Here is a 72,089-nt window from a genome sequence, read left to right as displayed (position 1 = left end):
TTCATTTCTGGGCTTGAACCAAGTTGACATGTAATTGGTTCAGAATTTTACGTCTGCGGATATTTCTCAAGACATGTCTAGGTATGTTTGAAGCATGTTTCCTTAATCGTTGCTGTAGAGTGAGGTGTGTTGTTTGCAGTACTAGGGATTGAACCCATGCCTCATGCATGATAAACAAGCCTGCCACCGAGCTAAAGTTCCAGCGAGGATGTTTAAATGATATAAATTAAGCATGCCACAGCTATCTGGAAACAGACTTATGACCTGAATTATTAAGCTGGTTTTTAATGCCTCAAATTGACATTCCAAAGACAGTTTCCATTCCCAGTTGAAAAGTAAAGTGCTTGTAGCCAGGCAGTAGTGGTGTGTGCCTTTAGTCCCAGCCCTTGAGTGGCAGAGGCAGAGCCGATGCTAACACACACTGCAATATGGATAAACCTCAAAGACATGAAGCTAAGGGAAACGAACCAGACATAAAAAGCGAAGTGACATGATTCCACTTTTATGAGGTACTAGACATTAGAGCTAAAGTAACAGCCATGGAAAGGCCAGTTTAGTGGGCACGGAGCTTCAGTTTGGGATGATGAAAAGTCCTAGAGGCAGACAGTGATGGTGAACAACAGCAATGGACCTAGTCACGATAAATTCTATGCTTAAAATATTTCAGCGAGTCAACCGTGGTAGCACTTACCTCCAGGCAGGAAGATGGAGAGTTTAAGGCAGCCTGGGCTGCATAGCAAAACCCTGTCACAAGAAAAGGAAAACGAGGGTTTAAAATGATAGATTGTACTTATGCCTTCTAAAACTTTTTCTCCTCGCTGGGAACTCTTTCATAGTTTGCATACAGGGTGCCATGCAATGTCCAAGTGAAGGACTCGACCAGCAACCCCACCCAGCTATGAGCCGCAGCAACAACCAACAAGGCATGGCAACCCAAAGGGTGCAGTAGTGGTACACACACCTTGATGGCAACCAACGGCTCTCTAGTTGGACTTAAGGTCCACTCAACAAGAGGGAGGTCAGGCCTGGTACTGGAAGCCTAGCCAACTACCTAAGGCTTGTAAAGTTGTGAATCTTGAAGAACCTACAACTGCCACTTTACTAAACCAGTGTAAGTCCCAACTACATTCTAAATATTTGTCCTTATCTCCACAAGTAAGTGTAATCCTCACCTTTGATCAAGAAAACCGTTTGAGAGCTGGAGAGATGGCTCAGAGGTTGAGATCACTGACTGCTCTTCTAGAGGTCCTGAGTTCAATTCCCAGCAACCACATGGTGGCTCACAATCATCTGTAATGAGATCTGGTGTCCTCTTCTGGCCTGCAAGCATATATACAGACAGAACACTGTATATAATAAATAAATCTTTTTTTAAAAAAGTAAAAAAGAAAAAAGAAAACCTGTTGCTTTGCAACAAATAGAGATCATTACAGAAAACCGTTGTGGATGGGCCTGGTGCTGTTCTTGTGAACCAATCCCCTAATGAATAAAGGATCCAATCACTGGGCGAGTAGGCGGGACTTCCAGGCTGGACAGCATAAGAGAGGAAGCAGGAGAGAGTTAGTCTTCTTTGGAACCAGGACAGCAGAGAGATAAGATATAGCTGCAAGAGTTTCCTAGTATCATGGCAGATCCACAAGGATTTTCCACCAGAGGAATCAGATTTTAATAAGGCTTACAAGATCAGGTTTTAGTTGTTGCGCCATTACTGTTGTTTCTGAACTAAGCTTTTGATGCGTTTTCCTTCATGCCGTGGCTGGTCTGGGTTCAAGAGAGAAAGGTATGGTGGCCAAGCTTGGGTTTGCCTGAGGTGCTCCACAAAGGCTGTGGGGGATTTGAAGCACAGGATTGACATGGTAGTGATTCGACAGTGGGAACCTAGAGAACTGGGTGGAGAGATTGTGGAGTTTAGAGTCAGAATCTCCATGATATAAAAACAGGTCAGCCACGCTGCTGGGGTAGAGACACAAATGAGAACACAAACAAGACATGAGCGTGGGAACGAGCTGGTTCTACTTTTTTAATATTTCCTTTGGGGGGGTTGGTTTTTTGGATTTGGTTTTTTCGAGACAGGGTTTCTCTGTATAGCCCTGGCTGTCCTGGAACTCACTCTATAGACCAGGCTGGCCTCAAACTCAGAAATCCGCCTGCCTCTGCCTCCCAGAGTGCTGGGATTACAGGCGTGTGCCACCACCGCCCAGCTTAATATTTCACTCAACAGAAAGCCATACTAATCAAAATGCAGAGTCGTGGAGCCTGGTCCCAACTAATGTGTCCACCACACAACTCCTTACCTGAAGTTCAGGGCTCACTTCAGAAGAGAACAAACACTGAATGCCAGAGGAACAAGGAGTTTGCTATGGAACTGCATTTCCTAGAACTGTCGGAAGCTCCACCCATAAAGTCTCACTAACATGGCTGCCTACACATGAGCTGAGCGAGGACAGCACCGGCGGACATGTTGAACATGCATGAACACATGCATGGGGGAGCACTCAGCATGGGGGTATATACTCTGTGAGTTCCAAGGCTAGGAAGTTCCAGGACAGCCAGGGTTCCATAGAAAAAATACTATCTCAAAAAGTATCGTATGGAAGAAACTTGGGGCTAGAGAGAAGGCTCAACAGTTAAAAGCATAAACTGCTCTTCCAGAGTTCAATTTCCAGCACCTAGATCAAACCACCTCTAACTCCAGTTCCAGGCGGATGCCATACCTGTAACCTCTGCAGGCACCTGTATTCACATGTACACTGATACACGTGTACACTAATACACACACTCACACACATAAAACCTCACTCTTTTTATAAAAGAAAAGAAAGCTGGTGTAGTGACACACACCTTTACTCCTAGCACTCAGGATCTCTGACCTGGCCAGCCTGGTCTACAGAGTGCATTCCAGGATAAGCCAGGCCTATATAGTGATACCCTGTCTCTGGAAAAAATGACACCTGACCAAATTGTATTCATCTCAAGTAGACAAGATCATTTCTACATTAGATAGCTAACTAATAGACTTGCCAGATTAAAGGAGAAAAATCATTGTATCTCAATAAACAAAAGGTTTAACTAAATCTTACTATTCATTCAAGATAGATACAAATAAATCCTTTGCCCACTAAAACACTATCTCCTTTATCTTCAAAGGCTCATTAGCAGGCAAACTCTTCTCAGTGACACACTGCATACCTCTTTCAGGGACCAGAGAAAAATGGATATCTATTATCCATGTGTGCAATAATCACCAGGGAACTCTAGAAGTTATAGAGAAATTATTGGTTTTAGTAACAGTTTAGCAAGTTACTGAATGCAAAAAAAATACAACATGCAAAGTCATTGAATTTGTACAATCAGCAACAAGTTTCTCTTTTCTTTTTGAGACAGGGTCCTATTTGCTAACCCTGTAGTCCTGACTGGCCTTGAACTCACAGAGATCTGCCTGCCTCTGGCTCCTGATTGCTGTGGCTAAAGGTGTGCACCATCACACCCAGCTTTAATAATTTTTCAAAGGTAATTTTCCTGCTGCTGGGATAAAACACTGAGACCAAAGCAACTTCCAGAAGTTTTTGGAACTCTCCCAGAAGTATTTTGGCTTATGGTTCCAGAGGGTTGAACGTCCATCTTGGTGGGCATGATGGTGGCAGGAACAGGAAACCTAGAGTTCCCATCTTCAAATGCAATCAGAAACCAGAGAGAGAGTTGGAAGTAGCACAGGGTTTTAACACCCAAACCCTCTCCCCAAGTGACATTCCTCTAGCAAGGCCACATCTCTTAAACCACCCCCAAAATGCCATCAACCGAGAATCCAGTGTTCAAACATCTGGGCCCATGAGGGACATTCTCATTCAAACTATTAACAAAGCAAAATACAAACTGAAGTGAATAAATGTGACAAGTTATACAAGTACTTTATGAAAAAGTATAGACTCACTGCAAATTTGTTTTTGTGTTTTGAGACAGGCTTTCTCTGAGTAGCCCTGCCTATCCTGGAACTCTGCAGACCAGGCTGGCCTTGAACTCACAGAAATCCACCTGCCTCTCCCTCCTGAGTGCTGGGATTAAAGGTGTGCACCACTGCTGCCCAGCTCAAAATAAAAAATTTTAAGTTCTAAATAAGACACCTAGTCATTTTAAAATGCTTTTCTTCTAAAATACTCTAATTTATTGAAAACTGTTAAAAAATTAATTTTTATGTTTTCAGTTGTTTGGAGGGGGGGTGTCAGTGTCGTGTCAGTCAATGGACAGCTTAGAAGTAGATTTCACTGTCTACCATGTTGGTCACAGGATCAAATCCAGGTCATCAGTCTTGGCAGCAAGTGCCTTTACCCACTAAGCCATCTCACTGACCCCAGTGTTTTAATCAGAGTCAAGCTTGCTGTGCACCTAACAGTGGTTAAATTCATACATTTCCCATCAGTGGATCACACAGCCTTACATGTTTGCAGACTTGGCATAAAGAAGGTGCTTTGGTTCGGGTCTGAGGATGGCACCTGTTGACTGTAACACTTCATTAGGCTAAGCCCCATGTTTTAAGTATTTCAACAGATAGCACATGGGCTCCTCATAAACCAGGAGCAGGATTGACAAGAGAAAGTAGGAAGTCTGACGGTGGGCAGGGGCTCCTGCCTGGCCCCACCAGCCCTGAGAAGGTTCCAGCGAATCAGGATGCTCAAAAACCTTCAATCGAATCCCAAGAAACTGGTTCTAAGGAAGAGGTGCTGGGCCCTAGAGGAAGAACTAGCTCCTCCCCAGAGGGACTGTCAAGCATCTGGGGTCTCTCACAGTGTTGAGTGGGGCCGGAAGTGGAACAAGCTTTCTAGGGGGTTCTAGACAAAAGGCTAGAGACCAAGAGAACACAGAAAAGCCACTGACCCTTCTGCTTGCCCATGAACTAAGACTGAAATTAATTCAAGGGACATTTCCAGAACCCTAGCCTCAGTCCCTGTCAATGCTGTGACTGAGCTTTCTTTTTGGTTTTTTTGAATTTGGTTTTTTTCGAGACAGGGTTTCTCTGTGTAGCCCTGGCTGTCCTGGAACTCACTTTGTAGACCAGGCTGGCCTTGAACTCAGAAATCCGCCTGCCTCTGCCTCCCAGAGTGCTGGGATTACAGGCGTGCGCCACCACCACCCGGCTTTGTGACTGAGCTTTCTAAAGTGGTTACGTCCAGGCCCAAGGAGGCACCGGTTACACATTAACATATACAACATCTGTACAACAGCCGTATGAATCCAATGCCATTCGTTTTCTGATTTTACGTAATAGGATTTTACATACAAGTCCAGGCCTGATGTTAAGGGTTGTAGTGAGGGGTGTGTGTGTGTGTGTGTGTGTGTGTGTGTGTGTGTAGAGGGAGGTATCTAGATGAAAGATCAGGCATATACACATAGATAATTTAATAATGTAACCTGGAAGAAACTCCAATCCAAAGAAAGACAACTATACAAAACAGTAAGAGTGAAGTGGAAAATATGTTAAGTTCATAGGGGACTGCAGCATAATTGTCTAGATCTAGAAATGTTAAACTTAATATATTTTAAATTATTTATAGCTGGGCATAGTAGTGCAAGCCTTTAATCCCACACTCAGGAGACAGAGGCAGTTGTACCTCTATGATTTTGAGGCCAGCCTAATCTACACAGTAAGTTCCAGGCCAACCAGAGATTGGGAGGACTATGTAGAAAGACCTGTCTCAAAAACAATACAACATCATTAACAAACTATTTATTTCCATTTATTTGTATGTTTATGGGTTGTTCATAGAGACCAGAAGAAGCCACCAGTTCCCTGAGGCTGTAGTTACAGGCAGTCAGTAGGTGCCTGACATGTCAGGTGGAAACCAAACTTGGTTCCTCTGGAAGAGCACCAAAATGCTCTTAAATTGCAGAAGCAACCCTCCAGCCTCAAACATATTTTTCCCCATTTGTATGGGTGTAAAGTACTATACCACATATAGCCCTAATATATAAGGTCTTGTCTACTAACTTTGATTACCAAAACTATAGAGCTTTCTCTAAATAAAGGAATGAAATATTGGATTGTGACAACGTCCTGTGCCTGGCCAAAGAGCAAGGTTGTCATCATCCAGTGCTTATCAGTGATGGAGAAGAGCCCTGAAATGCAGTCTTTAGTCTCACATCTCTTTCTGCGTCGGACAACCAGGATTCACGAGGACTTAGGGAGCATCCAGGAAGGGCCTGGCGGCCAATGCTGTGGTTTTAAGGTTGGCCACTGGCAGTCAGATGCAGCGGTGACAAGTAAGCTGGCTAGTTAGCAGAGGCAAACTAAAGTCTAGTGGGCCGTCACGACGGCCCGGCAGGTGAAGGGGCTTTCCACGCAAGCCTGATAACCTGAGCTCAGCAAGACCCTGAAAGCTGCCTGCTGCCCTCCACACAAAATACAATGTGCACATCCCTCCAGTCACACACATATACAGTAATAATAGATAGCATATTTAAAGGCCAGCAATAATACCAGAATAGCACCAGGAACACGCTGTAGCCTTTACAAATGACAGTTATAAAAACTACAGAAAGAAAAAAAAAATAGCAGTATGGGAAAATGCTAGAAAGTGAAAAGGAAACGATTTTTAAATCACATGTTCCTGTAACTACAAATATCTTAAGGCTTAAGAAAATATGCCCCCCCAAAATTAATCATTTTACATCCAAAATTGATTTCTCTTTGAGTTACGTTGTGTACTTGCCCCACTAACTCATGAGTTAAAACTCTGACTCCCGATCTGCCTGGATATGGAGAGAGAACATGGAAGGAGGTGACTAAGGCTAAATGAGGTCATGGGTCCTCCCCAGAAGAAGAGGAAGAGACCAGGGTAGATGGTTGAATGGTTAAAGTGCTCGGTGTCCAAGCAAGAAAACCAAGTTCCAATTCCCAGAACCCTGTGGGTTGTAGGTAGCGCATGGCAGCTCTTCTAGGATCCCAGCCTCAGAAGGCAGTGCCGGGGATCCCAGGTCAAGCTGGCGAGCAAGAGCAGCCAGACTGGCCAGGCTTGGTTTTGACCAAGACATCCTACCTCAATGAACAAAATGGAAGGATGGTCAAGGATATTTCCTACCTCAATCTCAGACTTCCACATACACCCACATGTACATATACCCACACGTGTGTCCACATACATGGAAACATGCGCATACCCAACAATGAGGATAAAAAGGAGGGGGAGGAGGGGAAAGGGGGCACGACACAGCAGAGATTTCACTACACAAGGGGCACTACACCTGCAGAGAACCCAGGTGAGGACACAGCGCCACCTGAGCACTGAACCAACACCGCTGCACCTTGACTGTGGCACCTGGATCCTGTCGTCCCTGCCACCCTGTCCAGTCTTTTGCTGTGGCACCATGACCAGACTAACAGCAAGCCGATTGATCGGCCACCCTGCCTACCAGCTCATCCATTGCCTTCCGTTCCAATCCTCCTTGAAACCACCTATTGCTGCCTCACAGTTCCAGCTGCCAACCTGGCCGGAGAGCCCTCGTGCCCAGCAACACGGAGCAGACTCCGTTTCTCCCCTGGCCGGGTGCTTCCTGCCTCCCTCCTCAAACCCCCAGCAACCGATTTTTGCCTTGTTCCATTCTATCACCTCAAGCATCTCAGCTGTTTTGGCCCATTGTGTTTTCTCTGAGTGCCAAGCCTAGCTCCCCTCTCTAGAACTCTCTGTGCTCACTTCTCAGATATAAGCACCTAACCCCTCCAGGGGCACCGGAGTCCTTCCACTGTAACTGAAAAAGACGGCTGGTTTTTTGGACTGGTGCTGAGACAGCTAGCATGAATACTGTCCCTCTCTGACACATCACCGCCTTGTGACTCTGTGCCTTTTTTAATACAATGTCCCCAGGCTTCTGAAGGCAGCTTTTCCCAGGAGAAGGGAAGAGAGAACCCGCAGGCTTAAGTCTAAGCATCCCAGGTTAACCACATTTGACATTAACATGTCACACACTTCACATTTGACATTAGCATGTCAAAAACCAGGAAGGACTGGAAGGCTCGTTCTTGGGTTAAGCATCCACCCAAGAGAAAAGAGGAAAAATTTGAGCTGGGCAGTGGTGGCACACGCCTGTAATCCCAGCCCTTGGGAGGCAGAGGCAGGCGAATTTATGAGTTCGAGGCCAGCCTAGTCTACAGAGTGAGTTCCAGGACAGCCAGGGCTACACAGAGAAACCCTGTCCCCCCCCCAAAAAAAAAATGGAGGAGGAGGAGGAAGAGAGGAAGAAGAAGAAAGAAGAAGGAGGAGGAAGAAGCAGCAGCCCTGGCCAAGTCGCTGCCAAGGAACAGCCCCATCTCCACAAGAACTGCAGAACAGACAAACATGGTGCCAGGTAGCACTTGTACTGATGACTGATGCCGCCCAGCACACAAACCCCTTCTCTAGCATTACCCCCCTGACCTCCCAACAAGTGGACCCTGACTACTGCGCCACCCACCCCTCCCAGCCCCAGAGAATCTGTTCCAGGCCATAATCCAGCAGAGAAGCATCGGAGCCCTTGGAAAAACAGCAATGCTTTTCTTCTGTCATGATTCATGCAAACTTGGCTGTGAACATACACAAAGAAAGAACATGTCCAAAGCAAGCTCTTGAGCCCTTCCAGAATAAGGCTGAGTCTCAATTTGAAAGATGGATTTAGTTTGCATGGCAAAGGGGAAACATCCCCTAGCTATAAAGGTTAGGTTAAACCTGGATTAGAACATGAAATAAATCTACAGATGCTGCATCCTGGGAGACATTTTTAAAAATACAGTAAGCCACTCTTGGCAACAGAAAGTAAATTGGATACATTGTTGGAGGGCTTTTAAAATAGTGTGAGCCTCTCTGAGAGCAACTTCACATTGTATCTTCCAAATAAGAGGGGAAAAAAACAATAAATTAATTAATTAAATAAAATAAACCAACCCTGATCTTGATCTTGCATACCTGTAATCTTCAAACTCTGGAAGCTGAGGCAAGATGATTGCAAGTTCAAGGCTAGCATAAGCAAACAAAATGAGACCCTGTCAAAAAAAAGAAGGAAGGAAGAAAACCAGATTTCTAAGTTCGAGCCCAGCCTAGTCTACAGAGTGAGTTCCAGGACAGCCAGGGCTATACAGAGAAACCCTGACTGGAAAAAGAAAAAAGAAAAACCAGAAATTTCACGGCCAAGAATATTTTGAAAGCAAGCAAACAAACACACTGAAGATTTATGAAAAAAGTGTTTACTATAGTATTATTGATTATAATGAAACTGTATTTAAAACATGATAAGAGCTTGGTGGTGGCACACACTTTTAATCCCAGCAGTCTGGGAAGCAGAGGCAGGTGGATTTCTGAGTTCGAGGCTAGCCTGGTCTACAGAGTGAGTTCCAGGACAGCCAGGGCTACACAGAGAAACCCTGTCTCGAAAAAACCAAATCCAAAAAAACAAAAACAAAAAAAAAAAACAAAAACAAAAAAAAAAGAAGAAGAAAAGAAAAGATGGCTAAGTGCATGGTGATAAATGCTTTCCATAGAATTTTTTAGAGGGGGTGTTTTTGGTGTTTTTGGTTTTTCCGTGCGCCACCACCGCCCAGCTAGATTTTTTTTTTAAGTAATTAAAAATCATATTGGCTGGAGAGATGGTTCAGTAAAGGTAAAGGCGCTTGCTGCTAAACCCGACAACTTGAGTTCAGATTCCCAGGATCCACATTGTAGAAGGAAAGAGCCATTTCTAATGAGTTATCCTTTAACTGCCTCACCCCACCCCAATAGACAGACAGACAGATAGGTAGATAGACAGACAGACAGATAGACAGACAGACAGGCAGACAGACAGACAGACAGATAGATAGACAGATAGATAGATAGATAGATAGATGAATTTTTTTTCCAAAAATAAGATAGGCATGATGGCACACACCTTTAATCTCAGAACTAAGAAGGTATAGGCAGACGTATCTCTGTAGGTTTAGGTCAGGCCTAGTCTACATAGCTAGCTCAGAACCAACCAGGGCTATCTAGTAGACCCTGTTTAAAAAATGCTTAAAAGACTAATATATGTATAGGCATATATATAAGACTATTATATATAATATATTATATAACTGTATAAATATCTATAGTATAATGTTGAGTGAGAAAAAATAAATTCTAAACCATTTATTGCTTTTTGTCACTGTAGCAAACAACTAAGAGAATCAACTTACAGGAGCAAGTCCTTAGGTGGGTTCATGGTTCCTTTTATGGTCACTTTGACCCATCACTCATGGTGGGTCATGCTGAGGGGAACATCACAACAGAGAACTCATCCTAGCAAAGCTTCTTCCTTCAGGGCAGCCAGAAAGGAAGCAAGTGGCACACACCTTTGATCTCCATCACCTGGAGGCAGAAGCAGACAGATCTTTGTGAGTTCAAGACCAGCCTGGCCTACCTAGCAAGCACCAGGCCAGCCAGGACTTCATACTGCATAGTGAGACTCTGTTTCAAAAACAAGCAAACAAAACACTTTCCAGGTGTATCCTCCTCTTACTAGACTGTGTCTCCTGTGGTTCCCAGCACCTCACTCTCAGGAGTCCATTCAATCATGAATGCCTCAGTGGTTTAAGCCCTGGTGAGCTGAATTCTCATAACCCAGTCATGTCCCAGTTACCTCTGAATGTGGCTACACTGGAAACTAAGCCTTTAACACATGAGGATGGGGCTGGAGAGATGGTTCAGTGGTTGGGAGCACTAACTGCTCTTCCGAAGGTCCCAAGTTCAAATCCCAGCAACCACATGGTGGCTCACAACCATCCATAATGAGATCTGACTCCCTCTTCTGGTGTGTCTGAAGACAGCTACAGTGTACTTACATATAATAATAAATAAATCTTTAAAAGAAAGAACTAGGGAAAAAAACAGCCAAACTATAGAATTGATCTAGTACTGTCACAATTATATAAAAAGAAAAGATGTCTGTATGAAAAAAAGTGTGGCAGGGGTAGATGCTGGAGAGATGGCTCAGCAGTTAAGAGCAAGGGACCGGGGTTCAGTTCCCAGCACCCACACGGCGGTTCCCAACTGTCTGTAACTCCAGTTCCCAGGGATCTGACGCCCTTTTCTGCTGGCACCAGGCATGCACATGGTGCACAGACATACACACAGGCGAAACACCATACATAGAAAATCCAAAGTTTTTCAAAAAATGTCTTTTTTTTTTTTAAATTAAACATTTAGTTGGGTGCAGTGATTTGTACTTATAATCCCATCACTTGAGTGGTGGAGACAAGCGAATGAAGAGTTCAAAACCAGCCTTGCCTGTGTGAGGTCCCGTCTCAGAAACAACAAACAAACAAACAACTTTTAGCCAGGCATAGTGGTGCAGGCATGCAGTCCTCGGGAAGCTGAGGCAGGAGGATTAGCACTAAGGAGAGCCTAGGTTACATGGCACATACCAAAGGTCCTAGTTCCTTTCCTCTCTCTTGTTGTGATAAAACACTGTGACCAAAAGCAGCTTAAGGGAAGAAAGGTTCTATCTGGCTTATACTCCTTCCGGGTCATAGGCCTTCACTGAGGGAAGGCAAAGCAGGAACCCAAGAAGAAACCATGAGGAGCACTTGATGCTTTTCCAGGTGACCCTACACCGTGTCAAGGTGACAATTCAGCCAACCTAGGACACCAGGCTAGCCACAACTATGGAGCAAGACTTTGTCTCAAACAATATAACAAAATAAAAACTTTTAAAAATTATGTGAAGAAGCTGGCAGCGGGCTACGGATATAGGTCAGTGGTAAAGTAATCGCTTAACATGCATGAGACCCAAGGTTCATAATATCAAAATCCTAATAAGCTCTAAACTGTAGGAGTTTGGAGCATGGCTCAAAGGCAGGGTGTAGTTCATAGACCTGTATTCCATCCCCAGCAATAGTAATCATCGTTAACAAAAGAATCTATCTTTATAGGCCAATTGCAGAGGGTAGAAATCCAGGAAACCCATGGCCAGTCTCACGGTCTTTTTGGCTGCATGACTCTGCATGATCCAAATCTGCTGTGCCTCCCTAATTCCTTTTTGCTTTTCTGCCTCAGATGAGGATGAGACTTAAGCTCATAAATCAGCCCAGAGAAAACCGCACCTCTAGCACCCAGTGAATAGACTCCCCTGTCAACTGATAGCACCTCTCAGCAAGCAATTCGCCGGCATCAGTCTGTAGCTGTAGAGGTGTTTGCACTCTGACTTGCTGAAGCCTTGGAGCATGGGGACAACGTGAAGTAGGGTGGGAGAGACAGACGCACAAAGGTCTCAACTGAGAAAGGAACGCAGCCGCAAAGCAGTCACAAGTACAAACAGCATGCAACAGCACAGGGGAAGGCTTATAGCACAGCACTGCGGAAGAGAGAGAGAACACAGGGCTGCAGCGATCCTGTAAGTATGTACAGTTAAAGCCCTGGAAGGGCGCACAGTCGGACTGCGCGCGCTCCTGTTCGAGTGGCAGGAGAATGAGAACGTTTTCTCTCCCTTTTTTTTTTTTTGAGAATTTTCTCTTTATCTTTGTTCTAAAGCATATTATAATGTGTTAATTTAAAAAATAATATTTTTGAGACTGCAGAGATGGCTCACTGGTTGAAAGAATTTGTTGCTCTTGGAGAAGCCCCAAGTTCTGTTCACAGCTCCCACATTGGGTGGCTTATAACCATCTGTAACTCCAGCCTCTGGCCCCACAGACACCTGCACACATGTGAACAAATCTTCCTATATACACACACCACACACCCACAAACACACACCCACACACAACACATACACCACTACACACACACACCACATACACACAAACCACACACACACACACACACAAAACCACACACACACATCACACACCACCACCACATGCACATATACATACACACTGAAATAAAAGTAAACAGGCATAGTGGTGCTTGCCTTCCTATCCAGCACAGGAGAGCCAGAGGCACGCTGATCTCTGTGAGTTTGGAGCCAGCCTAGTCTACATAGCCAAGCCAGACAAAGTCACATGGTAAAAGCCTATCTAAAATCATAATCACAATCATAATGTCTTATTCATATATTATGTTTTGTGTTAATTATAGTAATAAAATATATGTTAATATATTTATACTTATATATAAATAAGTAAATCTAATAATAATAACAATAACAACAAATCTTTTGGGAGCTGGAGAGAAGGCTCAGCGGTTAAGAGCACTGACTACTCTTCCAGAAGTCCTGAGTTCAATTCCCAGCAATCACATGGTAGCTTACAACCATCTGTAATAGGATCTGGTGCCCTCTTCTGGTGTGTCTGAAATCAGCTACAGTGTACTCACATATAAAATAAAGAAATCTTTTTAAAAAATAACAAATCTTTTGAACTAATAACAGGGGCTAAAGAGGTGGCTCAGTGGTTAAGAGCACTGGCTGCTTTACCAGAGGACCTGGGCTCAATTCCTAGCATCCATAGGGTGACTCCCAGCCATCTGTAACTCCAGTTCCGGTGGATCTGACACTCTCTTCTGGACTCCAGTGGCACCAGGCACACATATGGTGTGCAGACATATACACAGGCAAAACCTCACACAATCAAAAATTTTAAATTAAAAAGATAATAATAATAATAATATATTCATAAGCCTTTAAAATTGCAAGTCTGGGCTATCCCATGGAGAACAATTCTTCTCTCTATTTCCTTTTAGAGAAAATAAATCTTTTGCCTATAGGACATTAATGTCTACTGAACAGCTATTTTATGCCCTATATTTAAATTCTATATTTTTAATTCAATGAACCAAGGGGGAACCCTTATAACCATTTTGCAAGCAGAGGAAGATGAGGTTCAGAGAGGTTGAAATGACATCCTGCAAGATGACAGGATCAGAATTGAAGCCCAGTGCTTTCCACTGTATTCCCCTAACTACCCAAAGCAATGCTGCATCATCGTGTATGCCAGAAAGAATGCTGGCATCTTATATGCATGCTCTTGTGTAATAACCCTGTCCATTTAAAGTGTGTCTTCACTGTTCATGAAGGTTTAAGCAGCTAAGGGAGGTTGAGTCACCAGCACTAGAGATACCAAAGTTGGAAACTGGCAAAGTGATGAGTCTAAGGCAGGTCAGTCTGTGTTGGCAACCATAACCCTCGCCATGATAAGAAAAACCCAGAGACACGGGCTGCCACTCCTGGTGCAGCTGCCACCAAAAAGGGCGTGTCTTACAGGAAGGAGAACACATGAGGAGATGGGTTCCCAGGCTGTCTTGAGCTGGTCGGACGGGCTCAGTCATCATTTTTGTATCTGAGGCCCCAGGCTGGGTAAGGTGGAGCTATGCACAGACGTTCATGTGGCCTGGCCTTGGGCCAGCACAGATGTTCAGTCCTCTCACCAGCACTGATGGTGTGGTATTAACGTGCCAAAATGTTTTAAGAAACGCTGTTAAAGCTCTCCTCAGGGTGAGAGGGAGGGAGCACCCCATCTCTCCTGTGGTGGAAAATGTCCACATCATCCGGGTTGGCATGAAAAGGAGCTATCTAGTCTCTTGGGCTATCTCAAAACCACACAGTAATTGGGCTTCAGAATCCCAAGCCAAGACCAGAGCGTTTGTTCCAAGACCCAGAGCACACAACACGAGTAAAGACTCAAACTCTCCGAAGCAAGACCAAGTCAACCTCAGGAGGACCAAACGAGAGGCCTTAGGCCGGAAACCAAGTAAGGCTTAGTGCAGCAGAGGGTCCAAGAGGTGGGACACAGACTAGAGAGCTCTGGGGACAGGAGCCGTTGAGAAGGCTGCACTGTTGGTGAGACTGAAGATGGATGCATGCCTGCCTCTAGGGAACAATTCGTCACTGTCAGGCACACACATGCTCTGATATGTAGCAGATCCACTCTTCTTAACTCTGCAGACAGATTCCCACACATGAGCCCAAACTGCTCACATTTAAATTAAATATGAAAAGTTTAAATATACAAACAAATATATAAATATAAAAAAATTAAAAATGCAGCAGGGTGGTGGTAGCACACACCTTAATCCCAGCACTCAGGAGGCAGAGGCAGGTAGATCTGTGAGTTCAAAGCCAGCCTACTCTACAGAGTGAATTGCAGGACAGCCAGAGTTAGAGAAGCACTGTCTCAGGGGAAAAGAGGAAAGGAAAGGAGGGGAGGGGAGAGAAAGGGAGGGGAAGGGAGGGGAGAAGAGAAGAGAAGAGAAGAGAAGAGAAGAGAAGAGAAGAGAAGAGAAGAGAAGAGAAGAGAAGAGAAGAGAAAAATTGCCCAAGGATTTGGAAATGGGCATGTGGAAATTCTGTGGCAGTTTCTTATACTTTTCTATGTTTTTCCTTCTTTAGCCAGTATGAATTCGGGGAACAGAATGTAGGCCATCTAGAACAACTAGTGTTCCTAACCACTGAGCCACCTCTCCAGCCTACTGTTTTGAATTTCTTTTCTTTACATTTAATATCTGCCGTGTCCTCTGAACCAGTCACGTGGCATGGCTGATAGCAGCTCCTGAGAGACTATAGGAAGGTCACCTAAGCTGGAATTTTGCCTCACCAACTCTATTAAGGTAGAGACTGAGAGAGAATATCAACCTGACATCACAGAATCTTTGAGGTCACCCTACTCCCTTGACCCTCAGTTTACCACCAAGCCATACAATGAGGCTCTAATTCATGTCAGAGATTTGTGTTGCTGAAGGCAGGACTGGGGTTGGGCCTCTCCCTGTAGCATGTTGCCATCCTGCAGAGATAAGCAACAGAGTGATGTTCTGGCCATAACTGGAAACTGTGACCTACTTTATCCTAAAACAGGAGGTAAGATGTCTAACTCTTTGCAGACACCCAAGGAGAGGGCAGAAGGACCGAAATGGGTCAAAGGAGAAGGAAAAGCAAGACCTGGAGGAGACAGAGAAGCTAGCTTGTTCTGAAGACAATGCGCCAATCCAACTGACCTGGAACTTTGCAGCTGGAGGCCTCAGAGGGTGTGCGGAAGTGGAGACAGCCCAACCTGGCCAAGGTGGGGAATCCGTCAGAACTCTCCTACATAGCTGGGCTATGTTCTCAGTGGTAAGCTAGAAAAAAATGTCTGCCCCCAAAACAGCAAGGGAAATGGCCCATGTCCAACTTGGAAAATAAAGGAAAGAAAAATGTTTTACCCTTACATAGACCACAAGCTATCCATGATGTTTAATTTCATACATAAAAGGCCAAAACCCTCAAGTGCTTTCAGAGGGAAGAAGTTAGCTCTCAGAGCAGCTAAGGCTGAATCAGACCAATGCTTCTGAGGAGTAAGAGCAGAGCAGCAGAGGCTGACCTCGGGCCTCTGTGAACACACATACTTACACACACACACACACAGGAAAGCAGCACACACACCAATCACATAGACACCATACACATATCACACACACACACACACACACACACCACATGGGAAAAGTATGCTACATTATTAGAGCATGTGTGTGCCTGACAGTGACTAATTGTTCCCTAGAGGCATGGATCCATCTCTGAGAAAGCCACCTCAAGCTATCACAAAGGGTCATACTGGCTAATGTCAGAAACACAAGGATGTCTATGGATATGGTAGGAGAAAGCCAAGGAGAGATAGGCAATAGAGACCCATGCAAGTAACTAACAGAGGGTCAGTGGTACAATGTACAAGTCCAAAACCTTGAACTTTTTCTACTTGTATTTGTTACTTTCTTCATGATAAAACACCATGGCCAAGACAAACTGTAGGAGAAAGAATTTATTTTGGCTTATAGTCCACAAGGTTAAGAGTCCATATGACAGAAGGGAGGTGTGGCGCAGCTGTCATGGCGGCTCAGCCATTGTGGTGGCAGGAGCCTGAATCTAAGAGCTCGCATCTTGAATGATGACCAAGAAGCAGAGAACTAGACTAGAAACAGATGAAGCTGTTTACTCTCAAAGCACGCACCCATGATGCACTTCCTCAGCAAATCTAAGCAACCTAAACCTCCCCAAACGGCACCACCAATGAAGGACGAAGCATTCAAATGCCCAAGACCAGAGGGACATTTTTCATTCAAACTGCCGCATTCTAGAATGGACGTGTTTCGGTGGAGGAATAAGATGACCTGTCTTATAAATGAAAAAAAAAAGTCACTTTCGCTTCTGCTCTCAGAATATATGAATGGAAGCAGAAAGACCAGGCAGAGGACGACTCCAGGAGGCAGGTGAAAAAAAAATGACGGCGGCTCCCGGAAGGCAGGAGGTGGACGGTGAGGTCATGTTTGGGGTGAGTCGGCATACACATGCCTGAGAATCTACAGTGATGCCAAGACTTTTAGCCTGAGAGAGCTCACATTGCTTCTGTGACCCGTGTTGGTGGGAGAAGTGTCAGTCCAGTGTGGGAACTTGTTTGCTGTATGCACTAGCTGTGGACCAGTTAGCACTGTGATGGGCGCTGTCTTCCTTTAATAATGTAGTGATTTGGCTTCCCCTTACATGTACAAAACAAAGGGTTCATGTTAAGCAACCTCGGCTGCACAGAAGAACTCCTCCAGAACATCCCAGCACTTTTCTGTGCAGACACCTGCGGGCCTTTTCATATCACCAGGGCCTCCACGGTGCCTCCCTTCCCAGGCTCAGCCATGAACAGAAAGGCCAGCTATGCTCTCTTTAGCAGCGCTTCCTGTGTTAGAGAGCTGTGGGAAGCTGGACCTCGGGTTCCAAAGAGTTAATGTTGTCTGAAATGAGGAGCAGGCTTAGCGGATGGGCACCGAGGTTTTGAACTCACTGAGTCTGAGACATCTGTAGGTCAAAGGGAATCGTCAAGTTCACAGTCAGATGCGTGGAATCCCAGGGAACAATTCAGCTCCAGATCCAAGCTTGGGACAGAGTCACGTAGACATAGTGTGTGAAGCCACGCAGCCAGATGAGCTCATCAGAGGAAGTGTGAACAGAGCAGAGAACCAAGCGCTGAGAACCAAGGCCCATCCAACAGTCAGAGGTCAGAGGTCAAAAGTCAGAGGTCAGAGATAGGGCAGGGTAGCTGGGAGCTCGCAGCCAGTAGGGGTGAGAGAGGGCCTGAGAATTTGAGGTCCTGCAAGTATTGCCAAGGAAAAGGTATGTGGAGGAGGGTGTACACGTTTCCAAGTGCTAGGGCTGGGTCAATGGGGCGGGACTGAGCACCAGCACTGATGACAAGCAGCCCTGGGTGGTGAATGAGGCAGGAGCTTGGCTATCCAGGGAAAATCACCAGCCACCAGAGAAGCTAAGCTCAAAACTAGTCTTAAATGCTGTGTGTGGGCAAAGAAATGTTGACATGCTCCCTGTGGAAGTGTAGATGGGTACAAGCTTTAGGAAAGCCCTCTGACATCAAAACTAAAAATGTGCATAATCTGTGGCCGTGATTCCCTTCCTGGGTGTGTGTCCCATAGCAAGTGGCACATGTGTTCAGCAAAAGATATGCACTGGGGTTTTCAAAGCATCAGCATAGCAGCCCCAAACTGGAAATAACCCACCAGCAACAGATCAGATACAGTCACACAGTAACAGAGGCCAGACCCGGGAGCAAGCCAACCACTGCTGTGTGCAACCACATAAATGAGTCACCGCTACTGATACATTATAAAGTCATGAGCTGGGGACTCAGTGGTAGAGCGCCAGCCTGTCATGAATAGGACCCCAGATTCAATCGACAACTCCACACCAAAAATAATAATAATAATTAAAAATATAAGTCAAACATGGTGGTCTGCCTATCATGCACAGTACCCTAGGTTCAGTCCTCAACACTGCACCAAAAAGTGATTAAATAAATAAATAAAAATAAAAAGATAAACCAGGCATGGTGGCATGCCTTGAGTCCCAGCACTTGGAGGCAGAGGTGAGCAGATCTCTAAGTTTGAGGCCAGTCTGGGTCTACAAAGAAAGTTTCAGGACAATCCCAGCAACACAGAAAAACCCTATCTCGAAAGCAAAACAACACAAAACAAAATCAGAGAAATAAAAACCAGTTTAAAAGGAATATAAACTGCATAATTCATTTAAATTTCAAACTCGCATAGGACTATTACACACACATACAACAGCAAAACCTTGTACAGTACATTATGCTGGGCATGTAGACTCGCCTGTAATCCTCATACCCAAGGTGAAAGCAAGAGGATTCAGAATTCAAGGCCAGTCTGGGGTACACAGTGAGACTCTATCTCAAAAACCAGACAAGCAAAACGTACACTAGGATGCAGAGCAGTGAGAGAGGAGGTCATGGATTTAAAAAGTAGCAAGGAGGAGCAGATGGAAGGGTTTGGAGAGAAGAAGGAAAGAGGGAAATGATGTAATTATAATATAGCCAAAGATAGAAAGGGCCCACGTGTCCACGAATGGGTGGGGAAGCCTGGCACAGCCACACAGTGGGACACTATTCGGCCATAACAGGAATGAGGTGCCGAGACATTCTACAACATGGAAGGACCTTGGAAATGCTAAGCTCAGAGAAAGACGTCAGACGCAAAGGCTCTGCATCCAATATGGTTCCGTTTCTGTGCGGCACTGAGTAGACAAGTCCACAGAGCTAAAAAGCAGTGTTGTGGCTGCTGCCGGCTGAGTGAACGGGGGCTGGAGAGGGACCGATGCTAATGGAGAGGCTCTTCCTTCTCAGTGATGCCAGCATGCGGAGGTTAGGAGCAGCAGAGGTTTGTCCAGCGCTGTGAGGGTACTGAGCGCCACCCTCTACGTTTTAAAATGGTTGAGATGGAGCCGGGCGGTGGTGGCACATGCCTGTAATCCCAGCACACTGGGAGGCAGAGACAGGCAGATTTCTGAGTTCGAGGCCAGCCTGGTCTACAGAGTGAGTTCCTGGACAGCCAGGGATATACAGAGAAACCCTGTCTCAAAAAAAAACAAATCCCAAAAATAAAATGGTTGAGATGGTGAATGATTTATGTTACATGTATTTTACTGTCCCCCAATTTACTGACACACCATCTCAGACTCCAAGGGGTGTTTGATGAGGGTCAAATATCCAGAGTGGAAGCAGAACGGTGACTCTCTGGTTCCGGCTGGACCACACCAAACTGCCTGTGGGCCTCAAAGCCCTCAAACAACTCCTCAGACTTTGAGAAGCAGTTCTCTGCTCTTCTAAGGACCTGGGACCCAGTGAGCAAGTCTGCTTTGCCCTGAGGCCTCACCAACAGCCCTCGCTGTAATGGGGAACTTTATCTCCTCACGGTCCTCATCCTCCATCTTTCCAGGCTGGAGGATTCCCACTGAGGAGGCTGTCTCCATGGCAGAAGCCCTTCGTCACTCTGGTATCTGGTGCTCTTCCAGTTCTATTACATCTTTCTTGGAATGCAGAGGCCATAACAAAAGACTCCACACTGGCTTCCTTTCTAAAAAGCCTTTTGCAAGGACGAATGAGAGCCCCTTTATATTCAAGATGATGGTCAGCCAAGCTATGGTTTGCCCAGAGGTGCACAAAGTGTCATCAATAGCAGCTGACTGAGAATTCCAACTGTCATCATCCTTCCTCAGTACCTGCCTGCATGCAGGACTCCAGATGGACACAGGGTATCAATCAAGACACACTCAGCACTGAGGGTCAAGGGGACTGTGTCAGACTGGCACGAAGCCATCAGGAGGACGTTAGTAGATTCTGTAGCTTGGTGACGTAATCCCAGTGGCATTCCTCTGTCTTACCATGTACAGAGGCTCCCGTGGGGCAGCCTTAGAATTATGTCAACAGCCTAAACCCCCAAACCTGTAAGTGTGACTTCATTTTGAAAATGGGTCCTTTTATGTGTATTAAGGATTTTGAGAGCATCTTGGATTACTCTCGTGGATCCTAAATCCAACAGCAAGCATCCTTACAATAGAAGACAAACAGAGAGTCCCATCCCATGACCACACGCCCAGGGCAGTGAGGAATGAGCGACTGTGAGCAGAGGATTGTGGGTAGCCCTCAGAAGCCTGCATACCCAGTGCCCAGCGTCTCCTTGGAAGCTTCTAAAGGAACAGAGCACTGCTGGTCCATTCCCCAATGTGCGTTCCAGAACTTAGTGTCTTAAAACCAACTAGCCAACTAGCTTCCTGGTAATTTGTTTGGGCAAGTCTAGGCAAAAAATGAAGAGACCAAACGCTACGGTTCTGGGAGTTAACTCAGCGCTAGAACCCTGTGCACTGTCCCTGTGTCAGGACTGTGCTTAGCTGTCTCCAACACCCTGTGGGCTTTATAGAAGGTGTAAAGTCTCCAAGAGAAGAAAGTGTGAGAGAAGCACCAAGACCGTCTCTCCTAGGCTCCATATGCAAGAGACACACCATCCCTGAGTATCTGCTGAGAGGAGAGAGTCTGAGGGAAAGGAAGGCCGTGGGTGGCCAGAGGTGTGGCCTGCACAAGGACAGGGCTGCACAGCAGTCCTGGGGAGCCACCAAGCCCTGCGAGCGCACTTGAGTAGTGCCACCTTCCTGAAATGGGGCTGTGACGTGCTCTTACAAAGGAGAAGATCATTGACCTGGTACCGCAGCCTGGCGTCCTCACACGGGCAGCCTGTCCCCACTCCCGCCTTTCCTCCTCCTAGAAACAGCTCCAGCCGGGCCACCTCCTCCTTCTCTTGCTATATTCATTACCTCAGCCTTAGCTCCTTCCTAAGAATCTCCCAAGAGGGGAAACCCACCCATGTCACGGTCCTGCTAACGACCATCAGGATGTCTACGTGACTTCAAGATCCCCTGCTTCCTGGCTTCACCCCTCACTGTGCGCCCTGGTCCTCTCCAAGTCACAAGGCCTCTCACACTTAGGGGTCTTTAAATACAAAGCTCCCCTGGCCTTGATGACGCCCCAACCACTGCTTGCCTGACTAAGTCCTAAAGGACTCAGCTTAGAGGCTGTCTGGTCCCTGGAGGGGTCTCCTTGACCTGCCACCCTCCTAGCTCCACCTTTCCCCACAGACCCTGTGCTCACACTGACAATGACGATGACAACGACAACGACGATGACGACGATGACGACGATGACGACGATGACCACAACAACGACGACAACGCTATGGCATTGAGTGTGACATCTTACAGTAGGTACACAGAGGTGCTCAAGGGCAACTGATGAAGGAGTTTAAGACCAGCAGCTCAAAGCAAGCTCAAGGCCAGGCCTGCCTCACAAGGCAACAACCCAACTTAATAGCAAACCCACACGAGATTCCCTTGCTTTGTGTGAAATAAAATTCACCCTAGATTTTTGCCAAATCTAAATGCTCCCTCGAAATAAACACACAGCCTCCGAATTTGGAATCAGACATGAGTTATATCCTGTGTTTGTGAACCTTGGCCAGCTGTTTCACCACCCAAGCCTCGGTTTCTCTTTCTATAAAGTGGGAATTATAAACGTTACTTCCTGGGACTGGGACTGAAGCTCGGTTGGCAGGGCCTTGCTTGGCATGCACAAAGCCTGGGGTTCCACCCCCATAAACAGCCTGTCATAGTTACGTTTCTATTGATGCTGAGAATTCACCAGTTTGTCAACAAGGAAGAAGCCAATGAATAAAGTCATCTTGAACCACCGCCTGGAGACCGCAGAGTCAATGTGCCTTTGCTGCCATCTGCTGGACGACGGGAATAAAGCCACAGGTGGCCGCTGAGAGGGATTTCAAGAGCCTGCCTGCAGTGGCCAAACATACGGCTCTCACTTGGCTCTGCCGCGTTCGTTCAACAGCTAATGAAAAGTTGTCAGAGCAGATTGCTTCAGAGATCAAAACTACCTCATGAGGGAAAACGTAAAGAAAGGAAAATGAAGCACGATAATGGGACAGCGCCTCCTGGGACAGCGCCTCCTGGGACAGCTTCTCTCTGACGTGAACAGAAGGACCGGTGAAGCGCCCGGTGAGGGAGAAAGAAATATCTCCTTTAGAACCTATGGCCAGATGTGGCCCCAAAGGCCACCAGAAGTGCAGATCCTGTCCTCCTGACCAATATAAAGCAGAATCTAGTCGTCCAGAACCAGCTTAATAGAAACTGCTGGAACCCGAGAGGCAAATGTCTCTGAAGGTCTTGGCTTTGCCACCAGAATCGTTGAGTCAACAAAACAGGAGGCAGCCCAGCCTCTCACCATTCGTCCGTTACACTCTGCAACGCTGTGGTTCTTCTTGGCTTGTCACACTTACAAACATTAGTGCACACTGAGCACACACGCACACACACGCACGCCTCCAAATCCATCGCTGTAATTTGGGTGGGGCTTCTGCCCAAATGGACTGTGGCCAGGGTCATTTTTTATTTCTCCCTATTCCAACCATCCTGTAAACGCTGAAGCTAAGAATGCAAACTTTGAAAACTCAAGGGCAGTGTAGGACCAAAGTGTTTACTTAACCAGGGAGTTTGCTTCCCAGAGAGGCAGACTCAGATTTCTTCCTGTCCAGCCCAGTTGCTCTGAGAAAGGAAAGGCCCTGGTTGGCCCGGGTGCACAGGCAGCTCCGGGGAACACTACCCTGCCAGGGTTTCCTGGTGACTGACTGCCATTCTAAAGTGGCACCAAACTTAGTTAGAAATGGGAGGAAGAAACACACTCCCCAAGTTTCTCAACACCAAGAAAGCCATAAATCAGAAACAAGGGTGTGTTAAAGGATCAAATGGGCCGTCGAGACAACTCACAGGCAGAGGTACCTGCACACAGGCCTGATGACTTGAGTTTAATCCCATAAAGTGACAGGCAGGATAATGAACTCCTGAGAATTGTCCTCTGGCCTGCACACATGTGCCACTGACAGGCAGAAAGACAGACAAAGACACACACACACACACACACACACACACCAGAGAGAGAGACAGAGAATCTTATGCACATTTTTCATGGGCATTTGGACAACAATCAATTGCTGTGATTCTCTCACTCATTTCTGAGGCAGGTAAGAAGCCCTTGGCTTGTGAAGGAGGCACAGGTGGCTTATTCTGGTGGACCACAGACTTGTCAGGGTGAGGGGGGCTGATAAGGCTACCAGACTCCTTGTGTGTGTGTGTGTGTGTGTGTGTGACCCTGTTCACAGCTTACCATGTGACCCTAGAGAAGTCTCATCTCAGCTGTAGAGTGAGGTAAACCAGCCACTGCCCGCTACGTGTACTAAATAAGCCTTTCCCCCTTACTAAAAACAAGCTGCGTATGGTGGCGCATGCCTTTAATTCCAGCAACCTGGGAGGCTGAGGTGGGTCGATCTCGATGAGTTCGAGGCCAGCCTGGTCTACATAGTGAGCTCCAGGAGCCAAGACTGAGACAAACTCTGTTTCAAAAACAACAAAACAAACAACAACAAAACATTGCTTCATGTAATTCGAAGTGTTCAAAGATTAAGTAGAAAGTAGAATTTCATGCCAACAAGGATGTATAATTACTGCCTTAATTAACCTGCCACTTAGTTTCTCAGCCAACAGTCCTTGAAAACTAAGTAAATGTTCTATTTTCCCACTTGTAGAAACAGCCAGTAATCACCCACAAACTCACCATCTGCTGCTCAACAATGCAATCCCTGCTCAACAACACCAAATATACAGGAACAAGGCAGGTTCGTTTTCTTTTCCAGGGTGGTCTCAGGTCTCTAGTACTTCAATCCTTAAAATGTTATTCACGTTGGATGGCTTTAATCCCAGCCCTTGGGAGGCAGAGATAGGCAGATCTCTGTGAGTTTGAGGTCAGCCTCGTCTACATAGTGAGTTCAAGGACAGGCAGAACTACAAGGTAAGACCCCATCATTTTTTAATGATGATGATGATGATAATAATGTCCCATTCAGATCTATGAATTTTCTGATCATAAACAGACCCAAGAAAACATCCAGCCTTTTGAGCAACAGGAGGCCAGGTCCTAACAGAGTGGCTGAAGCACTCTGTAAACTATTGACAAGTGATAAAGCCAGCAACCTGCTTTAGACAGGTCCCCAAGGAGCACCCTTCTATTCAAAAGCCCAGAGGCTGGTTAACCTCTGGTTCTTCCACAGAGGCCCAAATCCTAGGCTCCATGGAACCCAGAAGTACAGCTATGGGCAGAACATCAAATCAATAGATTCCCTTTGGACCAGGACCCCGGCAGGAGCCTGAGACTCAGGAGGCTTTTGCCCTCCAGGCCTAGACAGGAGCCCAGAAACTCTCGCCTCTGGAGCTGATCTAAGCCTGGGCTCCTGGAATCGCTGCCACCTTCAAGCCACCCGAGACGGATGTCCCAGTGATAGGAAGGAAGGGCGGGCAAGGCATCTCAGTCCCTGTGATTTAAGTGTGCTCACACCCTGTAATTTCTAGCGGGCCTCCTGTCCCAGGGACTCCAAATACAAGGTTTCTTGCACCCTGCTTTTTTACCTTGGATGTATGTAAATGCATTCTATGTGTTGTGTACAGGTATGTATTGTATGTATATGGGAGTCCATGGAGGCCAAAAAGGATGTCATCAGATTGCCCCGGAACTAGTTTAGCATGGGTGCCTCAGGTTTTACAGCGGACAGGGAACGCGATCAGGGCGACTTGAATCATCCTTATTTTGGTAACCAGTGCCGGGCCAAGGCTTCTTGGAGTCTGACATTATTAGCTCATATTTAAGCATAGCACAATTTTGGGGGAAAAAATTAAATAATGATTATCTCAGTTCTGTGAGTACAACAAAGTCTAAGACGTTTACACTGAAACTCTTTACAAAGTGCATATGGCGTCGAGTCAGATGGGTTCTGTTGACTTAGAGTGTTCTAGATGAGGGTCTAGAGAGAATCACTGTGGTAAACACATCTCCTGGCCCTAAGAGAGCACAGAAGTCACTTAGGCGGTTGTAAAGTACAAATGGCATGTCTTACAAGGATGAGTTTTATAATCTAGAAATAGTGCTCAAGATTTTAGGGGGAAAGGGTCTGGGATAAGTAAAAGATACATTCTGAGAGAGATGGGAGGAGCCTGGCTCGTCAGAGAGCAAAGGCTCACCAGGTCCCAGCGTTTCAGGAGAAAGAGGCTGAACATCTTCCTCTGAAGGGTGCCTGTGTGTTCAGCTCTCCTGGCTTCTCCAGTGTGTGTGCGCGAGGCCCTTCTGCCTTCTACAGTCACTGTAAAGCTAGTCTGTGTGGTAGGAACTCTTTATGCTGTTTTAAAGGTAAAACAGTCAGCAGTGGGGCTGGTAAGAGGGCTCAGCCAAGGCTCCTGCCACCCAGCCTGCCGACAAGCTCTTTCCCCGTTATCCGCATGGTGGAAGGAGAGAAACAACTCCCACTTTGTCCTTAGGCCTCTGCACTCTTGGGCATGCATGTGCCCACACACATACATGTTTAAATAAATCAAATGTAAAAAGTTACCAGTCAGTCGGCATTGGATATAAAGCTCTGCAGTTAAGAGCACACACTTAAGGTCCCAGGGATCAAAGCCAGATCACCAGGCTTGGCAGCAAGCACCCACTGAGCCATCTTACTGGCCCACTTCTACTTCTTGTCTCTTGTTTACCTCTTGGCCCAATGCTACAAGAGTAACACATGTCTGTTAGGACACTAGACAAACACTAGTCTTATGTATCTTTTTTTTTTTTAATTTAAAGTGAAAATAATTTAACTCCAAACTTATTTGAAAATGGATGCTAGGGGCTGAAGAGATGGCTCAGCAATTAAGCACACTGACTGCTCTTCCATAGGTCCTGAGTTCAAATCCCAGCAACCACATGGTGGCTCACAACCATCCATAATGAAATCTGACGTCCTCTCCTGGTGTGTCTGAAGACAGCTACGGTGTACTTAAATATAAAAAATAGATAAATCTTGAAAGAAAGAAAGAAAGAAAGAAAGAAAGAAAGAAAGAAAGAAAGAAAGAAAGAAAGAAAGAAGGAAAGAAAGAAAAGGAATGCTAATTTGCTGTTGTTGCTACTGCTGCTGCTGCTACTGCTGCTGCTGCTGAGTCCTTTTACCTGACACTGGAGATTGAAACCCGGCCCTCATGCACTCTAGGAAAGCACTCTCCCACTGAACTGTTGAATGTTTTTTCTTTTTAAAGTAACAGAAATGGTGATTAGGATTAAATTATAATGTGAAGTCAGCATTACTTTGCTTTCCTTCCCTTGGCCAGGTCACGGCCTGAAACTTTTGTGTTGCGTGGGAGGAGGAGATGGCTAGATGTCTTCTATCTTGAAAGCATTTCCCACCAGAACGAGCCTCACATCTCTGTGCTGCACGTATTTTACCAAGGAAAGGCGGCAAAGAATTGACTTTTAAACTGAGCATGTAATCTCAGGGAGGAAGAGGCAGGAGAGCCATGAGTTTAAGGTTGTCATTGGCGACACAGCCAAGGTGAAACCAGTCTGGGGCATTCACACTATGCCTAAAGAAAGAAAAAGAGCCAGGCAGTGGTGGCGCACACCTTTAATCCCAGCACTCAGGAAGCTGAGGCAGCTGGGATCTCTGAGTTCAAGACCAGCCTGGTCTACAGAGTGAGTTCCAGGACAGCCGGGGCTACACAGAGAAACCAGTCTCAGGGGGAAAAAAAGGGGAACGGAAGGGAAGAAATTTGACTTTTTGTTTCTCCTCAGTAGGTATTTATGTTTATTTTCTTGAAGACTCTCTGGAACATTTGCTGATTTTTGTTTTAGAATGTATTCTGTTTGCATAAAGAGCTACTTTCTCAGAGAAATCTTGTCAAATTTGACTACACTTAACTCTATGAGTCCATTCTAATATTTAATGGAAGGGAAAGGTAGCACCACACACAGGCTGTGTCTAGACTGAGTGAAAAAGAAACCCGACTGGGGAGATGGCTCAGTGGGCCCCGGTGATTGCTGCCAAGCAAGCCCACCCGAGTCAACCACGAAAACCACCTGGTAGGAGAAACGAACCTTCGCTGAGTTGTGCTCTGACCTCCACAGGTGTGCTACAGCATGCGTGTGCACACTCACAACCAATGTTTTAAGGAAAAGGCAGGCAGATACACAGTCCTTACCACTCCAGCTCCTGACTAGCCGTGCAATGTGACTGGCTGCCTCCTATTTCTCCCCCGCTGCCTTCCCCACGGAGGTAGGCCTGTACAAGAAAATCCTGCATCAAAATATTCTTCCACCTTTAAGTTGTATTTCATCAAAGAGAAAAGGAAAACAATACAATCGAAGTCTAAAATTTTCAGGAAAAAAATTGCTGTGTCCTGTTATCTCTTAATAAAAATCCTTACTTTCTTCTTTTTTTCGGTTTTTTGAGACAGGGTTTCTCTGTATAGCCCTGGCCCAACTTTATTAACTTTCTAAATTAAGAAAACAAAAACCAACTTTAAAAGGCCAAAGGCGTGGTGGTGCATGCCTGTAATCCCAGCACTCTAGGAGGCAGAGGCAGGCGGATTTCTGAGTTCGAGGCCAGCCTGGTCTACAGAGTGAGTTCCAGGACAGCCAGAGCTATACAGAGAAACCCTGTCTCCAAAAAAACAAATCCAAAAAACCAAACCAAACAACAAAAAAAGGCCAAAATTATGTATAAGACTTATCAATATAAATAATCCCAGCCTGAAGCAGGAGGATCACTAGATCTAGAGTCCAGCCCGGAGTATTTTTTAAGGCTCTGTCAGTAAGTAAATAAGATCAGCACATATACACATAAAAAAGCCCTAAAACAGAGGCAAACAGCAGTCAGCCTCCTGGGTGAATGGACAGTGTGCTCTTCTGACAGATCCCAGGTACCCAAGGCCCTGTCAGGCTCTACAGGAAAGCCTTCCTTCTCTAAACGAGGGCCCTTCCCATGAGCAAATGTAACTAGGGATACTCTGGACTCCACTGCTAAGAATCTGAAGAGGGGAGGTCTTAAAACTGATACACCACAGGTTTGCTCAGGTCCTTAGTAAACCCTGGGCCGACCTCCCAAGAGAACAGCCAAGCAGCCTACGGTGTTCTTGGGTTATCCCAGTGCATACAGAAATGTTGTTTGGTTGATGCTTTTAGAAATACGATTGGACAGCTCTCTTCAACAAGATGCTTTTGTCTTAAACGAGGTCATTAATTGCCAAGTCCTAAAGTCTACAAGGGAGCCTTAGACAGGTTTCAATTCAGGGCCACTTACATGCCTTTAAGCCAAAGAGCCTCTAGCAGAAGACAGATGCTGGTCTTTAATTTTGTTCTTCAGTTCTGCCATTTGAGCTCAAAGAGATCATTAAAGGTGGGTGTGGGAGACCAGAGGGGCAGGGAGAAGGAAGGGTAGGGCCTATCCAGTCCTAACAGGCAGCCCACAATTCTGCTGCCTTCTGGGAAGCTGGAATGTACACTGTTAAATCACCTCACAAATGCTGGAATAAAGCCTGGAGCAAGACAATGGATTTCTAAGTAGAGTGCTTTAGTGATGCCAGGGACCAGGGTGGGAAAGGAAACAGCCTAAAAAGGCATGGCGTTAAGGCCTTAGTAGTCACAATAGCGCTAAGCAGTAAAATGACATTCAAAGCACAGGGTCTGAAGGCAGACTGGCTGGGCTTGAATCCGGTCTGCCAATTACTAAATGTGGAACTGAGCTGTGATTTCCTTAGCTGATTCTCCAGTGACTAAGCATTACAGGACCCAGGAACTCTACCTCCAATCGCACACCCCAAGGGACATTAGGCAAAACAAGAATGCTTGGAGCTGCCCAGACACCAGCAGAAGACACATTCCAGATGTCTGTCCATTGATGGATGAAGAACAACCAATGAAATTTGGTCCATCTAATGATGGAAGCATTCATCTGCAGAAAGGAATGAAGCAATGACACACCCTGCATTGTGAATGAGCCTCAAAAATATGCTGAGGTGACAGGAGCCAGGCAGCGTCTACAGCACAACTCCATTTATGGTCATCTCACGTTTCCTACCCAGAATAGGTAAATGGATGGAACTGCAGACAAGTGAGTGAGAGCAGGCTAGGAGGGGAGAGGAGTGAGCAGTAATGCACAGGATTTGCTTGTCCCAAATGGTAGATTTATGGTTACTTCTCTTTTGCAAAAATCAAAATTGTCTTTAGTTTACTCTGTGCCTCAATGTCCTCATCTGTAAAATGGACATAGGATTGTTGCAAGAGTTTGGGTTTTTGGTTTGGTTTGGTTTTAGGGGTTTTTGTTTTTGTTTTTGTTTTGTTTTTTGTTTTTAAGAAAAAAGGAAAAAAAGAAGTCCCCTGGCAGTGAGCCACCAGCAAGGGTAAAATGCCACGCATGAAAGTGTTCTTCGAGGGCTAGGAATGCTTTCAAATCTGTCTGGTGAGCAGTCTGCCACGCGTGACCACGGAGCACATGGAATGTGGCCAGGATTTCTCACGTTAACTATAGTTAACCAACTCACGCAGGACTCCTGGCTATTGGCTACTGTACAGCTCTAAATCTCGCTGCTCCATCCTCAGAACAGCCCTATCCCAGCAATAAGAGTTAGTTATTATCAACCCCACATTAATGATAAATATGAAACGTCCCCACAGGCTCAGGTGTGAACCTGGTGCCCAGGTGGGGGCGCTATTTGGGTGTCTGTGGAGCCCTTGGATGGGAGGCATGGGAAGTGGAGGTGGGTGGCTGGGAGCAGCGTCCACAGGGCAATCCCAACCGCCTGTAACCTCCCCAGATCCTAGGGGTCTCATGCCCTCCTGTAGCCTCTGTAGGTACCAGGCAAGCACATGGTACACACACATATATATGCAGGAATTCACAGGTACATATAAAATAAAATTGACTTTCAACAGCCCTCCGCTAGAAGACCAGCCCTGTCACACAGACACACACCCATCCACTTGCCTCTGTCTACTCTAGGGCCCAAGTTTCAAGGCCACTTGCCCTGCATTTTCTCTTTCCCAGTTTCAGGAGGCCACCACCTCCATTGAGAAAGGCTCACACATCCTGTCCTGCTCCACTGTGCTCCACTCTGGCAAAATTAGTGTCACCTAACTCAGCAACCCAAAGTGACTTTCCTTGCAAATCTTCATATCTTCTAGTAAGTGCCATCTTGGATCACCAGCCCAATTATTATCCATATGCGCTGTGCCAGGCAAAATGTGGGGTGCCAGATATGGCCTTAAGCATAGTCCACTGCCAGGGAGCTCACTGATAAAGCAGGGGCAGACACTGAACAGGGGATGGTGAAGACTGGCTGGCACAACCCAAAAATACTTTTCTGGAAACCCTGAATTAAAAGGGGCCTTTGGGTTTGGTTTCTGCAGACATAAAAGAACACACGTGTGCAACCTGGTGTTTGGGGTGAGCCAGTCATCCTGCCACAGAAGCAAGCCTAGGTAAGCCCTCTCCTGCAGACCTCGAGGCTCCCCAGCAGCTGCGCCCAACTCTGCCTCCAGCTTCAACTCTGGCTTACCAGCACACCGAGGAACCTACAGTCTTGCCAGCCGTCAAAGTACCCATCGACACCCACAGGCTTCCCTGCCCTGCAGTCTCTTAACCGGCTCCTTCTTGCCTGCCTCGGCTAGCCAGCCACAGGTTTCCATCGATCCAGGACACCTACCCACACCTTCCCACCCCACTCACCTCCCCCTAGGCTGCAGACGCTGACAGAGCTCACTCCTGCAAGGCCCACGGCTGCTGGCCAGGAGTAGCCACACCGCCGCCAGCGCCTCACCACAGCTGACTGAGATTCTAAACCACACTGCCAAGGCTCCACACCTGGAAAGCTGCTGAGCCAAGAGATAGCCAGGATCCAGCTGCCAGTTGAAAACTCTTGTTTGCAGAGTTCTGGCCTCGACAATGGCTACTCCAGGTCAAGGGGGGAAACTTCCTGTCAAGAGACAACAGGCAGGGCAGTGCAGAGGGCATCATGGGCTAACAAGACAAGTATTCCTCACTGCCCATTGCTGGTTCAGAAATGACTTCTAGGGGGCAGATTCTGGAAGCAACTACCTGTGTAGATCTTAAGGCCAAAGACAAGCTGGGTCTGAAATGGCAAGTGTCAGTCCTACCCAATGCCTGCTGGGTGCTTCAGCCTTCAACCTCCAGTTTCCATCTCAGTATTAAAATGGTCCGAGTCTGCCTGATGGTAACGAAATGCCACTCAAGTGCCAACCCCTCTTCACCCCACCATTCCACAGGGCATTCTGTCATTCTAGGATGCGATTTAGCTATAACTCATTCACAAATGGATGAGAACTTAGCAACCAGGTCCCCGTCTTGAGGTAAGAATGGTCTTTAGGGTTAACCCATTCTACACAACAGATTAAAAACTCCTATATTGTGTGGGCCCAGTATAAACAATGACACCTTAAACATTCCGTACTGTCAGATTTGGGCCAGAGCCTGGTCACTCTCCTTGTTGCCTCAAAGTAAGTAAGGTGACACCTGGGAGAGGCAGGGCTTGGGGGGGGGGGCAGGGGAGGGAGACAACCCAGCCCAGCCACATGTGGTCCTCACTGATGTGCTCCCTCCCAAAGTCTCAGCAAGTGCAGGAGGATTCACAAGGTCCCACCCCAAGATTAGAGAAGCCATCAGATAATGCTGGGAGAGACTTCTGGGGCTACCTACAAGTTGGGGTGAGATATAGCTTCTGCGGACTTTGCAGTGATGCCTTTCAATCAACCATGCTCCTGTAAGGAACCCCAATAAACTCACTGGTTCACCAGGCTAGACTGGGTATGGTCTATTGGCAGTGCTGGTCTGTGATGAATAGACATTTGACACATACTATTCAATGTTAGGGTTTCCTCTATGTAGACTTCTCTATAAAGGGACTGCGGCCAGCCAATGTGTGTTCTGTTGTGCTGATCCGCAACAGTCTGGTTGCCTGTCACTGCAAGCCCTATCAGAATCTTCTGCAAGGGTGGAAATACAAGCTCTATTATCAGTACTGTGCAACATGGTTACCATGTGGTCATTTAAGCACTTACAATGTGACAAGTGTGGCCCCTCTTAGTGGCATAGACCTTTAAGCACTCTGGGACAGAAGCAGATGGACTTCTGTTGAGTTTGAGGCTAATTTGGTCCCACTGAGTTCCAGGCCAGCCAGGATTACAGTGAGACCGTCTCAAAAAAAAAAATAAATAAATAAATAAAAAATTCAGGTGTGCATATGTGGTACAGAGATATAATTGCAGGTAAAACACTCATACACTCATACATATAAAATCATTATTTTCTTTTGTTTTTTTCTGATAGGGTTTCTCTGTATAGCCCTGATGTCCTGGAACTCACTTTGTAGACCATGCTGGCCTCAAACTCAGAAATCCGCCTGCCTCAGCCTCCCAAGTGCTGTGATTAAAGGCATGCACCACCACACTCAGCTATAAAATTATAAAAAGCAAATGACAATGCTGGGCAGTGGTGGCGCATACCATTAGCACAGCACTTGGGGTAGATCTCTGAGTTCTGAGGCCAGCTTGGTCTACAGATCACAACCATCTATGTGATATGCCTTCTTCCGGCATGCAGGAGTACATGCAGAGAGAGCACTCATATATATAAAATAAATATATCTTAAAGATGAAAATCAACGTGAGGGAGTAGCATGGAAGCACGTTCACATAGCCTAACAGATATAAGGTGTGGGGCCCTAGGTCTGATCTCAGCACTGGGGAGAAGGGACAGAGTCACAAAAAATTCTTCTGGCATCAAAAAAAGCAAAGGAAAGAGAAGCATAAACTTATCTGTAAGAAATGAAAAGACAAACAAAAGATTACCATTCTTAATGTTTTGATTTTTAAAGATTTATTTATTCATTTTATATATATGAATACACTGTCTTCAGACACAACAGAAGAGGTCATGGGATCCCATTACAGATGGTTGTGAGCCATCTGGAACTGAACTCAGGACCTCTGGAAGAGCAGTCAATAATCTTAAGCGCTGACCCATCTCTCTCGGCTCTCTCAATGTATTTTTAAAACATAAATTAGTAAGAAAAAGTAGCTTAAACAATGATGTATCGATTTCATCTACTGAATGGTGAATTATAAAATGATGAGAAGGAAGTATGTAATCCCCAGTAAGGACAAGGGTGTTGCCTCTTGTTTATGATGCTGGAAAGAGCCAATTGAAGCCGGGCGGTGGTGGCGCATGCCTGTAATCCCAGCACTTGGAAGGCAGAGGCAGGTGGATTTCTGAGTTGAGGCCAGCCTGGTCTACAGAGTGAGTGCCAGGACAGCCAGGACCACACAGAGAAACCCTGTCTCAGAAAAACCAAATCCAAACGCCTTTAATCCCAGCACTTGGGAGGCAGAGGCAGGCAGATTTCTAAGTTCAAAGCCAGCCTGGTCTACAGAGTGAGTTCTAGGACAGCCAGGGCTATACAGAGAAACCTCGTCTCAAAAAAAAAAGAAAAAAAAGAAAAAAAAATCTTCACCAATACCATTTATAATTTTTAAAAATACACAATAGCGAACTCTAGCCATGGGAGAATAATGAAGACAATGGAATGCTATGAATTCATTAGGTGTTTCCCATGTTATTAAATGAACTTAACATTAATTAAGGCTTACTATTAAGTACCTTGTTTAGAATACTTTCCCAATGATATCAAAATGTTAAGTTAAACCAGATCCAGTTGTTCAGGCATTAATCTCAGCCACTTGAGAGGCTGAGGCAGGAAGATTCAAAGTTCAAGGCCAGCCAAAACTTAATGAGCCGATCAAAACAGAAAACAAAAACATGGCTGGGTTCTGTCTCGGTCGTAAAGCTCTTGCCTCAAATGCAAATTTAGGTTTATCAAAAAAAGTGGAAGGATTTATTTCAGTTTCCTCCCCTGGTCCCCAAACGCCCTCCTTTGTGCCCAGCGGACCCTCCGCCCTCCCCACTGAGGCACTTTCCACTCCCTCCCCTGCCACAGAGCTGGGCACCCTCCATGCAGCTCTTGGCCTGCCCATCTTGGGGTAACTGGTTTTCTGCGCCACCTTCTTAAAGGACAAACTTCTCTAAATACCCAGCACCTCCTCTGTCACTCATCTTCCAAGTCCCCCTTCTTTCCTGCAGGTGAAGGAAGGTTCCTATTTCTTGGTTGTAAGTACAGATCCAATTCAGATACAGGAAATGAAGTCACTGTTGAGCCTCACTTAGGTCACTTCTGCTCTGCGCCCCGGGTTGGGATAACCTTGGGCTCCGGGCAAAGGTTGTCTTTGCGTTATTCACATGTTGACTTTTGAACCAGCAGAGTTGAGTCCTGCCAGACTTTGGTACTGTTACTTTTATGAAGCATCGCTGTTTGTAACCATTGTTCTCTATCACTTCTGATTGGTTCGATAAACAGCCAACGGCCTATAGCAGAGCAGGGGAGATGGGAACTCTGGGAAGAACTGAGAGGTGGGAGATCTGCCAGGCAGAACTCGGATGAACGAGGCTGAGGAGAGGTGACCGGTCATGTGGTAAACATGGAGGAATATAGATAGGATTAATTTACATGCACTAGCTGGGAACAAGCCTAAGCTTTCATAAACAAAGTCTCCGTATCATTATTCAGGAGCTGGAGGGTTGAGGCAGTCTGTCCACACCCTAGTCCCTCCAATTTCACAATAAGACGAGAACACACCAAACTCTACTTTCCCTTGGGTTTGAACCGGGTCTCTTACTTCCAGTCTCCATTAGAGCTGTATGTCTTAGGCTGGAACAAGAACTGAAACTGAACTGCACAACTTCTGTGTATTTTAGATGTATCAGGCACCAGCAGTTCTCGTTTCTGGAACCAAAGATTAACGCCAGGTAAAAAAGTATGCTACAAAAAAAATCAATCCATTCTTCCGCCAGCTCTTGACATTGTGTACACAGACAGCGCAAACACAAGTTTAGTAAATGGCGGTGCTCGCCACTAGTGGCCAGCCTGGTGCATGGCGTGTTTAGCTATAAACAGCTCCGCTGACTGTCCCTGCAACATCTTTGTGGCTCGCCAGTAGATCTGTCCGCAGTTCTCTGGTCTACCGAGGGGATGGCTCAGTTCTTCCTTGATGTAATCCATCCAAAGATCTTTAAAGGGAACCAAAAAAAAAAAAAAAAAAAAAAAAAACCTACTGTAAGCATAGCTAGAAAACTGGGAAGGCTTTAATTAGGCGAATTCAACTATTAATAAGCCAGTTTAAAAGTTCTAAGAAACTTCCACACATTAAGAAACTTCCACACATTAAAATTTAAATATATATGAATAAAATGAGATACTCTGACACATTTAAGCACTGTGTAGTGTTAAAGCTCAGCCTATCTATTGCCTCAAATATTATCATGTCTTTACAGTAAAAGCTTACCAACGCCTTTTCTATCCCCCCCCTCCCCCCCAGACAGGGTTTCTCTGTATAGACCTGGCTGCCCTGGAACTCACTCTGTAGACCAGGCTGGCCTCTGCCTCCCAAGTGCTGAGAGTAAAGGCGTGCACCACCACTGCCTGGCTTACTCCCTATTTTTTAAAAGGCACGGTATGTAAGTATGTATACCATGTTATCATTTAGTCAGCCCCACCTTGTGCCTCAGCAAGCTAGCCCTGTTACAACTAAGCACTGACTGCGCCTCCTTTCCTACTTTGATGACCATCTGTAACTAGCCTGTACTAACTTTTTCTTTATAAATACTTGGTTTGGTGTAATTGGTTTGGTTTTGAATTTTTTGAGATGGGGTCTCACTCTGTAGTCCAGGCTAGCCTGGAAATCACTACATAGCCTAGACTGGCCTCAAAACTCCTGGCAACACTCCTGCTTCCAGCTCTGCAGCAATAAGATCATAATGGTGAGTCGCTATATCCCAGCACACATGTTTTTTAAGTTATTTATTTTATATTGAGTGTACACACACACCCGCATGTCACGACATACATGTGTCAGAGGACAACTTGTGGAAGTCAGTCCTTTTTTTCTATCATGTGGGTTCAAGAAATCAAGTTTATGTCTTTAGGCTTGAAAACAAGTGCCTTTGGCCATATAGCCATCTTACAGGGCCACACAAATGTCTCTTTTTAAGAGACCCAAACCGCCGGGCGGTGGTGGCGCACGCCTGTAATCCCAGCACTCTGGGAGGCAGAGGCAGGTGAATTTCTGAGTTCGAGGCCAGCCTGGTCTACAGAGTGAATTCCAGGACAGCCAGGGCTACACAGAGAAACCCTGTCTCCAAAAAAACCAAAAAAAAAAAAAAAAAAAGAAAAAAAAAAGAGACCCAAACCAAGCAAATCTTTCTCCGACCCAGAGTTCTTAAGAGAAGTAGTGGATACAGGGCCTGCTTAAGTGATAAGAAAACCCTATTGCTACAGAGGTGGAGGCAGTATTGCCAGGGTTATGAGTCTAGTGAGTTCCAGGCTAGCCTGGGCTACACAGTGTGAGACCCCGTCTCTAAAAACACAAGGGAGCCAGGCAGGGGTGGCACATGTCTTTAATCCCAGCACTTGAGAGGCAGAGGCAGGTGGATTTCTGAGTTCGAGGCCAGCCAGGGCTACACAGAGAAACCCTGTCTTGAAAACAAAACAACCACAAGGGAAGAAGGCAGTTTCCTGAAGAAGTGTTCTAAGAAGGGCTCAGGACACAAACCAGAAACACGACTGTAGCCGAGTAACAGATCAGAGGCTGCACAATTAACTCTCAGGCCTTGCTGGGAACTGAAGTTACTCACCGGAATCTGCAGACCCAAACTCTCGCAACGCCCTCTCGTAATATTCCCTCAGATTCGCCATCTTGCAGGATTCCTATAAAAACAATCAGAAGATCTGGCTTCATTCACACAATCATAAATTCACTTTGTATTTTAAGCAACCACTACCTGTTTGGTGTTTGAGGGAGAAGGACCACACCAGCCCAGCTTCTTAACTTATCCAAAAGGAAGGAAGGGAAATCCAGGCATGGACGGGCTCAGCAGCTAAGGACCTGCCACCAAGCCTGACAGCCCGAGCTCAACCCCCAACATGGCAGAAGCCGAGAGGCAGCTCCCAAAAGTCAGTCTCTGACTTTCCCAGGTGCATATATATATATAATTTTTAAAAAGAAGAAAGAAAAGCCAGAATAAAGTAAAGGTCAACCAGACAAGCGCTCCACCCTGCTGGTGTGGACAAAGTGTCTAACTCCACTTTCAGGGTAGAACTTGGGATGTGTTGCAAGAACAACAGAAAGCCTTGAGGAGCAGATGGGATTTAGATGAAGAAATAAAAGCAGAGATGCGTCTATAGTCTATGCTAAGGAGTTCTTCCTTATTTGTGCTCTGACACAGAATTAAGGACATTTTAAAACATTTTTTTTTTGAGATAAGATTTCATTACATAGCCCAGGTTGGTACAGAGTTCACTGCAATCCTCCTGAGTTCTGGGATTAAAGGCATGAGCTACCACACCTGGCTCTAAAACTCTTGACTCACAAAAACACATAAATGCTAGCGTATTACACGCAAGGTTACCATGACAGGTAACAGTGTGGGATGTTGTTAGAACATCATCCAGGAATGCAATCGTGAGATTTCAGAGTGCTTGAGAGAACACTCCAAGAAAACAAAAGTCTTGTGACCTCAGTGTCTTAAAAAACACAGCCATGTTCGAACAGCGTGCTTCGTGCCCCTCCCAGGTGTAGCAGACAGGAGTGATCACTGCAGATCAGTCATTATTGCTTGCTGTAGCCGTTCAATTATCCTTTACATTCCTCTATGGAAAAGCATATTTTTGCCATGTGTGGCTTGTCCTTTAGATGGTGTACAATTTGAACTCACCAGAGCTCCATTGTCCTGAGTCCTCCCACCTCTAGAGCGGTGACAAGCTATGACCTAACAGAATAGTAGGCACCACTTTTGTAGCTCTGGTTGTCCTTGAACTAAGAATGGCCTTGAACTTCTGATCCTCCTGCCTCCACCTCTGGAGTGCTGGAATAACTGGTGTGCATCACCATACCCAGTTTCCATGAAGCTGGAGATTAAACCCAGACCTTTTCCCAGGCTGGGGAAGCTCCCTACCAACGGCTCCTCTAGCTCCACTTCTACTAGTAAATGTATTCATTCGAGTGTATTTTCAAAGTAGACCAACATCATCTCATTTTTTTTTTTTAAAGTCAGGGTTTCTCTGTGTATCCCTGGCTATCCTGGAACTCACTCTATTGACCAGGCTGGCCTCGAACTCAGATATGTACCTGCCTCTGTCTCCTGGCTACCACTGCCCAATTAAAGTCTTTTCTATGTGCTCAGCTGTTAAGAACACGTGTTACTCTTGCAGAAGATCTGAGTTCAGTTCCTATCTTGACACTCAAGTCCTATGGCTCACACACCTGTAACTACGATCCAGAGGACTCAAGGCCATCATCTTCTGGCCTCCAGGGGAACCTGCACTCCTGTATGAGACAGAGCTTAATTTTTCAAAAAATTACTAAAAGCATTTAGTATAAAGTATCTATTTCATGAGTTTAATCCCTAGCACCATTAAAACAAAAACTCAGAACACTGGGTGGTGGGCTGGAGAGATAGCTTAGCGGTTAAGAGCACTGACTGCTCTTTCAGAGGTTCTGAGTTCAATTCCCAGCAACCACATGGTGGCTCACAACCATCTACAATGGGATTTGATGCCATCTTCTGGTGTGTCTGAAGACAGCTACAATGTACTCATATAAATAAAATGAATAAATCTAACAAAACAAAACACTGGGTGGTGGTGGCACAGGCCTTTACTCTCAGGCAGAGGCAGGCTGATCACTGAATTCAAGGCCAGGCTGACCTACAGAGTGAGTTCCAGGACAGTCAAAAGCCACACAGAGGAAACTGTCTCAAAAATAAAAAAACAAGAGCTGGAGAAATGGCTCAGAGGTTAAGCACACTGACTGCTTGTCCAGGGTCCTGAGTTCAATTCCCAGAAACCACATGGTGGCTCATGACCATCTATAAGAAGATCTGATGGCCTCTTCTGGTGTGTCTGAAGACAGCAACTGTGTACTCACATAAATAAAATAATCTTTAAAAAAAAATAAATAAATAAATAAATAAACAAAACAAAAAATATTTCCTTTATTCAAATCTCCCTTCTCCAAGACACATATTTTGAAGTCAGTTTAACTTCACGTGCATAAATATGCAAACACACTTTGCTAAAGGATCATAATAAATGGTACTATACATATTCTTTCCTATACACTATTCCATTGGGCCTTGTATGTGTAAGACTTAAAATGAAATGACTTGTCTAGGCATAATTATTACATTAATAATAATACAGGGACTGATTATAAATATTATGCTAAACTGTTTCATCATGTAAGACTATACTATTCTTCAGCACAAAACAGAAGCTCATTCTCATTAGTAATTTTTCAAAATTCAAATAAATACCAAGTAAAATACCAAAATCAAAGAAACAACAAAAGAACAAAGCTGAATACTTAGAGAGCGATGAGGACACAGCCCTTAGACCCATTAGCTCACCATCTTTATGAACAGCTGCAATCCTTTTGGAAGACTATACATCAGTGAAACAATTCTGTTAGGAAGCTGCATGTTAGCAACTGTATGTTAGCATATATAACATGTGGCAGCACACATCTGACTTTTTAAGGATTTTTATACATTTATCTATTTTATGTGAGTGTTTCGCCTGCACATATATGTGTATCATGTGCATACAGTGCTCATGAGGGCTAGAAGAGTGTTGGATCCTTGAAACTGGAGTTACGAACAGTTGTTAGAAGTCATGCCGGTGCTGGGAACCAAACCCAGGTCCTATGGAAGAGTAGCCAGTGCTCCTAACCACTGAGTCACCTCTACAGCGGCTTTATGACAAAACTTTAAAACGTGTCTTTTCTTTGGGGGTGGGAGGGTACCACACACCTTTGATCCCAGCACTGGGGAGGCAGAGGCAGGCCAACTTGTGTTCAAGGCCAGCTTAGTCTACAGAGCAAGTTCCAGGACAGCCAGGGCTACACAGAGAAACCCTGTCTCAAAAACAACAACAAAAGAAATATGAGAGTTTGTTTGATTTTGGCTTGTTTTGATTTTTAAGCCAGGATCTTTATATGTAGCCCTGGCTAGCCTAGAACTCAGTACATAGAACAGGCTGACCTCAAACTCACAGAGATCCTGAGTGCTGGGATTAAAGGTGCACAGTGCACTACCACTCTGAGCTACTACTTCTTAACTGAGACTTTCTACCTTTCACTATTCAGAAGCTACAGTTAAGACCACCTGAAACAGGAAGTGCTCACTCTACAGCCTCAGACAAGAGAGGAACAGTACACCAGCGTTCAGCACTAGCTGCACCGCAGCCAGCTCAGCGCAGAGCTTCCTGGCCCGCCTGAGTTTCCTGGTCCTCCACAGATGACTTTCTCCAATTGGCTTGATTACCATTCTTACCAGCTCTATGGAAAAAGGCTGAGCCAAGGGACTGGGAGTTTGTGCTCCGCTCTAACAAGTTTAAAATAGTACTGCACTGCTCTGAGTGTAACCACAAAGATGTGATTCCAGGCAGGAAGTGCTCTGAATACTCACCTGCTCCTTTTCAAACTGCATCATTTTCCTGAAAAACTCAACTGAAAATGGACGACTTTCCTGTAAACTAAAACGGAGTGGAAATGTTAGTTCCAGCAGTGACAGAAAGCCTTTTACAACTCATACACATTGATGAATAATCCCAACAAGTTGTTTAACACAGCCAAACTGGACCTGCTGGAGCAACCTGCTGGGAATGCCTCAGCTTGGAGCGACTGACCCTTTGCCACCCTAAAACAATTTCCCACACACTTCTGTGTTGTTGTTGCTGCTGCTACTGTCATCTGTCTTTATAACATTTTCCTCTATGATGCCTTGCTTGGGCTCTAAGCTCTAGGCTCAAATGATCTCCTAACTTAGCCATCTATTTTAAATAAGTGCTGCTATTAAGTTTTACTGAAGAGGAAATGTAGTGAGAATTTTGGTTTCTTTAAAAACACAAATATTATAAGAATATGTTTTCGTTTCAATCCCCAGTGTAGGATAAGAGGCTTGGCTGCTTCAGATTTGTCCACAGCAGCTGACTATGATTTGCCTCGAGCTCTAGCAGGGGCGTGGTTTTGACAGCTGCAGATAGTCTGCCCTGCCGGAGTGTTATGTTTGGTATCCAGGCCTCTTCAGAGGAGATGTAAATGCTAGAGCCCTGATGGAGACTGCCGGTTGGCTTTAATTTGTTGCTCTTTGTCGAGTAGTTGTGCAAAGAGAAGAAAAGAAGAAATCAGAGATCCTGCTGGTGAAGATCAAGGAACTCAATGCCCTTCGTCAGCAGGAAGCAGTCTAAGGATATTGTCCCCCATTGCCCTCTGTCCTTTTTTCTCTCCTACCTAGTGTTAGGGGGGCTGAAAGGGAGAAGAGGAGGAGTGGAGAAGGGTCGAAGAAAAAGGAACCCGAAAAGCAGCCTGGCTACAAGGAGAAAAGGCTATCTAATGCTTTTCAACTGTGTTCAAAACTAGGATTATAGTGTATCAACTATGTAAGAAAGAAGACTTAAAAGGATGTTCTAAGCTGAAGATGCAGCTCAGTGGTCCAGCCAGCCCTTGTGCAGGTACAAGGCCCTGGGTTCAATCAATCTCTACGGTTTATAAAGAAATGGTGTGCCAACAGAGATGCATGTACTAATGACATAATTACAATGATCTAATTGTTATTTACCCCAAGTGTATGAATTGCTTTAACTGTGCAAAATCAAAAAAGGGAACTAAGTCTAGAGAGTTTCTTGGGTCATTGCTGCAGACACTGTGTGATGCACATAGTAAGCAGGTAGGTATGAGGGGCCGAGTGTGGGCAGGAGGGGAACAGCTATGAGCACCTGGGAATACCTTTTAAACACTGCTCTGGCCTTTTTGTAGCCTCCACTCCGATAAGCCCAATCCAGGTACTTCTCCTTCAGAGTTACTGAACTGGCACCTGTGACAGCTAGAATAGCTTTCTACATTTAAAAGAAAAAAAAAAAAAAAAGGAACTTAGACATATCAAAACATATTATGAAGACCCACCCGAGCCACTAGGTCATCGTGACTTAGGTTATGAAACACCCAATCCCTGCACAAGGGACAGACACAGGAGCCGGTACCTTAAAGATGGCTTCTGTGTCCTCCTGGCTTTTAGCACTTTCACTCCACTCTGCCCAAGAAATCCACAAGGGCAGGCAAACCTGTCACAAAAAGGAAGCCGTTAGATGTGTCTACCCAGCACCGTGCTCTGGAGACCCACCGCTATACAGACGGTCCTTACAGCCCCCAGACAGGTCATCCAGAGCAGCTCCTTGATAATTTACTCCAACTCCAATGGGGAATCCCAACTGCAGCCAGCATTACATCATCTCTCAGTGAGGCAAACCAAAGCCCACAGCCAACCGGCCCCACGGCTCCCAGGTCTGTGTCTGCAGTCTGGGAGCCACTGTGTAAGAACTGACCTAGGCTGGCCTGCCTGATCCTCAGTGTGGAGAGGTGGATGGCAGAGAGCAGAAACAGAGTCTGTTCCCGCCTGACCCTCTGCAGTTTCCTACTTGTTAATACAAAAGATTTACTGCCAAATAAACATAGAGCACTGAAGTTTAGATTTTTGTGATTGCACAATGAATTTATAATCAGATGTGGATGCCAGTGAGAATATTCCATTAGTATTTTTTATTTTTAAGATATATAAAGAGAGCCAGGCAGTGGTGGCGCACTCCTTTACTCCCAGCACTCTGGGAGGCAGAGGCAGGAGGATTTCTGAGTTTGAGGCCAGCCTGGTCTACAGAGTGAGTTCCAGGACAGCCAGGGCTACACAGAGAAACCCTGTCTCGGAAAAAACAAAAAACAAAACAAAAACAAAACAAAACAAAAAGATATTTAAACAGAATAAGAGATCTTACATGATTTAGTAATGTTGCAAATAAAAGATTAGAAATAGAAGTAGCTTTTCTATTCAGTCCTTGACCTATTACCACTTAACGACAATTATCACTCTAGGGTTTGCTCTCAACAGACAAGTATATTACAAATGAGCTTTCACAAAAATCTTAAGCATTTTCCAAAAGTTTCCAAAAGGAGAGGTAAAGATATAGTTCAGTTGATAAAGGGTTTTCTTAGCCTGCACGAAGCTCTGGGTTCAATCTTACTCGCATACATAAAATAATAAAAATAAATCTTAAAAAAAAAATGAAATAGCCAGGCGGTGGTGGCCCACGCCTGTAATCCCAGCACTTGGGAGGCAGAGGCAGGCAGATTTCTGAGTTAGAAGCTAGCCTGGTCTACAGAGTGAGTTCCAGGACAGCCACCAGGGCTATACAGAGAAACTCTGTCTCCAAAAACCAAACCAAAACAAAGCAAAACAAAAGAAGAAATATAAAAGAAACAGTTCACAGACCTGGGGTTTGAGGTGTGCAAAGGCTTCCCCATAGTGCATCTCTACTTCCGGGCTCTTTGAGTCAATGAGCACCTGGAGCTTCGTCTGCCACATGGTTACAGAGTCCTTGAACAATTCAGTCCCAGCTTCTGCCACCTGCAGAGCCTCTTTGAAGAGGTCCTGGCGCAGCAACAAGTCAATCTAAGAAAGGCAGAGCACACTATAAAGCGCCACTTGAAAGCAAAATTACCGATATAAATAGATGTACATAAAGACTATTGCTGACAATAAGTTCAATAGCCTTCCCACTACACCTTTACCACAGCTGCTAAACAGGCAGGAAGGGCATCTGGGAGTCCTCCTCCTTTCCCTCATCCTACCCAAAGGACTATCAGAAAGTCAAAAAGAGGGCTGATGAGACAGACGGCTCCGCAGGTAAAGGTGCCTGCCGGGCAGCCCTGCCAGCCTGAACTTATCCCACACTGAAGAGAAGAATCACCTTCCAAAGGGACTCTCCTCACACACATGCCACGACACATATATACAGAGTGCTGATAATTTCCTTTAATCAGAAAAGGGATGAAAAGCAGAGAGTCTAAGCAATTTAAGCTAGAACCCACACCCACCAGAGGATAATAAAGGTAAGAACAGTATTTGTAGACTTGTCAGGAAAGGCCTGTATTCATTCAGGGAGTTTACTGGTATAACCTTTCCAAAGTGTAATTTGATAGTATGTAACATGAATCATGGGGGGGCTAGAGAGGTTAAGGCTCAGGGGTTAAGAGCACTGGCTGCTCTTCCAGAGGACCTGGGTTCAATTGCTAGCACCCACATGGCAGGTTACAACTGTCTATACTTAGTCTCAGGGGACCTGACGCCCTCTTCTATCCTGGTGTCCTAAGACACCAGGCACCCATATGACGTAAAGACACTCAGGCAGCCAAACACCCATACACTTTCAATCAGTTTACAACAGAATTTTACAAAATTGTGAAAAAAAAACGCAATGAACAGCAGTTTGTAGCTAGTTCCTACAGCAAGTGTATTTACTACACATTGTTACAAAGCAAAATTAATACTGAGAAAACCAGACACTCTTCCCTGCCACAGAGCTTCCAATCTAAAGAGACAGCAAGAGCTTTGCCAGAAAAAGAATCACATTGCTACAGGAGAGCAGTGCAGAACAGCCAGCACTGCCCTCGGCAATGGTGAGAAAGAACTTCAGGAAGGGAACCATTCGGGCGAACACGTAAGGACAAACAGGTACCACACAGGTAAACCCAGAACCAAGGAAAGAGAAGGCTCTCCAAACAGTATGCACAAGGGCTGAAGATGAGAGACAAACTTAATACAAGAAGAAATTCATGTTTAGCATGATTGAAGGGTGACAGAAGAAGTTTCCAGAATTGCGGGCAGGGACCAAGTTAAGAAGTTAGAGTAAATTAAAAAAGAAAAAAAAAGTTTGAGTAACTTTACCAGAAAGATTATGGGAAAACCAGAATAATCTTGTAATTTTTACTTTCATTTGTGTGTTTAAGACATATATGTTGTTTGAGTGTACATATATGCACACTGATATAGGGGTGTGTGTGTGTGTGTGTGTCTGTGTGTCTGTGTGTGTGCGAGAGAGAGAGAGAGAGAGAGAGAGAGAGAGAGAGAGAGAGAGAGAAATACTGGGTGTTTTCCAGTATTTCCTTCTATTTTTTTCCTGTGTCTATGTGTTATGTGTGCATGTGTGTGCACATATATGTGTGTGTTCATCCATATGGCTGTGCAAGGCCGATGCTAGCTTCCTCCATTGCTGTCATTCACTGAGGCAGGGTCTTTCAACTAAACCCAGAGTTCGCACATACACTGATCTAATTAGCCAGTTCTCTGGGACTCGTCTCCACCTTCAGCACACTGGATTCTAGGCATTTACATGGGTGCAGGGGGTCCAAACCCTGAACTGCACGGATGAGCCCCAGGGTATCTGCCTGCCTTCCCAGCACCGGGCTCACAGTGCAATGCCGCAGAAAAGAGAAGACTGGGGAAAGTCAAGGGAGAAAGAAGAAAGGAGGAGGGCAAGGGGAAGGAAAACGGAGGAAGTAAAAGGGAAAGAAGTGGAAGGGGGAGAAAAAGGGGAGGGGGAGAGGAAGGGGAGGGAAGGAAAGGAGGAGAAGGGGAAAGGAAGGGAGGGGAGGGGGAAAAAGGCCTGAGAAGGGAGGAAGGGAAAAGGGAAGGGGAAGGGGAGGGGAGGAAGGAGAGGGGAGGGAGGGCTGGAGAGGTGGTCCTACAGTGAAGACAACTATTCTTCCAGAGGACTCAGGTTAAATTCTCAGCACCCACAGGCAGGGAAGAGGATGGCGGGGAGGGAAAGGGAGCACTCCTTCCAGTCGGCTCTCTGACTGTTCTGCTGGCATGCACCTTAATCAGAATAAAGCACGTGTAACAGGCAGTGACTGTATCTCCATGGCCTTACCCACTGCTTGTACTGGACTTCAGAAAGGAGCTTCAGGCCATGGGCCTTCCTGAATGCAAGCATGGTTCTTTCCAGCCTCTGGAATCAGAAATATGTCAGGTCATTAAGTAGATTCTGGCAGGGGCCTCTGGCCACTGAGCTGGTCAAGCGATCTTGCACATTTCTGAGAATTCTGAGATGGCACTGAGTCCTGAATGGGGTGTGACTCAGGATGAGATGAGCTAAGTGTTTGCACCTGGCACGGCACAATCAGCAGAAGGCCCTCCTGTCCCACATCCAGATGACGGGCAACCCAGGCTAGATCTTCATGACGGCAGGTCACCCACCACAAGAAGCCGAGTGAGTAAGCACGAAATGCTGGACGCTGCCCAGTGTCCTTCTCTAGAGGACAGACTTCTAACCACTCATGGCAACGGAAATCCTTACCTGCCCTCGGAGGGGCACACTACTGGTCTTCTTAGAAAACCTCTCCAAGCAAAAGGTGATGTAACACTTCCACATGGCCTCTGGAAAAGTCAGACGACACCAATTAGGTCACCAGTCCTCTTAGTTCAAACACCTTCCTTTCAAGAGGAAACGCCTCTAAAGAAAGTTTAGATTAGGAGCTATAGATGGCCCGATGTTATGAGCACTCGCTGTTCTTCCAGAGTACCTGAGTTAAGATCCTAGCATTTAAACTGGGTGGCTCACAACCCATGTAACTCCAGTTCCAAGGGGCCCGACCTCTTCTTTTAGCTTCTGTGGGTACCTGCACATGTGGCATTATTCACTCACAGGGTTAATAAAATAAAAATAATAATAATAATGATTTTTTTTTGTTGTTTTTTGGTTTTTTCGAGATAGGGTTTCTCTGTATAGCCCTGGCTGTCCTGGAGCTCACTCTGTAGACCAGGCTGGCCTCGAACTCAGAAATTCGCCTGCCTGTGCCTCCCAGAGTGCTGGGATTACAGGCCTGTGCCACCACCGCCTGGCTAATGAATTGTTTTTAAAACAAAGTTTAAATTAACCTGGCTTCCCACTGGATTGACTCAGACATATCAGATATTGGGGAAAAACAAGGGAGCAGTCACAGGAGCTCAAATCCTTGTCCCGGCTTTCTGTCTCCACTGCCTTTATATTTGATATTACCAAACAAAAATGCAATCTCTAATGGAAGGCACAGGACGATGCCCCATGTATCCCCTTTAATCCCATTAACCCCAGTACTGAGGAGACAGAGGCAGGCAGAGTTCAAGGCCAGCAGAGTCTACATAGAAAATTCTGGGCCAGCCAAGGCTACATAGTGAGACCCTGTCTCCAAATAAAAGAAGAAAAAGAAAAAAGGTATAGAATAGTAAACAGTCTTCTGAAGTACAATTCCTTAGGGTCTGGGGGTTGGCTTACTTTGTTTTGTTTTTCTGAGACAGGTTGTATGCAGCTCTGAGAGGCCTCAAACTCATTGTCTGGCTAAGCATAACCTTGAACTCCATCCTCCAGCCTTTATCTCCAAGGCATTTCCATATTAAGTCCGCATCAGCACCTGCAGTTTATTCCAGTGCTGGGATCAAGCCCAGGGCTTCTATGTTCTACCAAGCACTTGGCCAACTGAGCTACATCCCCGCCCCTTAGATTATATGTCTATTATTCTATTAATCTAATAATTAATAATAATTAATATGTCTATTATTAGATTAGTATTATTTATGCCCCAAAAAACGAGCATAAATATCTCTATTACTGAAGAAGTTCACAAAGCTCTAGCACATACCTATAATCCCAGCACACAGGAGGCAGAGGCAGGTGGGTCAGGAGTTCAAGGCCAGCCTAGGTCACATGAAATATCATGAAAAAGTCTGGCTTTTCACCATCACAGAAAGAACAACTAGAAAGAGGCATACAGGGATAAGTATATAGAGTTGGTACAGTACGTGCCTAGCATGCGGAAGACAACACACACACACACACACACACACACACACACGGTTCAGAAGTTCAAGGTCACCATGGCCTATCTAACAGATTGAGGCCAGCCTGGGATACATGAGGTCCTGACTCAAAAAAGAAAAGCAAGTATAAAAAGGCTGGCAAGACAGCTCTACATATAAAGGCTCTAGATGCCAAGCCTACGGGCCTCAGGAGAGAACCCGGAGCTGCAGAAATGGCTCAGCAGTCAAGGGCATCATCTGCTCTTCCAGAGGGCCTGAGTTCAATCCCCAGCAACCACATGGTGGCTCACAACCATCTGTAATGGAATCCGATGGCCTCTTCTGGTGTGTCTGAAGAGAACAACAGTGTACTCATATAAAATAAATAAATATAAATAAATCTTTAAGGGGGGGGGGCTGGAGAAATGTCTCAGCAATTAAGAGCACTGGCTGCTCTTCCAGAGGTCCTGAGTTCAATTCCTAGCATCACATAGTGGCTCACAACCATCTGTAACGGGATCTGTTATAGATAACTATCCTCTTCTGAGGTGTCTGAAGCCAGTCATATACATAAAATAAATAAATAAATCTTTAAAAAGTGGGGCAACGCCGGGCGGTGGTGGCGCACCCCTATAATCCCAGCACTCTGGGAGGCAGAGGCAGGTGGATTTCTGAGTTCGAGGCCAGCCTGGTCTACAGAGTGAGTTCCAGGACAGCCAGGGCTATACAGAGAAACCCTGTCTCGAAAAAACCAAATCCAAAAAAAGCAAAAAAATAAAATAAAAAAATAAAAAGTGGGGCAGGGAGAGAACCCTCTGCAGTGAGCTGTCCTGACCACACATGTACACTGTGGCACTCACTCACACACATATGCACACACATAATAAATACACGCAATATTTATTAAAGGAAATATTTAATTTAAGGAAAGAAAAGGCAAGCCAGGCACACTGTAAACTGCCCCATACAGAGATCTCTCTTCCTCTACTAGGGACTGAACTCAGGGCACATACTTGCTGGGTAAGAGCCCTACCACTGAGCTCTATACAGAGACTTCCCATACCAGTGTAGGTGCTGAGAATGAGACTGTTCCGGTCATGCACTGTCATTCTTACCCCCCAAGGCAGACTCACCTGTAGGCAGGGTCTTCACCGCCTCTTCATACACTGCACAGCACCGTTCTTCCCTTCGGCCCACCTCCACTGCTTTGGCTTGTTTTGACACAGGCTGCTCTTCACCTGGTTGGGACTCGATTTCTAATTCTCGCCGTGCCACATAATCCCAAGTGAGTGGGTCATCGGTGTGCAGAGTTTGAAGGCTGAAAATTACAGTTTATTGGCACCTGCCCCACGATAAAAACTAATTCGGGAATAACAGAATTCCTATGGTCCCCAAAAAGGACACAGGAGACCCTTTTACAGTTGCAATAACACAAGAGTAATTTCCTAACAGGCTTTCTAGACCAGCTTAATGAATAGACTTATCAATGGAACAAAGCTGTTATATATCAACTGGATTTCAGATTGTTTCAGGCACAGTGGCACAAGCCTATATCCCCAGCATTCAGAAGCCTGAAGCAAAATGATTCCCACAAATTCAAGGCCAACCTAGTGAGTTCCAGACCCTGTATAGAAATAAACAAACAAAACCCCAACAAGATAGGGTTTCTCTGTATAGCCCTGGCTGTTCTGGAACTCACTCTGTACACCAGGCTGGCCTCGAACTCAGAAATCCACCTGCCTCTGCCTCCCAGAGTGCTGGGATTACAGGCGTACGCCACCACCGCCCAGCTAACAAATAGTATCTTTAAAATTATTATAGCTCTTCAAATCACATCAGTAGTTATCTGTGGCCAGACACCTCCATGAGTCCTGCAGAGCCTGGTCTCTTGAATTCTTCTAAGAGAGGCAGAGAAAAAGCACAACTGAACTCTCTACCAAAACGCTGAAGAATACAAAGAACAAATTGCTGCAGTTCTAGCCTATCTCCTATGGCATCGGGAAGGGAACCTAAGAATGAAAGTGCCAAATGTAAACATTATGCAGGGGACTCAATGAGAAGCACTCCCAAAGGCCCGTGGATTTGAGCACTCAGTCTCGAGTGTGTGCCACTGTTTGGGGAGTTGTGGAATCTGAAGAAAGAACATCACTGGGGACAGGGTTTGTGGGTTTGAGACATATTTCATTTCCTGCTCACTGTGCTTCCTGTGTACAGGTAAAGATGTCACCAGCCAACTTTCTGTTTGCACCAGCACGCCATGTCTTTCCCACCATTATGGACTCTAGTATAGTCAAAACAAACTCTCTTCCCTAAATTGTTTTTGGTCATAAGGTTTCATCACAGCACAAAAGTTAACTAATATACACAATTATTTCGTTTTTTTTTAAATATACATATATAGTTTAAGAGAAATTTTCCTTCTTTCTTTTTTTTAAAAGATTTATTTATTTATTATAAATAAATACACTGTAGTTATCATCAGACACTCCACAAGAGGGTGCCAGGTCTCTTTACAGAGGGTTGTGAGCCACCATGTGATTGCTGGGTATTGAACTCAGAGCCTCTGGAAGAGCAGTCAGTGCTCTTACCCACTGAGCCATCTCTCCAGCCCTTGTTCTGGATGTTTGAGACAGGGTTTCTCTGTGTAGTTCTAGCTGTCTCAGAACTTACTCTGTAGACAAGACTGGCTTCAAACTCAGAGATCCATCTGCATTTGCTTCCCAAGTGCTGGGATTAAGCTTGCACCACCACTACCCAGCGTATATTTTTTTTTCTCTTCTCCCAGCCTCGGATCTGAACACAGACCAGACTCAGACATGCTGGCCTCGCCGCTGTTTTACTTACTCATCATAAATCTCCTTCTGTAGATCTTTGGCAAAATCAAACAGCTGAGCAATAGTAAGAAGTGACACATGGAATTCCGCACCTAAAATTTAAAAATTGAGGGAGAGGGCCATCTGTTGTCAGTTAAACTGTAAAGACACACTTCATTCTAAAGGCACCATTTGCTTTATGTATTAGAGCTAGTCTTTTGGGGGTTGCTGTCCTCTGCCTTGAGACGGGGCTTCACTATCTAGCCATGGCTGGCTTCTACTCCCCTGAACCCTAATGGCAGGGATCAAACCTACAGCGTAGTGCAGGCCAGACAAGCACTCATCACTAAGCCACAAGCCCTTCTCAGATGGCCTCCAACTCACGCGCCTCCTGTTTCAGCGGGTGCTAGGGGCACCATATCAAGCTTCGTTTCTGTTTCCTGGTGCTGGATCAAACCCATGACCTCATGCCTGACGTACCACTAAGCTGTGCTCATAGTTAGAGCGGGTGGCCTTCTCATGGTGACTTTTTTTTTTAAATAAAACAAAGAAGATATTTCTATATCCCCCAATACATGTACAAAGACATTAATACTCTGAATTATTTCTAACTATTCTTGTTTCAGAAACTTAAGAGCATAAGGCAAAGATTATATCATCTATTCCTTTCAACTCCCCCAAATTAGTTGAATACTCACTCAATAAAACCTTATTTAAATCCCCAAGGATAGCTCAGAAGGAAGCTTTTTGTGAAGACACAGTATACTTTGCCTATAAGCTAACAGTCCTTCTCCTCACAAACAGAACACCTACCAAAAATAAGTATCTAGAGGATACCTACCTTTAATCTTGCTTATAGAATTTTTGTAAATGATCCGTGCCAACTCGCCTTTAAGGATTTCTTCGGGATGATCGAAATTCCCCTACAAAGAGTTACATCAACCATGACTGAAAAGGCAGGGCCAGGAAGTACCAAAAACCAAAACAACCCACCAGGATGGAGATTAACAGGCCTAGACCACCAGCGCCACAGGACCTCTGACAAATCACAATTCTAAGGCTAGCTCCTTCACGTGTGAGGAGTGCAGCCTGACCATCAGTGTGACCCAGCTGCTTCTCCATTTAGACCAGAACATTCCGGCTGCACATACCTTGATTATCCTTCTCTTTAGTGTTTTATTTGAATAAAAAGCATTCTGAGGGCCAGGGAGACTTCTCAGCTGATGAAGTGCTTGCCACGCAAGTATAAGGACACAGTGTGTCCCCAGTACTCATGCAAAAGGCCAGGAGTGGTGGCAGGCACCTGTAACCCTAGTGCCAGGGGGGAGAGACAGGGATCGATGGGGCCTGCTGGCCAGCTGTCTGGTGAAACTGGTGAGTTCCCTGTTCAGCAAGAGATCCCTTTCTCAAAAAATAGGATGGCAAGGACCAACAAAATAGCTTAAAAGGGAAAGGCACTTGCCACTAACGCTTATGACAGTCCAATCCCTGGAACTCACATTGTAGAAGGAGAAATCCAACTCCCACAAGTTGTCCCCTGACCACCACACACATAGTATGGTGCTGTAAGGCAAACCACCACCACCCAACACAACAGATGAATGAAAGTAACTTATATGTAGGCACAGTTTAATCCCAGCACTCAGGAGACAAAGGCAGCTGGGTTTCTCTGAGTTCAAGGCCAGCTTGGCCTACATAAACGATCCAAGCATAGCAGACCGACATGGTGATACCCTGTCTCAAAATGAATTAAAAAAAATAATAATAAGGGCCAGTGAGATGACTCACTGGTCAAGGTGCCTGCTGCCAGGCCTGATGACCTGGGCTAGACCCCTGGGCTAGGTCAGTGATGGAGGAAGGGAGCCAGCTCCTCTAAGTTACCCATCCTCTGACCTCCACATGTATACTGTAATTAATAATAATAATAATAATAAATAGTGTAACTTAAAAGATAAATAAGAGCTGGTGAGATGGCACGGTGAGGAAAGTGCCTGCTGCCCACTGACCACTTGAGATGGACCTGCAGGGCCCATGTGACAAACAGAGAGAACCGACTCCTGCAAGTTGTCCTCTGACCTCCACACACAGACCTGACATGTGCCCCACCCTCAAAACAGCATTCTCAAATGTGATTAGAAGATAAAATGTAAGGTGGAGAAGCAGCTGACGGGACACACACACCTCTGGCTATCACTTACATGTACACGCATGCACTCATACACTCCCTCACATGTGAACACATAAACATACCCCGCACATGCACACCCCACCTACACACAGAGTTCTGAGCTAAAAACACAATTATGGTACAGCAAACTCGTTTGTTTCTGTTGTTTTATCTTTTTGAAGACAGGGTCTTGCTATGTAGCCCAGGCTAGCCCAGAACTCACAATCCTTCTGGCTCAGATTCACAAATACTGTCATTACAGATATGCCTCGTAACGCCAGTTCTGACATTCAAAGCTTTCTCTTTAAAGTTATTCAGTCACATTCCAAATAATATAAAAAGGAAAAGAGACAGGGATGGCGGAGTATACCTTTAATCTCACCCCTCAGAAGGCTGAGGCAGGAGGATCAAGAGCCCACACAACGGCTCAGTGGGACAAGGATCCAAGTGGCAAGAGAGAACCAACTCCCTTAAGCTCTCCTCTAACCTTCCACAAACACCAGGACATAACCGCACACTAAAATATAATTCTAAAAACTAAAATAACTTACAAACTCATTTGAAAGTGAGAAATGTAACATTAAATTGGAAGGAAAAGTATACCTCAAAGATTCTAGTTTAATTTCTAAGGAGGTTTGAAAGATTGACAGCTGACAGTACAGTAGCTCTTACCACATCCATGGCAGCCTTTTCAAATTCTTGCTTTTCCTTCCTCAGTTTCTCAGCATTCATCAGCTCCATCCTAAAGTACTAAAAAAAAAAAGGGAATAATGACATAAATGTCCTTAGGGATGCTTTTTAAATTAAAAACATTCAAGATGGCTTCTTTAAAAAAAAAATTGATATCTGATCCAGGAAAATGAGGGCACCAGATTTTATTTTGGAATGAACCTAGCTGATATTGATGAGGTCAGGTGAAGATGAGACTACTTTGAGATCGTTTGATGTGTAATCCATGTACATGAGTCAAAAGACTTAATGGAAGTTTCTACAGCCACATGAAGTAAAAAGTGTGCATGAAGGCTCAATGGGTAATCCAGATTTTGATCCCTTTTAGCAACAAAGGAGGAGACATCTGCGAATTGCTTACTAAACAAGAACTGTCGTCTCCTTAGGGTGCTGCTTTGAAAGAGAATGGCTCCCACAGGTTCATGCATCGGAACACTTGGTCCCCAGTTGATAGAACTATTTAGAAAAAATTAGGAAGTGTGGCCTTGTTGAAGGAATGTAGCCTTGTTGAAGGAGGTGTGGCCTTGTTGAAGGAGGTGTGGCCTTGTTGAAGGAGGTGTGGCCTTAGAATGGGCTTCCTAGTTTCACAAACACACACCACTCCCAATTAGCTCCCTTTCTGCTTCAAGTTTGTGGATCAGATGTACGCTCTCAGCTACTGCTCCAGCACAGCACCACGCCTGCCTGCCTGTGGCCACGCTCCCTGCAATGAGAGTCGAGAATTTTAACCCCTGGGACCTTGAGCACATAAACTAAAGAATTCCCTCGGACAAGGTATTCTGTCAGGATAATAAAAAAGTGCAAGGTATGGTGGCACACGCCTTTGATCCCAGCACTTAGGAGGCAGAGACAGGCAGATCTCTGAATCTGGGGCCAACTTTGTCTATGTATTGAGTTCTAAGATGGTAGAGAGACCCTATCTCAAATAAATAAATAAGGCATTTAGTCTCACAAAGTAATAGTCATAAGATGGATCACTAATCATATCAAGATCCAGGAAAGTATCAATGCATACTCACATGGCCTCAAAACATCAACCTTTTGACTCCACATGCACACTCATGTGTATGGGCGTGCAAATGCGCACACACACAAAACAATAATAATTTCATTTTTGAAAATTACTATTATTTTCCAGGCAGTGGTGGTACACGCCTTTAATCCCAACACTCATGATGAGGCAGAGACAGTTGGGGGGTCTGAGTTTGAGGCCAGCCTGGTCTACAGAGAGCTTTAGGACAGCCAGGACTATACAAGGAAACTCTGTCTCAAAAAAACAAAAAAACAAAATAAGTCATATTTGGGCTGGAGAGATGGCGCGACAGTGTAGAGCATTGGTTACTGAGGACCTAGCTTCAATTCTCTGCACCCATTATGGCGGCTCCCAACTGTCTGTGACCCCACTACAGGTGTGATGCCATCTTCTACATCCGCAGGCTTATATACCCATGCTTACATGCAGGCAAAACACTCATACAGATAAAATAAAATAGCAGAGCATGGTGGACAGGCCTTTAATCCTCGCACCCAGAAGCCAAGGGCAGGCTGATCTTTCTGACTTTGAGGCCAACCTGGTCTATACAGAGAGTTTCAGGACAGCCCATGTCTGTGTAGCACCTGGTGTTCTCAGAGACAAGAAGAGAGTGCCGGATCCCCCAGAGTTTCAGATGGCTGTGAGCCAACATGTTGGTGATGGAAACTGAGTCTGGATCCTCTGAAAAAGCAGCCAGTGCTGGTAACTGCTGAGTCATCTTTCTAGCACCTCTGTTTTTAAAAGTAGCAACAAAATTTCCATGAAGCACAATTACCCAGGAGAACACAGAGTATACCGAAGAGGGAGGATACCTTCATTTTAACAAGTATCTCTTCTCTGCATATCATAGAGACATTGCTGTCCCACTCTGAAGGTCACAGAGACATTTCTCTCTCATCCTACAAGCCCAAAAACTCACTTCTTGGTAGAGCTTTGGACACTCGGGATGAAAGCGTAGAGCCCGAAGAAACAGCTGCCTGGCACTTTCTGAAGACAAGCGGTCTTCCATTTCCCATTTGGCTGCCATAATCCACAAAGCTATAGGAGAAAATCAGACTTAATTTCAGTAGACAATCAATGCTCCAACTTTAATACTTTATGAATTATTTGTTAATCTTACAATAGGAAAGAGAGAGGGGCTGGAGGGAGTTTCTAATGGTGAGTTTGACAACTCCATCTAACGTCAGGAAAGGGGCTGGCAAGCCCACTCAACGGGGAAAGGTGCTTGCCACCTAGCTAATGACTTGAATTTGGTTCCTAGAACACATAGTAGAAAAGAGCTGCATTCTACAAGTGTCTCTCTGAACTCTACATACCGTGCCATGGCATGTGCATACCCACACATATGCCACCCATACTTACACATACACAAAAGGACCCCTAGTTGGCAATCACATCTGAACTTCCTTGGAGGGTCACAAATAGTGGCAAGTCATTGCCTTTAGCCTTCCTGACCATGTGACTCCTGAAACTGGACATGGATATTCCCAGAATCTCTTGCCCCCATGGGTTACCAAGGTAGTAAGTTGCCTTACCCACTAATGCAGCCCTCCAGAAACCTCAACTTAGGAATCACACCTGCTTTAGGGATGGCAGACAGGCCTTCATATTGCTAAGATCACCAGATTCCTGTTTGTGGTTGACCTAATTCCCTGAGAACAGTTCCTGGAGCACCTCCACTGGAGCACCTCCACTACAGAGCAGCCCAACCTTACTCAGCACTCAGAGAACCTTTCTCTCATGCTTTGTGTACACCTTGTATCAGTTGACCTGCCTTATACATCTGCATTAATATCTCCTCCTTCTAACTTCAGGGTCACTCAGCACCTACTGCCTCCACATAAAATGTACCCCACAGAATCAGCAAATTGACTTCCCATCAGCTAAAAGAAAACCCATCCTTCCTGTCCACAGATGCAGCCCCCGGCAGGGATGGAACAACCCAGCAGCAGGGATGGATAAACTAAGACACCGCAAACTGTCTGAGCTCAAGGCCTCTGAATCATTTCTGAGGTTCATCAAGCACAATAAATTCTAAAATGGCCTGATTTTGAATAAAATGTAGATTTGATATACCTGGCTTGTTTGAGTGAATGGCAAGCATGGTGGAGAATATCTTGCTAAGATGAGCTTTGGTACCCTGTAAAGGAAGAAGAAAGCATTTTACTGCCTGAGCACAGGAATCACTGCTTCTTATCCATAAAGCACTCGCAAGCTCTCTCTCTCTCTCTCTCTCTCTCTCTCTTGTGTGTGTGTGTGAGTGTGTGTGTGAGTGTGTGAGTGTGTGTGTGAGTGTGTGTGTGTGAGTGTGTGTGTGTGTGTGTGAGTGAGCCCCAGATGGGGCTACATGGTGAGACAGTCAGACAGACAGACAGACAGACAGACTCACACACACACACACACTCACACACACACACACACACACTCAATAAGAAAAATCTGTTGTTACCAGAGACTAACAACACATTCATGCTTTTTATACCTAAACTATTCAAAATAAACATTCTAGCTTTTTTTTTTAACTGAACAAATATATATAAAACAATTTTCTTTTCATGTGACTTAGAATCATTTGCATGGCCAGATATCCAAATGTGACACACTGGGGCCCAGCTTCTGTCTCCCTGGGTTCTTTCTCCAACTGTTAACCTTGTACCTCTTGAAAAATATTGAGTTTAGTAACACAGAATGAAGCTTAAGAGGAAAGAGAAGGAGAAGCCACATATGGCTTTACTTACCCATTTCTTACAAAAAACTATGTAGGATAGCCAAAGCTGAACATCATCCTGCAAGGAAAGCACAGGGTAGACTGCTTGAATTTCATGTTCCCATTGCATTCATTCACTTCAGTGAAAACAGGCAGGTTCCAAAAGAGCCCGTGTGCCTCACACTCTTCACCCCTGAGCGCCCTCCTCACGGAAGCCTGGGCTCTCCCAACCATGAGAATAAATCTAACTCCTATGGACTATGCAAAGCCCTCTCAGATACATCAGCCTCCATCAAAACTAATTCCCTGGGGTGCTGTCTATCTCCAAGGCACCCAACCATCTCACCGGTGATTTCCTTTCCTGCCTTTTCCCTGACCGAGTCTCATGGACCCCAGATCAGACAGACCTTCTTTTGCACAAACACAATACCTGGCAATATAGCTAATGATACATAAGCAGTGATAAATGAGTCAGCTAGTCAACTAAAACCATTGATATCAACTGTCCAGGCAGAGGGTAACCTTGAACTTCTGATCCTCTGCCTCGATCTTAACTCTGGTATTACAGGTTTGTGCCACATTTGAGGTGCTGGGGACTGAACCCAGGGCTTTACGCATGCTAGGTAAGCCCCTTCCCAACCGCTATTTTTGGTTTTCTGAGACAGGATTTCTCTGTGTAGCTCTGGCTCTCCTAGAACGCACTCTGTAGATCCGCCTTGCTTCTACCTCCCCAGTACCAGTACCAAAGTTTGCATCACCGTGCCCAGCTCTTTTTAATTTTCTAATCCCTAATAATGTATTAAACACAGTGCTTAGCATCATCCTCACAGAGTAACAATAAAGTGATCAGATGAACTTTCTTAATGGCTTACATGGCTCAAAACCTGTTTCAAGCAACGGTATCATCATGGACGTAAGTATTGAGAACTGGAGAGGAACAGAGAGGACATGGCATTTAAAGAGTCAAACATCCAGCCGGGCAGGGGTGGCGCACGCCTGAAATCCCAGCACTTGGGAGGCAGAGGCAGGCGGATTTCTGAGTTTGAGGCCAGCCTAGTCTACAGAGTGAGTTCCAGGACAGCCACGGCTACACAGAGAAACCCTGTCCTGAAAAACTATAAAAAAAAAAAAAAAAAAAATTCAACCGTCCAACTCCGAATTCAGATACTGTGCATCATCACATCTCTTCATGTATGCATTAATCACTTACTTTCCACTTCGATGAAGCACGACCAAAGACACCTTGTACCCGATGTACCATAGAATATTCAATCTCATCCTTCTTAAATGAATATTTGATTCTCTAAAAGGGACAAAACAAAGCCCCAGTTAATTAGTCACACTTTATCCACCATAGCATTCACACATGCTCACTCTCAGTACTGATTTAAAAAAAAAAAAGCCGGGTGGTGGTGGCGCGCGCCTGTAATCCCAGCACTCTGGGAGGCAGAGGCAGGCGGATTTCTGAGTTCGAGGCCAGCCTGGTCTACAGAGTGAGTTCCAGGACAGCCAGGACTACACAGAGAAACCCTGTCTCGACAAAACCAAATCCAAAAAACCAAACCAAACAAAAAAAAAAAAAAATCAGAGAATTACAAGTATCCACTTTGGGCACAGCACTGGCTATCAACAATCAGTGTCTCCCAACAGAAAACAAAGTGAAAAAAATTAAGCATTAACTTACGGCTCTTCTTCTCTGGATCAGCTCCAAAAGATTAATTTCATACTGTGGGGGAGCGAGGAATACAAAGAGAAACATGAAAAGCATGACGTTTTAGATACAGGAAATGCATAAAGAATTAACAACTTGATAAAGGACAATTTGTTATCAACAGCCAGAATTCACATAAATCTCTAGAATGCCCTAAAAATTCATCTTAGTTGTTGCATTAAGAACACTTTATTTCAGGCAGAGGTGGCGCACGCCTTTAATCCCAGCTCTCTGGGAGGTAGAGGCAGGTGGATTTCTGAGCTGGAGGCCAGCCAGGTCTACAGAGTGAGTTCCAGGACAGCCAGGGCTACACAGAGAAACCCTGTCTCGAAAAACAAAACAAAACCAAAAACAAACAAACAAAAAATAGAACACTTTATTTACATTAAAATATGAGGAACATTTCCAATAAAACAGGAAAAATTTATATTGTTATCTTCAAGTCTTGTAGGCAGCTAAGAGGCAAAGACAACACATTACTTTTTTTTTTCTTTTTTTGGTTTTTTTTTGGATTTGCTTTTTTCAAGACAGGGTTTCTCTGTATAATCCTGGCTGTCCTGTAACTCACTCTGTAGACCAGGCTGGCCTCTAACTCAGAAATCCGCCTGCCTCTGCCTCCCAAGTGCTGGGATTACAGGTGTGCGCCACCACCATTCACCACCATCCGGCTAACACATTACTTAATAGCATGAGACTTGGAAGATTTATAATTTTAATCTAACTTCCTACTTAAAGCAGCATGTTCTAATTTAAAAAAAAAAATCTAAGTCAGGCATTGGGCACATGTCCACACCTCAGAGGCCAAGGCTGGAGAGGGCTGAGAGTAAAAGGTGCTAGGAAAGTATGTCAAGAGGTACAACCCTTCCAGCGTGGTAGCAAACTCCAGGACTCTCAGCACTCCAGAAACGGACAGGTGGACCTCAGGGAGTTCAAGCCTGGTCTACATAGGGACTTCCAGGCCAGCCAGCCAGGACAACATAGTGAGACTTGCCTAGCATATACAAGGGCCCCAACACCTCCAGGCAAAGCAATAAACGCCTATAACCCCAGATTTGGGGAAATGGAAGCAGGGATTGCTTTTTTCTTTTATATTTTTTCTTCTCTAGTTTTTTGAGATTAAGCTCCATGAGGCCCAAGCTGGCTTGGAGCTTGCTATGTAACCAAGAATGACCATGAATAAAGATTCTCCTTCTAGGGGCTGGAGAGATGGTTCAGTGGTTAAGAGCACTGACTGCTCTTCTGTGAATCCTGAGTTCAAATCCCAGCAACCACATGGTAGCTCACAACCATTGGTAATGAGATCTGACCCCCTCTACTGGAGTCTCTGAAGTCAGCTACAGTGTACTTACATATAAAAAAATAAATCTTTGGACCAGAGCAAGCAGAGGTCCTGAGTTTAATTACCAGCAACTACATGATGGCTCACAACCATCTGTACAGCTACAGTGTACTCAGATACATAAAAAAATCTTAAAAAAAAAAAAAAAATGATTCACCTTCCAAATACATAAATAAATTAATGGAAAAAAACCAAAAGATTCTCCTTCTCCCAGCTGCCAGGATTACAGGAGCGCTGGAATTACACACATGAGCCACCACAGCAGTGCTGGGGACGGAACACGGCTTCACATGCACTAGGCAAGCACTCTACCAGCTCAGCGAGCCCCAGCTCCAGGAAGCACGGTATCGAATTAAATTCCCAGCTCTTCGAAAAAGTAAAATAGTAAAAGCTATTTTGTAGAGCACATTCGCAAAGGTCTGGATCCAATTATAATTACTGAGAAAAAAGAGAAAACAAAAAGTTGGCTCATGAGACATTTCAAGCCTAAAAAATCCCATGTAGCTTACCATACAGCTATATCAAAGCTTTTACTTTGCAAGTAAATATTAGAAATAAAAGTATAGCCAGGCGGTGGTGATGCACACCTGTAACCCCAGCACTCTGGGAGGCAGAGGCTGGCGGATTTCTGAGTTCAAGGCCAGCCTGGTCTACAGAGTGAGTTCCAGAACAGCCAGGGCTATACAGAGAAACCCTGTCTCAGGAGGGAAAAAAAAAAAACCAAAAGAAATAAAAGTATAGCCAGGAGCGGCAGTGCACACCTTTAATACCAACACTAAGGAGGCAGAAGCAGGCGAATGAATCTCTGTGAGTTCTAGGCTAGCCTGGTCTACAGAACTACTTCTTGAATAGCCATGGCTATACTTAGAAACCATGTCCCAAAAGGCCAAAAAAAGAAAGTATAGCCCCCACCCGACATGGTGACACATTCTTTTGTTTTCCTTTTATTTTTAAGTCTATGGGTGTTTTGCTCCTATATGTTGGTGCACCAGAGGCCAGAAAACGGCATCAGATCCCCCATGGAACTAGAGTTACAGACAGTTGCGAGCCACCACATGGCTGGGATCCTCTGGAAGAACAGCCAGTGCTCTTAATAGCTAAACATTCTCTCCATCCCTAACCCTTGTTTTTTAAGACATGATCTCACTATGTAGCACAGGCTGGCTTCACACCATTCACACATCTCATGTTCCTGAGTTTTAGGTTAGAGCATGTGACACGGGGCTGGAGAGATGGCTCAGCAGTTAAGAGCACTGACTGCTCATCCAGAGTTCAATTCTCAGCAACCATGTGTTGGCTCACAACCATCTGTAATGGGATCTGATGCCCTCTTCTGGTGTGTCTGAAGAGGACGACAATGTACTCACATATATAAAATAAATAAATCTTTTATATATATATATATATATATATATATATAAGCCAGGGTCAGTGGGATGTCCAGTGGGTCAGCAGGTGAAGGGTCAGCAGGTAGAGGCTCTCTCACTGGCATCCCTGAGGACCCAACCTTACTCGTATGACAGAACTGAACCCCACAAGCTCTTCTGATTTCCACATGCACACCATGGCATGTGCCCACACCCCACCTAAATAAATACACGTAAAAAGAAAAATTTTAAATTAGAGCCAGGTGGTGGTAGCACACACCTCGAACTCAGCCAGCACTCGGGAGATGGGAAGATATCAGAATCTAAGGCCAGCCTGGACTAGAGACAGTTCCAGGTCAGCCAGAGCTACACAGAAAACCTGACTTGAAAAACAAAAGAGGGAGGGGGGAACCGGGAAAGGGAAAATCATTTGGAATGTAAACAAAGAATATAGAAAATAAAAAAATTATAATAATAAAAAAAGAAAAACAAAAAAGAAACAAAAGTTAAATAAATAAAAATTAAAAACAAGAGCTAAGGATGTGATCTTTAGTCGGGCTTACATGAGGCCCTAGGTCTGATTTACACCGACAAAAAAACTTTTTTTTTTAATTAAATGACACTTGTGTCATGGTAAGTTAATAAAATTGAATGCAAATAGGTAGACGCACATGTAGGAGGCAGTTTGTGGGTATGTTTTGAGACGGCCTCATGACCTATCCCTGGCAGTGTTCTGGAAGTCACCATGTAGACCAGATTGCCATCAAACTCAATAGAAATCCACTTGTCCCTGCCACCCAAATGCTCTGTGTCTGTGTGGTTTTAATTTAATAATTATAGGAGGTTCTTCCAACCGGGAGAAGGGAATCATCTCCACTTCCCTAAGGTCCACCATCTCAAGTTATACTGACTCCTTTTACATCAAGGTTTCTACACCGTTGCCTTCCAAACACCCCTCAGAGTCCTGTGTAAACAGAAGAGAGGCTGGAGAGGGTGTGGCACAGGCACACAGAGGCAGAAGCAGGAGAATCTGCCTGTTCTACACAGAAAAAGTTCCAAGCTAGCCAAGTCTACATCAAGGCAAATGTCTCAGAAAAAAATGTAGCCCAGGTGGGGCTAAAGAAATGACAACAGTGTTAAGAGCAATTTTAAGAGCAATTTTCCCTCCTATGGAGGGCCTGGGTTCTGTTCCCACCACCCATCTATCAAGCATCTGTAACTCCCAGTTCAGGGTACCCAACACCTGATTCCTTCTGGCGTTCTTAGGCACCACACACAAGTGGTGCAGACATGCATGCAGGCAAAACAATTCATACACATAAAATAAAAGCAAATAAACCTAAAAAAAAATAATAATAAGCCTAACACAGTGCTACAGATGTGAATGGCAAATCATGTATTTTCAAATCAGTGTCACCTCAAAGCCTACAGTCTGCAATGTCCTCTGCAGTTCATCATCACTATTAGTTTAGATTTGATTTCTGAGCTAGTTCCTCTTCACTCATATTCATATACATACACATACATATGTACATGTGTATATAATACAGCATTAATATGTATTATATAATACATATTATATACAACTATATAATATATAAATACATATATATTCATAGCCATCTTTCATATATCATTCAACTTACTTATTACGATATGGGTGGGGTCTGCCCAACCAGTGTGCCTGTGGAGGTCAGAGGACAACTTACAGGAGTCAGTTCTCTCTATCCACCTTGCAGAGGCAGGTCTCTCGTTTTTCCGCATGCTGTGTACTCCAGGCTACCCCGCCCATCCTTTGCAAGCTTTTCTGGCCCCAGAGGCACGCTGAGAATACAGGCATTCATCACTGCACCCAGCTTCTTCTTTTGTGAAGCCCTGGCTCACCTGGAACTCTCGACTCACAAAAAAACCTGACCTCCACCTCCTGGGTGGTGTGTCTAAAGGTCCGTGCCACCATGGCTGCTCCAGCTTTTTACTTTTAATGTGGGTTTCAAGGATCAAACTCAAGTCGTCAGGAATGTGTGGCAATCCATATACTGGCTAGGCCATCTCCCCTGACCTATCCTCTTCTCAGAGACAGGAGTATCACTGTGAAAGCCAGGTAGATCTTAAACCTAAAATTCACCTGCCTCAGATTCCAAGTGCAAGCCGTCACACCCAGCAAAGCTTTAAGTCTTTTGTTTCCGTTTATTGTTTTTCTTGAGACAAGTCTCACAAGTGTCCAGGCTAGTCTTAAACTCAAGTTTCTTCTGCCTCAGGCTCACTGGGTGCTAGGATTATAGACATGTGCCATCATGGCTTTTTAAATTATTATTACATTTTATCTTTCTGGGGCTGAAGCAATGGCTCAGTGGTTGTTATTCCAAAGGATTGGAGTTCAGTTCCCAGAACCCACATTCACAACCATCTGTAACTACACTTCCAAACCCAACACTCTCTTAGGGCCTCTTGCAGAAACTGCACACCACGTGATACACACACAAAAAAACTTTTTTTCTGTCTTTCTGGTTCTGAATCTGTACACAGTAGTCATTCCCCCTCCTCTGACAATTCATCCTAATCTCCTCGTCACTCTCCTACCCATTTAGAAGATGGAAGTCTCTCAAAGCAAACCTCTTTTGCAGGTTGACAGTGCTAAGCAAACTCTCCAGAGACCTCCCAACCGCCTGCCACTGTCAAACGTCCACTCCTCTAGCTGGCCCACTCCCAGAAGGTAAGTTTCCTGCTAAACTCCTGATGCACAACGATGTCGCAGATCTACTGACCCAACAGGAGAAAAAAACATTCACTCTGCCAAGGACCAAGCCTTACAGGGCAATGGCACTCCACACAGTCAACTCTGATCCTAATAAAAGACACGTGGCACAATTATAGCATTCTGAAATTCTGTAGAAAACTGCTGGGAAGCTCATCACTGTCTGATTTAAAATCTTAAGGGGACTAAAAAGCTATTGACTCACTCACTTGAACATAGTTAATAAAGTCTTCCTTGAGAAGGGTTCTCCGATGTATTTTGTATTCTAGGTCTGAAGCCTTCTTGATGATAGCCCTGCAGAGAAAGCCAATTACACTGTAACATTTGAGAAGTTAAATTTGAACTTATGATTTTTATTCGGGATATATAGAAAACACTCATTTATCAGAAACATCTAGTTCCTGAACACAGGTATCTTCCACGGGCAAATTACTTATTCTCTTACACAATTAACCTCTGTGCTGTTAAGAACATCCACATATAGTTCTAAACTTTCTGGAAAAATACCTCAGTTGCCAGGATCATTGGTATTCCCACTAGCAAAGTAAATAATGTCTAATGCTTTTTATTATTTACACATACTAACAAAGGTTTCTCCTCCAAATTTAGGCTACTTAGGGGCCTGTCTCAGGATGTGTATGTGTGTGTGTGTGTGTGTGTGTGTATGTGTGTGTGCATTCCCTAGAATCAAACCCAAGGCCTTGTGCATGCTAAGTAAGCCCCCTGCAATACCCTTAGCTTCAATGCTTAGGTTTTTATGTTAACCAAATCTTTATCCTAAAATCTTGGGTCTCTATATTTTCAGTATGTAAGTTCTTAAAACCTAAATTGTCTCTATCTAAATATTACTACAAAGGAGTGAGCATACATGTGTACTAAGAAAACTAAAGGCAGAATATGCAAGACAGTATTTGAAAAATGGTAACACATTTATCACCATCCCCCTTGTTTTTCCAGACAGGGTTTCTCTGTGTAGCCCTGGTTGTCCTGGAACTCCTCGGGTTTGTAAACTAGGCTGGCCTAGCATTCACAGGGATCCGTCTACCTCTACCTCCCGAGTCCTGGGATTGAAGGCTGGTGCCCTGACTCCGGGCTACATGTAGCACTTTCTAAGCATCCTCGCTGTGTTTCCTAACACAGTGTTTACTTTGGGGATCCTACACTCACATTACTGTACTTTTATCTAGAGTCATGGTAAAGTAAACTGTTACAGAAAATCACTAAAAGTAATTGATCTTACCAAGTTACCGAATGCCAACTATATTCAGGGCGCTTTGGCAGGGCTCTAAAGAAGCGTATGAAATGAACTGAATGGCCTCCAGTCTACGAGTTTAGTTATGAAGAACTACCCACTCCCCTTCGGTTTCCGTGGCGCTGTACTCGAATATCTAAAGTTGTATACCCCAAACTTTTAAACAATAACCATTTTCCAATCTGAATTCTCCCGCCCTTCACATTGCCCAGTAGTCCCTGATGGGCTAGAATCCTGGCTGTATCACCTTTACGGCCACAAGACCCTGACCACTGGATGACTGTCAGTACAGTTGATGGGTAAACAGACTGATGGATCGTCTTGCAATACGTTAAAGTTGAATTCTGAGCGTGGCCAAATTCCAGCCACGGGCTTTTCCCTCTTCCATCACCGTAGTTAAAAGCAAGCTCAGAAAAGTCAGCACGCCTTTCCCTGCCACACACTCGCCGCAAGCTCCCCCAAGCCCGCCCCAGTCCTTCCTCTTCCCTGATCCTCTCTCACTTAATCTCCGCGCGACTGAAGAGTCCGATGCGCTCCAGCTGTTCCAACTCCGGGATTCGATCTTCTATGCGTTCCTGAATGATCTCCGCCATGAGGCTGGAGCTTCACAAGCCGCCCGGCGGCCAACAAGCGTACAGAGTGTCCACCTTTCAGCCTTCAGGCTCACTCTTAGTGATTGACTGAACGTGCTTCGTTAGTCCCGCCTCTTCCGCTTCCGCCATTGGGAAAGTCCTCGTTTCTTTCGAAGCTGCTGTCGCCTCCCTGTGGTTGAGTATAGGACTGCAACAAGAACCTTTTCCGGTCTGGGACACATCTTTTTGCGGGGGCGGAGCTGGGGGCGGGGCTAAATCCTCGCGCCACAGAGACCGGAAAAAGCTCCTCCGGGATACTTGATAGGAACCTGAAGTACGCTTCCTACTGGAATCATCTGTTTTTATCATGCTCTTGGCACAGGTTCTAGCTTCCGGTCACCGAGAGCATTAAAAACTAAAAAATGTAACTGAAGATGATATTGTTAATTATGCAAATTCGATAAGGCTCTAAGAATGCCAACCAGCTGCCCCGTCTTAGTCGGCTAGCTTCACTAAACCAGAGTGGTAACGGTGCATTTTCATGTGCCAATGACAGCTTCTGAATGGCTGGTTCGTTTTAAAAAGATGAAAAATAATTTATTATTTAAATAATTAGGGCCATCGCGCTACCAAGCCTGACAACCTAAGTTCGGTAGAAGGAGAGAATTGACTCCTGCAAATAATCCTGACCTCAACATGCGTTCTATGGCACGTGTGCCTGCCCGCGTGAATACACGCACGATTTTAAAATTAAAAATAAATACCTTGACTTATGTAGACAAAATATTTCAAAATATTAGGCACTGGGTAAATAACAGAAACTGTCATTTGTTTTAGAAAACAGGACTTTGATAGTGAAAAGTTTGAAAGTTGATAAATTGAAATAAATCAATTTATCAATATACAACATTGTCCAAGCAAATTAGCATTTCTAAGAGAACCACCCTAAGACCCGCCTTGGAAGCAATATTGCTATATAATTACTACAATCTAAAAAAAACTGTGGTTCCCTTCTCTGTTAAGTCCTGGAAAATAATAAAAAGTCAAAGCAGGGCTTCTTACTAGACCTGTTATTAGAACACTGACATCACTACCTTGGTCTTCTGCGTGATTTATGAGCGGGAATTAGACTTCACTGTCACCCAGATCCACCCAGCTCCTTGCTTTCATTTCCTTTCTGTTCTGCATCTTGCCCTGCTGGTCTCATGCAGAGTTTCATCACTTCTCAGTCCTTTCAAGTCTAAGATTGGAGAAGTGGAAGGAAATCGCGCATGTAAATTAAAGATGCAACTTCTTTGTGATATTAAAGCAGGACTTGTTATTAGCCAGAATGGGATGACTGTGAACAGCAGGTTCAGCATGGACAGGAAGGGTAGAGAAAGTCCTAGCTTGTAATAAAAGATCAACAAATAAATGCGTGAGTGTAAGGCATTTACAACATTTCTTTAAGTACCAGGAAGTCAACAAGCCCTGACAGATTGTAATCCTTCATTTGGAGACCAGTTTGACAAGCTAACTACAGTTCTTAAATCAACTATGCTCTCTGCTGTTGTTTTGATATTTAGCTGTTATATTTATCTTGCCCTAAGAATTACTATAATAAAAAGGAGAAAATCGCCTTAGGAGAAACCTCAGCTTGTCACAATAACAGCTGTCTCACTATGTGCCCAGTACTATGTACGAGCATGGCTGCAACCTTCATGTATCAATCCACCTAATCATATCACATGAGTGTTTTATTTTTGGTCATGAGCCTAGCCTTTACAGGCTGAGCCATCTCTCCAGCCCAGTGTTTTATTTACTTACCTGGCCCTGGTGGTGAACCCCTTTAATCCCAGCATTTGGAAAGCAGAGGCAGGTGGCCGCTTTTGGTTGGTTGGTTGGTTGGTTGGTTGGTTGGTTGGTTGGTTTGGTTTTTGAGATAGGGAGTCTATATGCACCCAGGCTGTCTTGGAACTCTCCGTAGACCAGGCTGGCCTCCAATTCAGAGAGATCCATCTACCTCTGCTTCCCCAGTGCTGGGATGAAAGGCATGCAACATCATACACAACTCTATTTTTTATTTTTAATTATCTCATCATCATCATCATTAACCAGGCAGTGGTGGCACACGCCTTTAATCCCAGCACTTGGGAGGCAGAGACAGATGATTTCAAGGCCAGCCAGGTCTACAGAGTGAGTTCCAGGACAGCCAGGGCTACACAGAGAAACCCTGTCTCAGAAAAACAAAAAACAAAAACAACGAAGGCTGATAGCACCTACTAAAAGGTGGGAGGAGCATCTAGTTCAGTGCACTAGAGATAGAACTCAGACAGTCCTGAACTCAATCCTCAGAAACAGCCCACTACCGCCCGGAAAAAAAAAAGAAGGGAAGAAGAAAAGGAAAGGAAAACTTATCATCCTTCTTCTCTAAAACTCATTTACGTGAAGTTTGCATTGTGTTTCATATAACTTTCAAGTATAGCCAAGAATGGCTTCAAACTCCTGATCCTTCTGCCGGTATCTCCCAGATGCTGGCAATTTGAGCCACCGTGCCTGGCTTTTAGTCATGTATTTGTATATATGTATGTGAATATTTTGCACACATCGATGTATTTGCACCATTTATGTGTCTAATGCCCAAGGAAGTGAGAAGAAGGTGGCAGGTACCCTAGGACTAGAGTTACAGATGTTTGTGAGTGACTATGTGGGGTGTCCTCTGTAAGAGCAGCAAGTGGTCAGTCTTAACCACACCGAGCCGTCTCTCCAGCTCCCGTGGGCTTGGCTTTTTTAAGTAGTTGTTTTGTTTTAATCTGTTGTGTGTATGATGTGTGTGTGATATGTGTTGTGTGTATAATGTATGTTTATGTGAATGATATGTGTTTGTGTACATTATGTGTGTTTGTGTGAGTGATGCGTGTCCCCATTTTGGTGCTGTGATGAGCCAGTTTGGAAAACAGAAAACAGCGAACAGCTGCCTGCTATGGTCCTGAGACAATCTCGAAAGGAGCCCACTATCTGGACACTCACCAGGAGCTAAAATGGCTATTCTTGCCTTTAATGCACTTGGATGCAAACTTGAAAGTAAAGCTGAACTTTTCCTTGGGCTAGGCACGCTGTACAGATGAAGACAAAATTCATGGAGGGCTCAATGGTTCGAAATAGCAAAGAAAGAAATGCTAGTCTCCTCCTGCCCCCTCGTTATTTGAAAAAGAAAAACACCTAATTTCAGACAATGCGAGGCAAAGCACCTGGAATCCCATTCCCCCACTTTGTTCAAAGTGTCCCCCAACCCCCGTGATTGCTTCTCCCACACAGAGAGCCCCGAAGGACTTCAAAGGCAGGCATAAGTGATAGACACAGAAACCGGTCTTTGATGCCTAAAAACTTCAGAGGCCTCCAGTTGATTCCACAGTGGAACATCTGCACCTTTCCATGGTATCTAGCACCGTGAAAAACATAAGAATCCAAGTTTTGGGTGACATCCGTTACACGCATTAAAATATTTGGAACCAGCAACTTTTCATTTCTTTTTCTATTATTTACAGCTCCCTGTGCTCCACAAACGGCACTGGATAGTAAATTACTTCTGGCACTCAGCCTTGTCAGCGTGCCAGACTTCAGCTAGAGCAAGTTTTTACAGCCGGGCTAATAAGCGCTGGAGATTAGGAGGTAGGCGGAATGGAAATAATGACACGGGTTTAACTGCAGGAGCGCAGAGACAATGTGAGATTCCAATAGATTCTACTTCTTAACGGGTTTTTCCCCCTAATTAAGCCGTCACATTTTTAAGTTATTGTAGTTCAGAGCACATATAAATGCAAAGGTTTTCTTTTCCTCGGAAAGAAAATAGTTTGGTGTCTTTTTCCTGTCGTTTTAAAATTATGCTTTTATAAACTCAAAAATAATAATGAATGAATAAATCAATAAATAAACAAGTAAAAGGAGGAGCAGGGGAAAAAAGAAGAGCAGGAATAGGGCAGCTTAGGTAAACAACCTAACTATTACAGCTAAATGACATCTTTTAAAACCAAATTCCGAAACAACTGGCTTGGAATAGACCTGGCAATTGTCTATCTGTGGATGCATTCTTCACAAAACTATGCCTGATTAGCTCCAACTATTATTTTTTCCAATTTACCCAGTTATAGTCAAAACTATATGCTATCCTTTAACATCTTTTTTTTTTGGACAAAAATTTCAAAAAACTGAAAGCAAATGTCACATTTTGATTTTTATCATCCAAAGGCACTGGAGACTGAAACATAGTATCCATTTCTCTAAACCTCATTGTTACATCTGCTCCCATTCACAATTTACAAGGACAAGGGAAATTCTTTTGCCTCCATCTCCTTCTGCTTCCCACGTGCTCAGTCCAAAAATTTTGATGCAAAGTAGTTTACAATTTGTGTGGGAGGTGTTCCTGTGTGCGTGTGCGTGTGCGTGTGCGTGTGCGTGTGCGTGTGCGTGTGCGTGTGTGTGTGTGTGTGTGTGTGTGTAAGCCGAGGTTGACACTGAAATCTACCTCCTTCACTCTCCACCTTATACACTGAGGCAGCATCTCCTCCCACCAACAATATTGGGGTGCATAGCTTCCACCACATACAATAAATGGGGGCATTTATTTTCATACTTTCTGCCAAATGATACATTCGAGATGATCTTCAAAGCCCAGGACAAATGGAGTCCAGGGATCTTTGAACATTTATTACAAAGCACAGGGTAAAATGCTGTCTTTTGAATCCTTAGGTTTATCAAGAGAAAGTACAAGGGAGTAGGAAGTCATGAGCAAAATGTAATTACAGTTATGTCTGAAGATGTCACAGTGAAACCTATTCTTTTTAAAAAATGAAATCACTTTATTCTAATTAACTAATACAACTAATTAACATTAGCATCATACAGCTGGTTTATGTAAACCACACAAACACACGCCCAGTCCCAAACTCAACAACACAGTGTACTTCCATGCAATTTCCATGGCCATTTTGAGGCAATGTGACCTTGTTGAGCTTGTACAGTTTACTATAAAATGCATTTTTTTAAAAATTAATGAATGTACTTTTATGATTCCTGATACTTCAATATCCAAGAAGTTGAATTTACTTATCCATCATGAAAAAAGAAAAAGTTTAACAGAGCTGAAACTAGAAAAACAGGTCAGCTTTCTGACCCCAGGGTCATCTTGTCATTTTGTACTATATTACATAGTAGTGTATAATGAT

General features: G+C 44.8%; 1 protein-coding gene across 1 annotated transcript; it reads right to left on the bottom strand.

Moving 5' to 3' along the window:
- Nucleotides 1-33,528: 33,528 nt before the first annotated feature.
- Utp6 (UTP6 small subunit processome component) lies at nucleotides 33,529-67,021 on the bottom strand. Its single transcript, XM_052195615.1, has 19 exons — nucleotides 66,815-67,021; nucleotides 65,271-65,355; nucleotides 59,574-59,615; nucleotides 59,100-59,192; nucleotides 57,921-57,968; nucleotides 57,259-57,322; nucleotides 56,102-56,220; nucleotides 54,093-54,170; nucleotides 52,095-52,176; nucleotides 51,285-51,366; nucleotides 49,574-49,758; nucleotides 46,963-47,042; nucleotides 46,537-46,614; nucleotides 44,097-44,276; nucleotides 42,817-42,897; nucleotides 42,563-42,672; nucleotides 41,244-41,310; nucleotides 37,413-37,485; nucleotides 33,529-35,789 (listed from the first exon to the last, which is right to left on the bottom strand). The coding sequence occupies exons 1-19, from the start codon at nucleotides 66,904-66,906 to the stop codon at nucleotides 35,635-35,637; spliced, it is 1,794 nt and encodes a 597-aa protein (XP_052051575.1). The 5' UTR covers nucleotides 66,907-67,021; the 3' UTR covers nucleotides 33,529-35,634.
- Nucleotides 67,022-72,089: the final 5,068 nt, after the last annotated feature.

This window comes from Apodemus sylvaticus, chromosome 10 (genome assembly GCF_947179515.1).
Source record: "Apodemus sylvaticus chromosome 10, mApoSyl1.1, whole genome shotgun sequence".
Lineage (NCBI taxonomy): Eukaryota > Metazoa > Chordata > Mammalia > Rodentia > Muridae > Apodemus > Apodemus sylvaticus.
Note: the sequence above shows the minus strand (reverse complement) of the source record. Positions and strands in the feature narration are given on the sequence as shown.

Coding starts and splice junctions, on each gene's coding strand:
- Utp6 (XM_052195615.1), bottom strand. CDS start 66,906: ATGGCGGAGATCATTCAGGAACGCATAGAAGATCGAATCCCGGAGTTG. Junction 59,616..65,270: donor ACTTTATTAACTATGTTCAA/GTGAGTGAGTCA, acceptor GCTCCCCCACAG/TATGAAATTAATCTTTTGGA. Junction 59,193..59,573: donor TGATCCAGAGAAGAAGAGCC/GTAAGTTAATGC, acceptor TGTCCCTTTTAG/AGAATCAAATATTCATTTAA.